Source organism: Lygodium microphyllum, chromosome 28 (assembly GCF_053477565.2).
Source record: "Lygodium microphyllum isolate KBCC chromosome 28, Lygodium_microphyllum_v1.1.10, whole genome shotgun sequence".
In the NCBI taxonomy this organism is placed as follows: Eukaryota; Viridiplantae; Streptophyta; class Polypodiopsida; order Schizaeales; family Lygodiaceae; genus Lygodium; species Lygodium microphyllum.
In genome coordinates this window covers 31,184,510-31,256,598 of record NC_141162.1, presented here as the reverse complement: position 1 = coordinate 31,256,598, position 72,089 = coordinate 31,184,510, and the positions used below count along the sequence as shown (strand labels likewise).

General features: G+C 43.5%; 1 protein-coding gene across 2 annotated transcripts; it reads right to left on the bottom strand.

Annotated features, from left to right (window-relative positions):
* Positions 1–58,724: 58,724 nt before the first annotated feature.
* LOC148011313 (uncharacterized) lies at positions 58,725–63,578 on the bottom strand. Of its 2 annotated transcripts, none has more exons than XM_087670854.1 (6): positions 62,323–63,578; positions 61,730–61,990; positions 61,492–61,635; positions 61,127–61,258; positions 60,800–61,000; positions 58,725–60,239 (listed from the first exon to the last, which is right to left on the bottom strand). In XM_087670854.1, exons 1-6 carry the CDS (start codon positions 63,121–63,123, stop codon positions 59,391–59,393), a joined length of 2,388 nt encoding a protein of 795 aa, XP_087526980.1. In that variant the 5' UTR covers positions 63,124–63,578; the 3' UTR covers positions 58,725–59,390. The 2 variants fall into 2 exon arrangements, with proteins under 2 accessions (XP_087526980.1, XP_087526981.1); XM_087670855.1 differs by having other exon boundaries at positions 58,725–60,233; positions 62,323–63,575.
* Between the last annotated feature and the right edge of the window lie 8,511 nt (positions 63,579–72,089).

Sequence of the window (72,089 nt, the reverse complement as noted above, 5' to 3'; positions counted from 1 at the left end):
AAGTGGAACACAAAGCTGTCAGTATGGGAGTAGGGGAAAAACAACCGCCAACACTTTGATTTCACTTTCTGATACCCATTGGTCTTGAGAAAAGTACTATCCACCAATGCGATAAAGGAAGTGATTGCCATGGGAAGAAGGCTTGGTGATCGGTGGCTCGCCAAAAGAGAAAAGAATCCAACCACATGGCGAACAAAATCTCTAGACTACTAGGAAAATATGGTTGAGGAGATACCCCACATGGTGGAAGGCTATGAATCCCAACCTAAATGGAGGAGAAGAGTCAAGAACGGTAATGTAGATGCCTGGATGTCATTTTGTGGCTCCCTACCCTTCAAGTAAAATGATCCAATCTACCTATTGTATCCTTGGAGGGTAGGAGTATATTTTGATCCTAACATCCATAACCGATACGACTTCCCTAAGATCCACATCGACAACGCAACAAAACCCGAACAAGCACTCACTTTCTCATAACAAGATCTATGGGACTCCATGGCCAACTTCTTAATGGAATTCTCTTCCTGCCCAGACCTCACCTTTGTAACAACATGTAACTATATTAGATTACTTAGGACACTCCTCAAAAAACCCCCTGCACTAGTAGAGTACCATCTTTCACCACTCTTTTTTTACATTAATGCAGGAATAGATAGATGTGCCATGACTTCACTGATGTTGCGTGCTACGCTACTCTAGTCATTTTGCATGGCCCTCCTTGAGGACATGAACGATAGCCATTTTACTAACTATAGCCATCCATTTTTTTCAACCACCCCTCTCCATGTTAGAACAGGCAAAAAAGGGTATATGCTAAGTAGGAACTTCCTTAGTAAATCATTGAAGCCCCTACCTCCCCATCTCACACTCAAGAGCCCGAGGAATAGGTCCTCTATTCTTCACTGCCCTTGAAGGTCATAATAAAGAAAAGAAAATAAAGAGGCAAAAAAAAGAAGAGAAAATAAAATAGGAACAAAGAGGAAAAGCGAAGCACCCACGAGCAAAGCAATCGGACTACCTCACTTCACATAGACCACACGCACTGCATCTAGGGGTTCTCAAGTTAGGAGTGTCCAGTGGCTTTAGTCGGCCGCCTCTGTCCCTAACCCCAAAGCCCTTTTTGATTCCCCACTACACATGCTTAAGGCACATCAAGGGCAAGACATACCTAGGGAAGGTCACGCTTTCCTACGGTTAGAGACTTGTCTCCATAAGCCACACCCACAACACATCCCTTATGCATGAATTGGGTCCTCAAGTATGGGACACCACCCCAGCTTGCGTGCGGTGAGACCCAGCACCTAGTTCCACTTGCACTAGCACAATACACCACATATTAAGATAGACACACCCCCTAGGTAGCGCACTTCTTCTCTTCTAAGAAATGACGGATGTTGCAAACCACCAGCATCGGAGGCCCTGCCATCCACGCAATATATCCTCTGCCCCCAACAACACAATCATTTGCCAAGCTTCTCACCCAATCCCCACACACACAAAGCCCACCCACACAAAGCCCGAAAACCACCCAAGCAGCAAAGCCCACCCACACAAAGCCCAGCAACCACCCAAGCAGCAAGCCCTCATCAGTAAAGCCCCATAAGTGCCATGGGATTGGCACTTGTCTAGGAGGGGGGTAATGTTAACCCCAGTTCGTCAAGAATGCGAATGCAATGGAAGAAGAAAGGTGAAGAATAGCTAAAAGTGCAAGGGAGGTCTCAATAATCAAGCCAATGAAAAAATCACATTTTTAAATGCAAGGTGCCCCTAAAAATATTATAAAAGAGCACCATGCGCCCTCTTGTGCAAATTGTAAAAGGTAGGCGGGTATAGGTAAAGAGATAAGGCAAATAGAAGGAAATGGAAAAGAGGACCTTGCCACAATGGTTGGTGATGGACCTAAAAATGGGCCGGCACTGGCTCATGCACTAGCCGGGCCTCATCACTACGCACAAGACAACCCCTCGGCCTCGCGGTCAGGAGCGTCTATCAAAATCTCTGCCTTCCTAAACATTGCGTTTGTAATACGTTGTAGTCCAACTGATCCTAACCCAATATTACTCCTCAGAGGGAGTCCCTTTCACATAGCCAAAAGGCTCGAATCACATACACATGGGGTTCCTCCTACGGCTAAATGCCGTCAACCTTCTGCGACTCTCCTACACCTTGGGGATTGGCCCCTCGATGCGTCGCTCAACATTTAGACATTTCGCACAAACGTCGCTCAAGGTACCAAATAAGCGTATCCAGGAATGTACCATTGTCCTTACTTGACTTCCCCTTTATGATCCCACGACTAGCCTACAGCATGGGGTATCTCACTGCCTCTCAACGTAGGTCATGTCCTCATAAACCAATTGCAATGCATGTCCAGGGGCTAACTCTGATACTTTCAATTTCCTTTAAATGATCATGCAAAGAGGTGGATGCCTAGTGCTCAAACATTTAGCAAAACAGTATCGTGCACAAGTGTAAATCATTCTTTTAATGGTTTCCTTTCTAACCGCTTTGTGCTTCGTTGCATGGGCTTAGCACCGAGGTGATCCTCGTGCTACTAAGCTCTTAATCTTAATTATCACCCGTCCTAAATGCTATGCATAGAAATCAGCAACTTTCCCATCACCTCACACGGCATTTAGACATATTTCAACTTCTCTACCCTTCCCCGTTTAAGTAGTACATCGTTGGATAGGTGTATAGGGTATTTTGACATCATTTTATGTATAGAAAGCGGAAAAAACCACACTAGCACAAGAAAGTGGGGTTGAACTGAGGCAAATCCTCATGCTTCAGTCCCCACAACCATTCACAAGCCTTGTTCTTATTTATCCTTATTTTTCGGAACCCAAAATGCATTTTTTCCCTATTTTTTATGGTTTTTCTCTATTTTCCCTTATTTTCCTGCATTATTTAATTACTAAAAATTAAGAACAGGTTATGGGCTGTGGCCCTTAGTTCCTTCTTGCAGAAAAATGAAAGTTTAGTTGATGTTCCTATTCACTTTCCCATTTTTATGCCAAAAACCCTCATTTTCCCTTGTTTTTCATGTTTTACGTGTTTTATCATATTATTTTGAACTACAAAATGCATATTTTTCTGATTTTTTGATCATGACCAGCAAGAACTCATAGAAAACAGTATCATGAACAATTATTATCCCACATGAACACCATTTCATCCATCAAAAGCCATAAAAACTCAAATTTCCTTTGAAAATTTTAAATTACCGCTTATTTGCGTGTTTCGGGTTTTGTATCCATGGCTGTAGATTTGGAAAACAGCAACACTTCATGTCCAGCAACATCACCAATGATCATTCTCAGCCCGTATAGCAATCCGGTCCATGCCGGACAAGCTTCCATCATTCTTTCTTCTTCCTTCTTCTTCCCACATGATCTTGCCTTTAGAAGAGAGAGAGGGAGGAGAGAGAAAGACTGAAATCAGAAATTTCCAAAGAGGGCATCAATGCGCGAGTGAAGGGCGGCAAAATGATCAGTATCCAGGAGGGAATGAGGGGCAATGATCAATTGAGTGGGTTGTTTGCAGGCTGGGAGAGGCATCATCATCCATGAGGCGCATTTTTCGGGTGCAGGCTGCGTGCTCCTCTCCACGATTTGTTGCATCATCCAACCTCCAAAGTTTCATGTTACATTTAAATTTTGGGCCCCAAAGGTCACTTGCCCATTTTGGCCAATTTTTGTCCACCCCTTCGTATCTTGACCGGTTTCTTGGCCATTTCCCCGTCCGGACTCGGAATCGAGCTCTGAAAAATCCTGGGCGTCCGACTTAGCATCCCGCATTGGCCAGTAGCTTGTGTCAACCCGCACGACTGTCTGAAAAATTATGAAAAATCAACAAGTGTCCCTCGGGCGCCTTTAAAGCACTTTGACGCTTAAAATCGTCCTAGATCGAGCCGCCGCCTTTGACAGTGAATATTTTTCCCTTGATATTCATAATTTTTAGCTATTTTTAAGCACTTTCCGTCTCCTAAATTCCGCTCTCATTGGCGACCACGGGATAGGGCGACTCAGCCCGTCGAATCCACGAACATATCTGCACATAAACAACCAAAGAAGCATCAAACTGATACAAAACAATTATATAATAAAACTCAGCACAATGCTCCCCCTACCCCTAGACAGAACCAAGGCATAACATCCACAAGGAATAGGCCTAGCATCATTTAATAGAAGATCCGAAGGGAGTCACTAACCAGCTGCTCCAACACAGCCAAACTAAAAAGAATTGTCAAAGAGGTTGCCCGAAGTGGTAGTCTGAACTACTGACCAACTAAAGACAACACCACTAGGAGCTCCTACAAGGCGAGGACTCCTATAGCCTGAGCAAAGAATATTTTCTTTCAGTACAGTTCTTCGTTGAGGATTTTTATTGGATGAACATACTTGGGCATGTAAAAAGGAGGGAGCTGAGCGTAGTGACCCAAGGAGAACAGGGCATCGGTCTCAGGACCTGTCTCGGCACCCAAGAACCTACCAAGCCCTCGCAAGGCGACACTTAATCCTTTTCTAACGCTCACTTTTATTTTCGCTCCAACCATCCTTGTTTTGATATTATTTTTCTAGCAAGAAGCCACCCCTAGGAAGACAAGGTATCGGCCCCGGGTCTGATTCATCCCCAGGAACCTACCAGGCCTCCGCAAGGCAATGATCAACTGCTTATATATTTTCATTTCTTTTCTTTTCTTTGATAGGGGTTAGAACCCCTTTTTACACACCTTCGCATTGATAGTCATCTTTTAGGATATTCAAGATTTCTTGGCATCATTATTATTATCTTTTGGCAGGCTTCTCTAACTGCCTCACTACTAACAGGAACTCCGAGAACGGCTGCCTAGCAGGCTAGCAGAACAGAGCCACTAGGACTTCCTTCTAAAACAGGTCTTTCAATGTCTAACAATGTCTTTACAGGAGGCAATGACTACTCCGACCTCCCTCAAACATACTTAGCCTAACCCTGGGACTTCATGCCTTGGTTGCCGGTCCCCTAAAAAAATAGCCCCTCAACAAGTACAAATACATATAACAGGAAAGAAAGGTACTCGTAAAGGAGAAATATCACCTGGATTGGCCACAAGAAGCTTCCATCGCAGCAAAGGCTCCTCCAGGCGCCACCAAATTCCACGAACCACGAAATCTGTCCAGCACAACACTAAACAAAAAACCCAATTAAACGCACCCGCACTAGACAGGGAAATGGCCCTCTTGGCCTAATGAAATCAGACATGACTTTGCTACAAAACTAAATCGGCCCTCGTGGCCTAATGAAATAAAACAATACTATGCAGAACATCCACCTGGAAACAACCATGATAGACATCAAAGCATACTATTCCCAGGGGAACAGGGCTTGTAGCCCTAAACTAGGTGCAGTAGATTATGACCTATCCCTCCTGCGTATATCGCAAGAGGTGTTCGCATCACATGTCGTCGAATCAGTCTATGGGTCCGAGATAATAAAGGTAGATGAGTCTCGCTTACCCTCTGCATCACCCAAATCAACCATCGTCTGCCAAAGAGGGCATGTTCAGAAAGCATACCCCACAAACGACCAGGTCCTGTCTCACCATCAATAGATATATCGGGACAAGGGCCACAATTAAAGAAGAGGTCCTCTTCATACGCAAGATTAGCCAATGAATCGGCAAACTGATTCCAATTCCGTGGAATCAGCTGAAAAGATACTCTATCGAATTCGTCTAGCAGGGCTATGGCAGTGTGATGGTACATACAAAGGATCGGGTTCCGCACCATGTACGTCCCATTGAGTTGATTTAAAACCAACTGAGAGTCCCCTTTCACCAACAACTGGCGGATACCACCCTTTTTTGCAATATTCAAACCCATGATCAGGGCTTTGTATTCGGCCATATTATTAGTAAAATTCGCCCCGAGATAAGCAGCTAACTTCATGACAATGCGTCGTCGGGGGTCTCGGATGACAACTCCTACACTTCCTTTTTTGCATGCACCCCTGGACGCCCCATCAAAGTACAAGGTGTACGTCCATAAAGGGTTTACAGATTCTGCCATCCTGAACTCTCTACTCGTAATTATGGTAATCGAAATTCAGCATATTCAACGGGTGGACTGTAGGCTCCATCCCTCCATCATCATTGAATTCAACAGGGATACTCGTCAAAAGTTGTAGGCAGTGATGGCAGAAGACCTTGATTTCCCAAAGAAATGTCCCGCCTTCTTGCTCAATCACCTTGTATCCTTTGCTCCACCAAATGAGCTTTCCCTGATGATACCTCTGCTCTAAATATGGGTGTTCTAAATAAGGGATCAGACGACCCATCAACCTCTATCACGATTTCCTGGCAGATGTTTGATCAATCTTGCCTAGACCTGCAAGGCAGTCATAGCATTAGTACAATTAGAAGTAATAAGGTTTAATCTTATTAAGATTAACCTTATTTTTAAATTCTATCCCCTCAAGGTCAGCTAACAACACTGTGGATTTATTCTTTCCTATTCTAACGATCTTATAGGGCCCATCCCATTTGGGTTCTAGCTTGCCTGGGAATAATTCACGTCGTGCGTCATAATACAGAACAAGCTGTCCTTTCTTGAAGGTGTATTTCTTGGCTTTGAGGTCGTGTAGCTTCTTCATTCGGCGCTTCGCCACTTCTTGGTGCAATAAGCTCTGCAACTTAAGCTCATCTAAATGTGCCAGTGTCGTCAAGCGCTCAAAAAGAGCGTCCTCATCGCTCAAAGAATGATTGATGGCAAACCGAATAGTCGGCAGCTTAATTTCTAAAGGCAAGACACACTCCTCCCCATATACTAACTTGAACGGGGTATGGCCAGTGGCTCGTTTGAAAGTCGTATTATAGGCCCACACTGCCACGTATAACTTTTTATCCCAATCCCGTTTCTTTTCCGACACAATTTTGGACAGGATGCCCACAAGCTGCTTGTTGGTACTTTCGACTTGCCCATTGGCTTGCGGATTATATGGGGTTGTCTTGTTATGCTTGATGTTCCACAACTCTGTCAAACCTTTGATCACCTTATTCAGGAAATGGGTTCCGCGGTCCGACACTAATTCTTTCGGCGAACCAAACCGGCATATTATCTGCTCTAAAAGGAAACTAGCAGTTTCTTTAGCATCATCTTTCCTTGTTGCACGTGCTTCTGACCACTTTGTGAAGTAGTCAGTTGCTACAATAATGTACCGCTTTTGCGTAGTCGATGACGGAGTAATAGGACCCACAAAGTCTATTCCCCACTTCTCAAATGGAAGTATCGCCATAATAGGGGTGAGTGGTCGTTTCCTATTCTCTCGACTATCATGTCGTTGGCAAATATCGCATCGCTTAACATACGCAAACGCATCCTGGAAGATGGCAGGCCACCAATAACCTGCTCTTAAAGCCTTTTGTGCTGTAAGCCGTCCAGCAAAATGGCCACCGCAAGCAGAATCATGGCACTCTTCCAAAATGAATGGCACCTCGTCAGGCGTCACACATCGGCGATAGATATCATCAACCCCTTGCCGATATAATGTACCTGCGATCAAGGCAAACTTTAACGCTTGTTGCTTAATTTTCCTTTTCTCAGCCTTAGATAGTTCGGATCCTGCCTCTCCCGTTGATAAATAATGCGTTATTGCAGCATACCAGGAGGGAATAGATGCCGTATCTATTTTAAATATCATCTCCATGTCACTACCTTCAGCCACAGATTCTTTCGGCTCCCCAAAGTCCACTAGACATTCCACGATGCCTTGCAACCTTGGTGGCTTACTCTTGATTTCATAATCAAATTCCTGCAAAGTGATCAACCACTTCGCTAAACGATCAAGCGGCTGTAATTTATTCATCAACAGTCGAAGTCCCTCCGCCTTCGTATAAAGCACGACTTTCTCATAGAGAATGTAATGCCTGAATTTCTTGGTCCCAAAGACCATCGCTAGACATAATTTCTCCATGTAGGTGTAATTGATTTCGGATACCCCCAGCTTCCGACTAGCAAAAGCAATCGGGTGGTACCACTTCTCTTCCCAAATTTGGGCTAAACAGCAGCTGATACTATACATGGTGGCTGCTGAGAGTATATAGAACACCTCACCTCTTTTAGGTGCTTTTAAAACGGGCGCTCTTGCTAGCTCTTGTTTCACATCCTCGAATGCTACCTTACAAGGGTCACCCCATGCAAACGAACGGCTAAAGGACAATAAATTTGTAAGTGGCAACGTTCTTTCTGCTAAGGCGTTAATGAATCTACGGTAGTAACCAACCGAAGACAGAAAGCTATGAACTTCTTTCGGAGTGCGTGGTGGACCCATGGCAACTATAACTTTGAGCTTCTCGGGGTCTGTCGCAATTCCTACCGAACTGACCACATGGCCCAGCAATAGCCCATAAGGTACTCCAAAAGCACACTTCCGTGGGTTTAGGGCGATGCAAAATTGTCTACAGCGCTCAAAGCATTTTCTCAAAATGATCAACTGCCTTTCTCTCACGGTGGCGGCCCCTAAGTCATCAATAAACACCCTCAACTCTTCAGCGGATATGTCACCGAATGTCTTATCGGCTGTTCGTTGCCACGAACCAGGCGCATTGCATAAACCAAAGGCCATCACATGGTACGCAAAAGTGCCAAATACAGTGATAAAAGTTGTTTTCAACTTGTCCTCTTCTGCAATTGCCATTTGGTTGTATCCTGCAAAGCAATCCATAAACGAATATATCTCCCTACCCGCTAATTGATCCAAAATCTGGTCAATAAATGGCAATGGGTAGTAGTCCTTAACTGTCTGCTTATTCAGCTCCCTAAAGTCTACACATAAACGGATCTGATTATTCTTCTTCTTTCTAATCACAACTGGCGAACACCATTCCGTGTGTTGCACAGGAAAAATCAAACCCGCTTTTCGAAGCTTCTGTAACTCTTCAAACAGCCCGTCCCTCAATTCGAAAGGCATACGCCTTACTTTCTGCCGTACAGGACGACTGCCCTCTTTCAACGGAATTGTATGAACAACAAGGCTAGGAGGGATGCCTCTCAACTCATCATAACTCCAGGCAAAGATATCACGGAATTCCTGGATCAAGGCCACATAGTCCTCCCTTTCTGTTGTGCTGAGCATAGAGCCTAATTTGATTGGCCGCGAATCACCAAGCGTACCAAGGTCTAGCTCGATAACATCTGCATCTCTTATACGGTCTTGGGCCTCTATCGGCTCGTTCAAAGTGATCTGATAGATGTCCTCCGTGGTGGATCCCTCTTTGGACTCATCACTCGATGATGTCTCACTAGCAGATAAATCTTCTAATGTCTCCAATTCTGTAGAAGATAGAGGAGCTCTCTCACTCTGCGGGGACTCAGGATAAGCATCAACCACCACACGCTGGGCACCTCTGCCGAATAACAGTCGACCAACGGGTATATCTACTTGGCAATTCGCTTGCAAGATCCAAGGTCGTCCAAGTAATACTTGGTAACTTGGCCGCCCTGCAAAACGAATCACCCTAAAGTCCAACAGGCATTCTACATTTGCAACAGTGACATGGACCTTAGTAATGCAGCCTTCCGGCTGTCTCAAACTATCATCTGCCATTCTGAGAATTGTGGAAGTATCTTTCTGAATCGCAAGACCCAACCTTTCCATCAGTTCAGAACTCATAATGTTAACAGATGATCCCGTGTCGACAATAGCATAATCTACTAATATCCCATCGACATAGGCTGCAACCCTTGGGCAATGCTTCTCAGCATGCTCGAACCAGTCATCACCAACTCGCGCAATACCCAAAGGTTCTACGATATACCCGGTACGTAGGATCTTTCTAAATTCCTTACGTACTCCTGGGGAAAGCTTAATAAGCTGTAAAAGATTCACATCCGGCTTGACTTCGCAAAGAGAGCTCGCCAAATCGAATTCATGATAGTTCGATAGAGCTCGCTTTTCACGCCAAACCATCCGCTCTTTAGGTCGTTGAACTGGCTTTATTGCCTCTTTCTTAACTTTCACCTTCTTCTTTGGTGGTTCCTTATCGGCTCTACTTTCTACGGGCTTCAAAGGTCCCCCTTCCATGGAAGGATCCAAAACTTGCGTTCCTTTGTCGCCTTGTTTAGGGTTCCCGTCAACAGGCTTATCCTTGTCGGCTTCTCTACCCTTTTGACCTCTTGTAATAACAGCTCGTAAATTAGAGGTTTCAGCATCATTAACACGTACAGCCTCAATCAAACTAACCCCACTACCACTTGGTAGCTCCTCCACTGTAGTCTTTGGTCGTTGAAGTATTTGTTTAGGCCCGTTTTCTGGCTGGGAGTCATTTCCTTGGGCACGATGATTGACAGGCCCTGGTTGCCGACTACCACGCTGGAGAGAACTGATCTTACTCCAGCAAGTAGCTGCTAGATGGCCGGATTTTCCACAAATGTCGCACTTAACATTTGGGCAATTCCTTGGATAGTGCTGCCCACCACACCATTTGCAACTAAACCTCGAAGGTGCACCCTCCTCTGGGTATCTACTTCCTATCAAATTTTGTTGTTTTTTAAGGAAGTTGACATCAACAGCTATTTGTCGATACTGCTCCGTAATCATGTCGGTATAATGCTTCATCATGTCCTTAACCTCGCCAAGAACATTGGAAGAACTCGACTCATAGCCTTGGTCATTACCATGTCGCTCCATCGGCCTAACAATCCGATTAGGCACAGGCTGTTGAGCCACAGGCATGGTATTAGAATTGACCGCCTGGCCTCCACTATTTGGAGCCATTTGACTGTCCGTAGGCATCGACATGCTAGGGGGAGCTGGTAATAAAGGCACATTCTGTATCATGTTCCCTCTCCCATTAGGGTTAGCCATCGCTATCCTTTGGCCACTACTGCCATTGGCTATTGCCATATTGTTTCCCAATACTAAACCCATATTCGAATTGCCGCGAGAAGCATAGGCTGCCTGTAGTCGGGATTCCACCTCTTGTGCTCGTGTAATGGCAGTATCTATATCCCCCAAGGGGACACTACTCAACTGCAATTGGATATTGAAGTCCAACCCATGTAGGAAATATTGCAATTGGGCAGCTGCGGGGATAGGAATAGAGGTGTCCAACTTACGGAAGATCTCTTTTATCTTCTTCGCATAAGCACGAATATCCTCGTGTGGATCTTGGCGGGTCACGTTGAGTACACGCAACCAGTATTGCCCACCCCTTTCAGGGGCAAACTCCCTTCGAAAAGCTCCATAAAATGCATCAATGTTCAATATAGTTCCGGCTTCTAAACCATGATACCATGTAGCGGCTCTTCCTTTGAGAGTCATATTGAAGAACATCATTAAATGTCCTTCTTCTTGGATGCGACAGTTAAACATCAGCTTTTGAAACTCCCTAATGTGGAGTTCCGCATCTTCCTCAACTAACCCATTAAAAATGGGTAGCGGGTAACCTAGAGCCGGCAAATCCGTCGTTCCTGCTGGAATTGCAATAGGCTGCGCCATGACGAGGATTGGATTTGCACCAGGAATAGGGAACGGTGGGGTTACACCTCCCACAATTAACGTGGACTGGCTTATAGAAGGAAGGGGAGCACTAGAGCTTCCACCTTCTCCTAACTTACTGCTTGGGGTCCTAAGACCACTAGATCCACTCCCTCGTAAGGGTTCAGCACCGCTACGCTTAGGGGAATATCTCCTAAAAATTTCAGCACGTCGCCTAGCTCTTTCGTCTCTTTCTTGCTTTTGGATTTCTGCTAGACGATGCTTATCAATAAACAACGGATCAATCTCAGTATCCTTTGGCATAAACTGCTAGTTGGTCCTTAAACAACCAGGATTCGAGAACCGCCACTTTTAAGCAGCTCCCGGCAGACGCACCACTGATGGACCTAAAAATGGGCCGGCACTGGCTCATGCACTAGCCGGGCCTCATCACTACGCACAAGACAACCCCTCGGCCTCGCGGTCAGGAGCGTCTATCAAAATCTCTGCCTTCCTAAACATTGCGTTTGTAATACGTTGTAGTCCAACTGATCTTAACCCAATATTACTCCTCAGAGGGAGTCCCTTTCACATAGCCAAAAGGCTCGAATCACATACACATGGGGTTCCTCCTACGGCTAAATGCCGTCAACCTTCTGCGACTCTCCTACACCTTGGGGATTGGCCCCTCGATGCGTCGCTCAACATTTAGACATTTCGCACAAACGTCGCTCAAGGTACCAAATAAGCGTATCCAGGAATGTACCATTGTCCTTACTTGACTTCCCCTTTATGATCCCACGACTAGCCTACAGCATGGGGTATCTCACTGCCTCTCAACGTAGGTCATGTCCTCATAAACCAATTGCAATGCATGTCCAGGGGCTAACTCTGATACTTTCAATTTCCTTTAAATGATCATGCAAAGAGGTGGATGCCTAGTGCTCAAACATTTAGCAAAACAGTATCGTGCACAAGTGTAAATCATTCTTTTAATGGTTTCCTTTCTAACCGCTTTGTGCTTCGTTGCATGGGCTTAGCACCAAGGTGATCCTCGTGCTACTAAGCTCTTAATCTTAATTATCACCCGTCCTAAATGCTATGCATAGAAATCAGCAACTTTCCCATCACCTCACACGGCATTTAGACATATTTCAACTTCTCTACCCTTCCCCGTTTAAGTAGTACATCGTTGGATAGGTGTATAGGGTATTTTGACATCATTTTATGTATAGAAAGCGGAAAAAACCACACTAGCACAAGAAAGTGGGGTTGAACTGAGGCAAATCCTCATGCTTCAGTCCCCACAACCATTCACAAGCCTTGTTCTTATTTATCCTTATTTTTCGGAACCCAAAATGCATTTTTCCCCTATTTTTTATGGTTTTTCTCTATTTTCCCTTATTTTCCTGCATTATTTAATTACTGAAAATTAAGAACAGGTTATGGGCTGTGGCCCTTAGTTCCTTCTTGCAAAAAAATGAAAGTTTAGTTGATGTTCCTATTCACTTTCCCATTTTTATGCCAAAAACCCTCATTTTCCCTTGTTTTTCATGTTTTACGTGTTTTATCATATTATTTTGAACTACAAAATGCATATTTTTCTGATTTTTTGATCATGACCAGCAAGAACTCATAGAAAACAGTATCATGAACAATTATTATCCCACATGAACACCATTTCATCCATCAAAAGCCATAAAAACTCAAATTTCCTTTGAAAATTTTAAATTACCGCTTATTTGCGTGTTTCGGGTTTTGTATCCATGGCTGTAGATTTGGAAAACAGCAACACTTCATGTCCAGCAACATCACCAATGATCATTCTCAGCCCGTATAGCAATCCGGTCCATGCCGGACAAGCTTCCATCATTCTTTCTTCTTCCTTCTTCTTCCCACATGATCTTGCCTTTAGAAGAGAGAGAGGGAGGAGAGAGAAAGACTGAAATCAGAAATTTCCAAAGAGGGCATCAATGCGCGAGTGAAGGGCGGCAAAATGATCAGTATCCAGGAGGGAATGAGGGGCAATGATCAATTGAGTGGGTTGTTTGCAGGCTGGGAGAGGCATCATCATCCATGAGGCGCATTTTTCGGGCGCAGGCTGCGTGCTCCTCTCCACGATTTGTTGCATCATCCAACCTCCAAAGTTTCATGTTACATTTAAATTTTGGGCCCCAAAGGTCACTTGCCCATTTTGGCCAATTTTTGTCCACCCCTTCGTATCTTGACCGGTTTCTTGGCCATTTCCCCGTCCGGACTCGGAATCGAGCTTTGAAAAATCCTGGGCGTCCGACTTAGCATCCCGCATTGGCCAGTAGCTTGTGTCAACCCGCACGACTGTCTGAAAAATTATGAAAAATCAACAAGTGTCGCTCGGGCGCCTTTAAAGCACTTTGACGCTTAAAATCGTCCTAGATCGAGCCGCCGCCTTTGACAGTGAATATTTTTCCCTTGATATTCATAATTTTTAGCTATTTTTAAGCACTTTCCGTCTCCTAAATTCCGCTCTCAGCTGGTCATGTAAAAAAGGGATGACCGCCCAAGAGGGATTTAGGGTTATGTATAAAAGCCAAAAAGTGAATAGAGAAGCTCATTCTTTGGTGTGTGGCAAAAGTGGATGCATCTTCTTCTCTTCTCTTTGCTTGCTTGTGTGCTTAAGGGAGGGAGTGTGAGGGAGTAAGGGAGTGAGTGTGTGAGGGTGAGGGATCTTAGAGGTGAAGCTCTCCATCATCTCCTCTCTTCTTCTTCTCTTCTCTTCTCTTCTCTCATCTCACGCACGGCTATGGAGGATGGAGCTTGAAGGTAGAGGCTTGAGAATGCTTGATCTTGCATCACAAATCATGGAGCTACCGATGTGCTTGAAGGAGGAGGCGACTCATCCAGGCATCGAGGTAAGCTCACTACACCCCAATAGAATTGAAGGCACATTGGCTAGGTGAGAGATAGCCATAGGTGCTCACTTGAAACGCTTGAAGAAATAAGCGGTCCATGGATCTTGGCACAGACCTTAGGGCCAGTGAGAATGGCAAGAGACCAAACTTACATATTATCAAGCCAAATCTGTAAACGAGAGTGCAAGAGCCGCGTAGTCACTTTACCTTTGCACTCGTACTGTTTTCCAACACTTGAAGTACACTTAAGAAAAATTGAAAGCTTGTTTGCGTGCACTGAAGAGAGTACACACACACACACACTGAGTGACTGTAAATTGAGGATTGTTTGTAATTAACAAGGAATGCACTCAGATGTAACCCTAGAATGAACTCACAAGTAGGAGAAGACCCTAAGATATAGTCTGATGATTGAAACCCCAAGTATAGGACCAAGCGAAAGACACAATAGAGAAGCTAGACGCAGCAAGGACAGACATCATTGGAGGAGTGGATCTACCCAATCTAATCAATCTCATTGACGAAAAGCATCCTCTACTTTGGCAATCATGCCATCAATCTCATTTGGGTTGTTTGGTATCAAGACACTCTCGACCGAGAGGCCAAACCCATCCCTTTGCATGTCATGACCCGCAAGATGGCATATCATTGCCAAGGTCTAGGAACGTAGATGCAGCCAAAATTTGGAAAAAGAGTTGTAGGCGAATGAAAAAGAAACCAGACGTGAAGGTCATGCTAAAAATAGAGAGTGCGACAATGCTACCTGCTGGAAAAAGGTGCCAAATGTAGAGGCAGAAACATCAACTCCTAAGATGGCTTTAGAAGGGAAGTGCAAAGGTAGGGGAGTACCCCGACCCTAAGCACCAACTTGAAGCCATTGAGAAAGTGAAGGAGTGAATGAAAGAGGCCCAAGAATACTTAAAAGACATTGATCCCATATTGGAAGATGAGATTGATGATCTCTCAAGCATAAGCATGCCAATCTCACCACCATGACCAAAATCAAGAGATACAATTGCACCACAAGTAGTGCCACTTAGACAAAGCTCAAATGCTATGGGCCAACAAATCAGTCATGGCCATTGGCTTGGAAATGCAAGATTTGGAGAAAAGCGAGCAGCTAACAACCTCTTCACCAAGTTAGTGACCACCCATGTGACTCTAAGCCTAGGAGACCTACTTAAGTAGCGCCTGATGTTGTGGCAAGAGCTGAAATAGTGGGTTGAAGGTTCAATGGAGCAAGCTACCATTGACTTGCATGGACATAATGCAAAGACACAAATACCGAGTCTGACGCTACACTCAATGCCCAACTCCTTGCACGTCAATGATTTTTGGGAAGGTAAGAAATGCATACTATTTTACTGGTCTTAGCTCTTGCGGATACCACAAGAAAGGGAATTATAGATATGGAGGTAGAAGTTAGTGTGCTCAACCACATAGTGCTCCAGAGTTGGAGTAACCTACTTGTTGAGAACGCTAGGTTTAATGTCATGCTAGCTAACGAAATGAAGGTAAGGCCATTCGGAATGCTAAGAACTAGCCCTTGAAGATCGCAAGAGTCCAATTCTCTGTTGACTTTATAGTCATGAAGGGGGTGGACTATGACATCCTGCTAGGCCGGCCCTGGATGCGCAATGCACGGGTCATAGAGGATTGGGATAATCATCTAATCTTCTTAGGCAGTAGAACAAAGGTAGTGAGGGTAGAGATGGACACTTGGAAGACAACACCAGTTGACCTAGATGCCATCTTAGCCATGCTGAAGGGTGACGCCCAGATTAGAAAACCTTACGGCCCGTTGACTAAGTATATCCCTTGTCCAAAAGATGAGCAAGATTGGATGCACGTGCTAGCCACTATTGATCTACCATTCTCGGACCAAGAGGAGTACAAGCAGGCTGTTATGGCTTGAACATGTAGGAGTGATGGATTACAAGCAAGTAGGCCTAGCCCAACCAAGTGCCGCACCATTATTCAAGATAGATTCACCCTCTAAGCTACAACTTCTAGGAGAAACTCCCTCTTCTAGTGAAGACAGAGAGTTTGATTTTGAGTCCAAAGTAATCTCAGATAGTGATTCTAAAATTCTTCAACCTCCTAAGACTAGATGCACCAAAGGGGACCTACCCATTCACCTAAGGCACCAAAGGTTTAGGGAGGAAAGGAGAAGGGGAGAAGGAGCCAGGCAAGTGTAGACTTAGCTCAGTAAGGCCTTGGTGCTAGGTCTAGAATCCAAGCTGGAAGGCGAGTGTAGACTCAGCTCAGTAAGGCCTTGGTGGAGAAGGCAAGTGTAGATTCAGCTCAGTAAGGCCTTGGTGGAGAAGGCGCTATGTCTAGAATCCAAGCTAGAATGGAGATAGAAGCGGGATGTCTATGCCATGCTGAACATGAAAAAAGAACAAGTCTTAACAAACAATGGCATAAGCATTGAAGACATCCTCAACCCAAAAATCACAATGCAGGAAAAAGTCATCCATTCCCTCTTCTCTAGCCAACAATACAACTCCATCATGCATTGAATCGGTGTGCCTATGCTGGAGAGCTTGGTAGCTCATGCGTTGGATGAAATAGACTAGAATGGCTACGTGCAAAAAACCATCAATCAATCCGCTAAGGCACTAGCCCTAGGAAGCAAGCCAGCTGAACCCTAACTTCAAAGGGAGCTGAGAGAAAGAAACAATCATCCAAGGCCTCATTCATCGGGTATGGGGGAATCTTGACTGCTCTCATCCAAGAAGTTGTGAAGGAGGTGTGCAGGACAAAGAGCAATCTGCATGATGGCCAAAAGCTCAAAAAAACAACCAAACCTTGTCAAATTCCATATCCCTAGCAACAAGTGAGAACTCCTTGAGATCCTAGAGCATCTGACAAAAAAGCTAGCTTGCAACCCAGCCACTAACTTTAAACCTCTCCAAGATCTCTTGGATGAACCTAAGTGGCAATGGACCAAAATGCACGACTTAAAATTGATGTACAATTGGGCCTTAGTCATCGATGAAAATGGGGAGCTATATCAAGACTTAGGAGATGACGAGCAGTCGAATGAAGATAGCACTAATGATGAATACAAGGAATGTTGTTCCCATAGTGACCAAAGCGAAGGAGAGATGGATACCATAGAATACAACACTGAGGCAATTGATAGAACACATACGAGCAAACTCCAAACCAAGAAAGAAGAATGTTTTTAAGATAGAGAAAGGATTGCGATCGCAATAGTCAAGTGAAAGAACAATTAGCAACAAGGAGGGAGCACCAGAAGCCTAGTCCAGCAAAAGGAAACCAAAAAAACCCAAGAAAAAGATGACACAGAGAAGCAGGAAGAGAGAATGACAAAAAAGGAGAAGAAAGAGCTAATAAAAGTGCAAAGAAAGTCCAAGAAATCCAAAGAAGAGAGAAGAAAAAAAGAGAAGATTGAATTGCAGAGAATAGCCAAAGAATCGAAAAGGGTAGAGGAGGAATGGGGAAGGAAGGCAGAAGAAGGAGATGAAGAGTTGAGAAGAACAAAAGAAGAGGACTTGGCACAAGCTGTGCACATGTCAATCGAGTAGCAATGCATGTACGAGCAGTTGGCAGTGATGATCCCACCAAGACAAGACAGTACGGGGACCAATGGCCAAGTACCAGAAGACTTTCCTCCACCCATTCTAGAGGGAAAAGGCAAAGCCACACTCCACCCGATCCCATCCACCATCTGGCCAGCTACCCCAACCATTGCAACAACACTAGGCACCCCAACCACAGTTGACTCCAGCAACCTCATGGTGTGGGTGCAATTCTTCATTGATAAAGCACATACCCCAATGCCCGACTCTAGTGCAAGGACCCCAATGATAGGAATGAAAAGATCAATAGCTGTTGCAGATGCCGAATTCCAACAGGGGACCAAGCAACAAAGAGTTGAGGTTACCACCACCATGGGGCCGCAGCCCACTAATCAAGATAAGCATGTCAAGGAGCTTTACGCTCAATTGGAAAGAGAAAAGGAGGAGAAGAAAGCCATAGTGGTAAAGCTAGAAGCTGAAAGAGAAATGTTGGTTGCCTTCCAACTAGAAAAGACATGCCAAGTGGCCATGCAACAAAAAGAAATCAAGGGACTAAAAGTGAAACTCAAGGCCAAGGAAGATAAGGAGGAATAGTGGCAAAAAAGACTAGAAGAAGAGAACCACAAGGTAGTTGGAATGCAAAGGGAATAAAATCTCCTAGTCCTACGACAAGCAAAGCTCAGAACACAGATGAGAAGGCTCTAGGAGGACATGGAAGATCTCGCTGCACTAGAGGTAAAGAGAGCACAAGAACAAGAGGAACGTCAAAGAGAGAGGGAAGAAGTGGAGTATAGACTGCAAAGGGAAATAGAGGAACAAGGGAGATTGGGAAGAGAGATCAAGCACCTAACAAAGGAGAAATAAGAAATATCACATAAATGGAAGGGGTAGGAGCCGATGATAGTGGCCTTGTCACAAAGGCAAAGTGTGTCAAGATTGTGGGAGAGACCTCTTCTTAGTTGTGTAAGCCAAAAAGAAGTCAAGTACAAAGAAATAGAAGAACCCTATATATGGGTCTCAAACCAAACTCAACTAACTAAGGTGGCATACTAACTGAGCCACGAACTAGAGTAGATAAGGATAGCTGTCATGTAGCTATTATTCATGGGTGGTGTACCAACCACATCTGCAACTGACAAGTCGGTGACATAAATGCACAACGGTCACCCTGGCATATCACGAGTGGAGCTCGATATCTCAACACTCCCCCTCGAGCTCAATCCCAATTCCTGCACACCAAGCAGGTCTCTGAACTTGCGCATCTTCTCTGCGCCCAATGCCTTCGTGAATATGTCAGCTACATGATCCTCTGTACTAACATAAACTAGATCAATAAGACCTAGTAAAACCCTCTCCCGCACATAGTGATAATGCACCTCAATGTGCTTTGTTTTAGCATGATAGACTAGGTTATTTGCCAAGTGTATACTACTCATGTTGTCACAGTAAAGGACAACTGGCCCATCTGTAGGCTGATGCATATCATAAAGTAGCTTATGCAACCAAGCTACCTCACATGCAGCCATTGCTGCACCCCTGTACTCAGCCTCTGTGCTCGACAAGGCAACTGTAGGCTGTTTCTTGTTGCTCCAAGTGACTGCAGCAGTTCCAAAAGAGAACACATATCCACTGGTAGATCGTCTATCAGAAATACTACCAGCCCAATCAGCATCAGTGTATCCATGCAACTGTATCTGAACCCCAGTCTCATAAAATAGTCCATACTGCAATGTGGACTTCACATATCTGAGTATGCATCTAGCCACATCCAAATGTGGTTTCCTTGGAGCCTACATAAACTGACTTACCAATCCAACAGCATAGCTCAAATCTGGCCTGGTAATAGTCATATAAATCAAACTTCCTACTATGCGTATATACATAGTAGGGTCTTCCAGAAGCTCACCTGCATCTGCGCTCAGCTTCACATTCTGCTCCAAAGGAACTGAAATAGGCTTACAGCCTGTTATCCCATATTTGGACAGCATGTCCAATCCATACTGCCTCTGCAAGAGCTGTATCCCACTTGGTGATCTAATCACCTCAATGCCCAAGAAATAACGCAGCTCTCCCAAATCCTTCATCTCAAACTTCTGCTTCAATAGCATTTTCACATGAAGGATATCTTCATCACTGTCACCTGTCATAATCAAATCATCAACATAAATGACAAGTAGCATAATACCTTTCTCTGTTTTTCTCACATAAAGTGAGAAATCTACCTTGGAAATCTGAAAGCCAATAGTGACAAGATACTGTCCTATCTTGTCAGACCATGCTCTAGGTGCTTGCTTCAAGCCATACAAGTCTTTCTTCAACCTGCAAACAAACTCAAGATGAACAGCATGCACATAACCTGGTGGTTGCTCCATATAGACCTCTTCTTGTAAATCACCATGCAAGAATGCATTCTTTACATCCATCTGATGTAAAGACCGTCCCTTTGATGCAGCCATAGCAATGGCTGCTCTTATGGTTGCCATCCTTGCAACTGGACTGAATGTTTCTTCATAATCAATGCCATACGTTTGTGCATACCCCTTGACTACTAATCTTGCCTTGTATCTGTTCACAGAACCATCTGCATTGTGCTTCACCTTATAAACCCACTTACAGCCAATTGCATTCTTACCTTTAGGGAAAGGTACCAATTCCCATGTAGCATTTGCTTCCAAGGCATCCATTTCTTTATCCATGGCTTTCTCCCATTTTTCTTTTCCCATGGCTTGCTCAAAAGAAGTGGGTTCTAGTTCTTGTATCACTTTGACCATATAGGCATAGTGAATGGCTGTAAATCCATCATATTTCAGCCTATCCACAGGATACCTAGCTCTGGTAGACCTGCGCAAAGTAGGTTCACTCCTAGGTGCTCTCAAAACATCCCTGGTCTTCCTTACTCTAGGTGTAACAATAGAAGGACTACCCAACTCATCATCAATGCTCTGTTCTGAGCCACTGGATTCACCATCCACATAAGAGTGACCTGCATTCACATCAAACATGGGCTGATCTACCTTCTCTTTTCCTTTTCGTGATACCTACATACCACTATTTGCACTGCCTTGAGAAGATTCTTCTGATCTCAATCTGCCTGTCCATGGCGAAGAATGTGAACCACTGCTAGAGGACGCTCCAGGCCCACTAATATCTTGTGACTACTGCTGAGAATTCTGTGCAACATTACCATTTTGTGCATCTACATTATCAATCACATTTACTGGTTTATACCAGCTACTCATCTCATCAAAAACAACATCTCTGCTCACTGTAAACTTACGAGTAGAAGGGTTATAGCATCTATACCCTTTTTGCTGTAGAGAGTAACCAATAAAGATGCACTTCTCAGCTTTTGGATCCAACTTGGATCTCAACTCATCTGGCACATGAATATAGGCAATGCAGCCAAAAATTTTCAAATGAGAAATATCTGGTTTCCTACCAGTATACCTCTCCTCTGGAGTCATGCCATGTATTGTTGCAGTGGGAGTCTTGTTCATTATGTAGACTGTTGTAGCAACTGCTTCAGCCCAGTAAAAATCTGGCAAGTCTTTTTCGTTGAGCATGGTACGAGATACCTCTCCAGTATGCCTGTTTTTTCTTTGTGCAATTCCATTTTGTTGCGGGGTATGACTGCATGAATATTGCTGCTTTATGCCATGCTCCTGCAGGAACCTTGCAAACTCATTTGAGAGGTACTCTCCCCCTCCATCTGACCTTAGGCATTTTATCTGCAGGCCTGTTTCTTTTTCAACCATAGCTTTAAGAGTTTTGAAATGCCCAAAAACTTCACTTTTCTTTTTCATAAAATACACCCAAACTTTTTTGCTATAGTCATCAATAAAAGTGACAAAATAATGACAGCTTCCAAGAGATGCAGCTTTAGTAGTCCACACATCAGAGTGGATTAATTCCAATGGCTTCTTACTCTCTTGAACATGTCTAGGAAATGGTTTCCTTGCCTGTTTTCCAAATTGGCACGCTTCACATACCTTATGCATTTCTGCAACCTTGAATTTAGGCAATCCTGCAACAATATTTTGGGCCTGCATTGATTTAAGTCATTGTACATTAACATGACCAATGCGTTTATGCCAGATATCAATATCTGCAACTACACCGGTCCCATGTGCAAACATTGCTGCACTTAATTCAGGCATGTCTGTATCCAACGTAAACATTCTGCCCTTCTTCTTTCCTTTTGCTATCAAGGGACCTTTATTTTTCATATCCTCAACAAAGCATCCATGAGGATTAAATCTGACCTACAAGTCCTGCTCAACCATTTGACCAACAGAAACCAGATTCTTGGTGATATTCGGAACATGAAATACATCGGACAGGTATTTCTTTTTTCCATCCTGCATAGACAAAGAAATTTTTCCAATCTGCACAATAGGATGTGCAGTATCATCACCAGTCTCCACAAATCCTGGTTTTTCCATTTTCCTTGCATCCTCCATCCATTCTGCATGACCTATCATGTGGTTTGATGCACCTGAGTCAACATACCACACTTCGTTGCTTTCTTCTGTACTTGTCACAGAATTGTTCACGTGTTGCACCATAAACAAATGCTCATTTCTGTCATCACCCTGTCTACTAGAAGATGCATAATTTCCTTGTTGCAGTTTTCCATTCATGATGTCATTCTGCTTTTTATAGCAGTCTTTAGCCATATGACCCATTTTACCACAGTAGTAGCATTCAACATTACTGTTTGCATTTTGGCCTCTTTGCCATCCACCACGACCTCTTTGGCTCCCCCTGCCTCTAGAGTTACCACGTCCTCCTCCATAGAACTGGTTTTCTTGAGTTTGCTGCATATTCTGATTTCTACCACGGCCTCCAAATCGGCCTCCTCTACCTCTGCCTCTACCTCTTCCAGCATTTGAGTAGAAGACAACTTCTTTTGAAGTTCCTCCTGAAGAAGATGCACCACCATTTCTTTGCTCCTCAGAAATTAGAAGAGCAATCAACTCTTCAAAATCAGGAAATCTTTCACGGACGGAAATGGATGTTCGGAACTGTGCATAATCCTTTCCTAGACCATTCAAGGTCACAGAAACTAAATCATCATCTTCCACTGGCAACCCAATGGAAGCAAGTGCATCTGCAATCTTCTTCACCTTCATGTGGTAGTCATTGATGCTTATACTTTCTCTTTGCACATTGTGCAACTCTTGCTTGAGCTGCATTTTCCTGGCTTGCGTATTTGTGCTATACATTTTTGACAAAGTATCCCATGCCTCCTTTGGCGTACTTGCATCTTGAATATACACAATCATAGAGTCTGAAATGCTGATAGACAGCCAATACATAACTTTTCCGGCTCTCTCATGCCATGCTTTAAATGCTTGCATTTGCTATTGATTGGGAACATCAGGAAGAACTGGTTCTTCTTCATTTCCTGCAACAAATTCCCAATATCCTTTTTCCATAAGGAAATTCGTCATTCTAAACTTCCATGCTTGGAAGTTGTTCTTATCAAGCTTTTCAGTGACAATCTGTGAGAGAGAATCAGACGCCATTACAGAACACTGCAAAAAATTCTGTCACTGCAGAGAACACAGCTTCAGCCTCATAAGGGAAAATTTGCAAAACTGACGAAGGTGGTATTTGACCACACAGTCACTTCCTAGTGATGATTTTGCATCAACAGGCAACAAGGATGATTCTGTAACTCCCAATGTCTCTGTGCACAGGCATACGATGCAATTTCTACAGTAACTTTTCACCGACCTGTAGAACAGTGGCTGCACAGCATAAAACTGGGCCTTTTCCTAAGTGCGTGCAGAAAACTTATGCCTCCAAAACAGGCCCCGAAATGGCCTCAAATCAAAAAAACAGGGTCCATGGGACTAAAGCCTTCTCCCGCAGCATATACTGCCCTCTTGCTTCACCGCGAAGGGCGTCTCAACCTGAGACAATGGACTCTTGTAATTTTCGGCTGTGCTACCTGCAGAGATCTACTCCCAAAATAGAAAATGAAAGCAACACTGCTCCTCTTACCAGAACACGCGAGCTTGGCTTGCTTTCTTGAGCTCCTTACCACAAACAAGGCTCTGATACCATGTCAAGATTGTGGGAGAGAAGGAAGGAGTCTCACTTGTAGCTTTCTTGCTTGCACAATGGGGGAATACACACAAAGGTGGAGGCTAAAAATAGTTTTCCTCTTCTTAGTTGTGTAAGCCAAAAAGAAGTCAAGTACAAAGAAATAGAAGAACCCTATATATGGGTCTCAAACCAAACTCAACTAACTAAGGTGGCATACTAACTGAGCCATGAACTAGAGTAGATAAGGATAGCTGTCATGTAGCTATTATTCATGGGTGGTGTACCAACCGCATCTGCAACTAACAAGTCGGTGACATAAATGCACAACGGTCACCCTGGCATATCACGAGTGGAGCTCGATATCTCAACAAAGTGAGGGTTTGGAAGAAATGAAAAAGAAGGCAAAGGAATGGGAGGCCAAGAGCGAGAAGAAAGTGAAGGACCTAGCAAGTCATTTGGCCCTTGCAGAAGGAAGGAAAATACTAGCAAAAAGCAAGGCAAACACCGCTCAAGCCAATCTAGAGGCCCAGCAACATGCCTTCCTTAGCATAATCTTGGACATCACACTCTCTAAAGAGGAGGAGAGAATTGATGTGCTTAAAATAAATCTAGAAATAGCTCGCGAGGTGATAAAACAAGGGCTATGCTCCCAAATCTAGGACACAAGCCTCAATTTGTTTTGGCAAGATGACTAAGAAAAATTTTTGAGAGCGGGCTTGACACCGCAAGAGGTTAACACATTAGGACTCCAAGAGGAACACCCACACAAAGCAGAAGCGGGATCAACAAGGTGCAACAAGATGAGGAGTGGATTCCACCACCTCCCTCGCCGCAGCCAGAACCCCCTAAAGATACCATGGTGGAAAGGAAAGTAGAGGCTAAAAAGAAAGGAGCTAGAATGCTTAAACAACCATGCAAAAGAGCAAAGACGCAGCCGCCTGCAATCCCATAGCCTCCTATCCCACGGAAGAAAGACTCCTATCCCACGGAAGAAAGACTGCTCACCCATGAAGTGGAACACAAAGCTGTCAGTATGGGAGTAGTGGAAAAATCACCGCCAACCCTTTGATTTCACTTTCTGATACCGAGCGGTCTTGAGCAAAGTACTATCCACCAATGCAGTAAAGGAAGTGATCGCCATGGGAAGAAGGCTTGGTGACCGATGGCTTACCAAAAGAGAAAATAATCCAACCGCATACGGCGAATGGAATCTCTAGACTACTAGGAAAATATGGTTGAGGAGGTACCCCACGCGAAGAAAGGCTATGAATCCCAACCTAAATGGAGGAGAAGAGTCTAGAATGGTAATGTAGATGCCTGGATGTCATTTTGCGGCTCCCTGCCCTTCAAACAAAATGATCCAATCTACCTACCATATCATTGGAGGGTAGGAGTATATTTTGATCCTGAAATCCAGGGCTGATACAAATTCCCTAAGATCCACATCGTCAATGCCACAAAACCCGAACAAGCACTCACTTTCTTAGAACAAGATCTATGGGACTCCATGGCCCACTTCTTAATGGAATTCTCTTCATGCCCGAACCTTGCCTTTGTAACAACATGTAACTATATTAGACTACTTAGGACACTCCCCAAGCAATCCCCCACACCGGCAGAGTACCATCTTCTACCACTCTTTTTTGACATTAATGCGGGAATAGATAGTTGTGTTATGACTCGGCTAATGCTGCATGCTTCTCTACTCCCGTCATTTTTCATGGCCCTCCTTGAGGACATGAACAATAGCCATTTTACCAATTATAACCATCCATTTTTGTCCACCACCCCTCTCCATGTTAGGACAAGCCAACAAGGGTATATGCTAAGTAAGAAATTCCTTAGTAGATCATTGAAGTCCCCCTACCTCCCCATCTCACACTCAAGAGCCTGAGGAATAGATCCTTTGTTTTGTACTACCCCTCAAATGTCATAATAAAGAAAAAAAAAGAAATAGGTAAAAAAAGAAGAAAAAAGAGAATAAGAACAAAGAGAAAAAGAGAAGCACCTCACAAGGAAAGCAATTGGACTACCTCACTTCACATAGACCACAGTCACTACATCTAGGGTTCTCAAGTTAGGAGTATCCAAAGGCTTTAATCAACCGGCTCAAACCCCTAGCCCTTTTTGATTTCCCACTACTCATGCTTAGGGCACATCAAGGGCAAGACATACCTAGGGAGGTCACACTCTCCTCTACGATTAGACATGTCTCCCTAAATAGTACCCACCACACCTCCCTTATGCATAAACTAGGTCTTCAAATGTGGGACACCACCCTGGCTTGCCTACAATGAGACCCAGCTCACAGTTCCACTCGCACAAGCAGAATGTACCACATGGTAAGTTAGACACACCCCCTAGGTATTTTACTTCTTCTCTTCCAAGAAATGAGGATGTTGCAAACCACCAACATTGGAGGCCCTACCATCCATGCAACATATCCTCGGCCCCCAACAACGCAATCATTTGCCAAGCTTCTCACCTAGTCCCCACCCACACAAGGCTCATCATCACCTCAGCAACCATCCAAGCACCGTGCCCTCATCAACAAAGCCCCACAAGTGCCATGGGACTGGCACTTGTGTAGGAGGGGGTTAATGTTAACCCCAGTTTGAGACAAAGTCAAGATTGCAGATGCAACGGAAGAAGCAAGATGGAGAACAGCTAAAAGCACAAGGGAGGCCTTAAAAATCAAGCCAAAAGAAAATTCACATTTTTTAATTCAAGGCACCCCTAAAAATATTGTAAAAGAGGGCCATGCTCCCTTATGAAATTGTAAAAGGTAGGCAGGCATAGGTAAAGAGATAAGGCAAATAGAAGGAGATAGAAAAGAGAACCTTGCCACAATGGCTGGTCATATAAAAAAGGGATGACCACCCAAGAGGGATTTAGGGTTATGTATAAAAGCCAAAAAGTGAATAGAGAAGCTCGTTCTTTGGTGTGTGGCAAAATTTCATGCATCTTCTTCTCTTCTCTTTGCTTACTTGTGTGTGCTTTGAGGGAGGGAGGGTGAGGGAGTAGGGAGTGTATGTGAGGGTGAGGGATCTTGGAGGTGAAGCTCTCCATCATCTCCTCTCTTTTTCTTCTCTTCTCTTGTCTTCTCTCATTTCACGGGCGGCTATGGAGGATGGAGCTTGGAGATGGAGGCTTGAGGATGTTGAGCTTGCATCACATGAATCGTGGAGCTACCAATGTGCTTGAGGGAGGAGGCAACTCATCTGAGCATTGAGGTAAGCTCACTACACCCCAGTAGAATCAAAGGAATGTTGGCTAGGTGAGAGATAGCCATAGGTGCTTGCTTGAAATGCTGGAAGGAATAAGCAGTTTGTGGGTCTTGGCGGTTGATAAGTGAGCTCCCTCTATAAGTGGGGTCTAAGATATCGGCTAGGCTGACTCCATCATTGGTGTAGACTTTTCTTTTGTCCATCCCTAGTATTCCATACACATCCCTCTTGGGTCTCCTTCCTGACTTCTCTACTAGCCCCAATGCCTTCTCTACAATTTTTGGACTAAGGGGAACCACCACACTTCTAGAGGTATTGCCTTACCTGATGGTCACCATTCCAATGTTCCTGTAGGGGCTTTTGCTCAACCGCCAAGACCCACAGACCGCTTATTATTTCAAGCATTCCAAGCAGAGCACTAATGGCTACCTCTCACATAACCGACGTGCCATCCATATCTACGAGTGTAGTGAGCTTACCTCCATGCCGTTCGAGTTACCTCCTCTCCCGCGCACTCCAGTAGCTCCACAATCCAAGTGCAAGCTTCAAGCAAGCTCCATCCTCAAGCTCCACATTCCAAGCTTCATCACCGTGAGCAAGAGAAGAGAAGAGAAGAGAAGAGAAGAGAAGAGAAGAAGAGAGGAGAAGATGGAGAGCTTCTCCTCCTCGGTCCCTCACCCTCACACACTCACTCCCTCACACTCTCACACTCCCTCTCTCAAGCACAAGCTCAAGCAAGCAAGAGCAAGGAGAATAAGAAGAGGAGGAGAGCCACTTTTTGCCACACACAAGAATGAGCTTCTCATTCACTTTTCAACTTTATATACAAAACCCTAAATCCCTTTTGGGCGGTCATCCCCTTTTCCCTTTTTTACATGACCGGTCGTAGCCTAGGCCCTTTTTCCCATTGTCCTTCTATCTTCCTAGCTTACTTTCCACCGCCCATCTATATTTACAAATTGCACGAGTGAGAGCCCAACACTCCTTGAATTAAACCATGATGCGCTTGCGCTCTTTTATCAAAGTTTTGACTTGCACTTTTCCTTGTGCGCCTTTGTCTTCCGTTTCTCTTTGCCTTGGCCTTTGCCTTTATCTTCTGTTTTAGCTTTCCGTATTTTCAACCACCTGGCACTCTTTTACAAGATTTCAGGGTGCGCCTTTGTATTTTAAAATGTACCTTTCCCCTTTTGCAGTTGCCTTGGACTTTTTAAGGTTGCCCTTGCACTTTTGGCCTTTTCTTCTCTTCTTTCTTCAGTCGAGCTACCTTTTTTCCGTCTTTGCCCTGCGTCTTTTTTATTTCCTTTTTCTTTCTTCGTGTTGGGATTAACATTATCCCCCTCCTAGACGAGTGCCAGTCCCATGGTACTCTGCATCGAAGGTAGCATGCGGAGCTTGCACCGAAGACATGGGGGGAAGGGTTGTTGTGGTTTGCCTTGAAGGAGTTCTTATGTTGGTGCGGAGAAAGGGCATTGGCGGCACTGTGCTGCCTGATTGGCTGGGGATATGATTGGTGTAGGTGGCGATAGGGTTACTCGTTGTTGGGAATGGCCACTCATGGCTGGCACGGGGTTTGGTGTGCATGGGGTGCGCATGGTGGATCCTGCTCGTGATGATTCTCTGGTGGTTTGCATGATGAAGTAAAGGACAAGAGTTAAGAGTTGAGTATTGATGTAGAGCTGACGACGCTTTCGTTGGAGCTTTAATACCTTCAATTGGAAAACCTCTCAGGTGGTCTCTCCGTAAGGGGTAGTGCTAGTCTTCGTAGCGTGCACAATACATATTTGGATTAGTTTGGGAGACATGTCAAACTCTAAGCAAGTTTGGAGTATTGTCCTGGACTTGAGGACCCAAACTGTGTATAGACTTTGGTGCAGATATTATGTGAGTGCTCGTGCGTACTTAGATATTATGTAGGTAGAAGACTATGGCGCGGTTTCTCATAACGTCATGTGGATGAAGCAAGGTGGTCCATGGTGGAAAGAAGTACACGTGAAGGTGGGTGCGACATCCTGTATTGTGATTGCACGACGTAGCAGGATAGGACACAGGGATAGTGTACTAGCCGTAGGTGCGAGACATTGGGTCTGTGGATGAGGACGGTGTACTATTCATGGCCATTCGTGCAATGCGTGCCCCAATTGGTTGCCATGTTTTTAAGGCAGAGTCTAAGAGGGAATTGTGGAAATGGTTCAAGGTGACAGGTCTAACCACAGGCGAGACAAGCTCCCTAGGGCTGTCCTGCCCTTGATGTGCCCTGAACTATTGTGGGTGATGCTAGGGGGCTAGGGGAGTAGGGACAGAGCCAGCTAACCAAGGTCACTGGACACATCTAATTTGAGGATCCCTAGGTGCGGTGATGTGATCGTGGGTGCTTTTTTATTTTTCCTTCTTTTGTTTTCTTCTCGGTTTTTTTTTTGCCACAGTACAACCATTGCAATATGCGGAGGCTATGAGCCTTTCAATCGGTCGGGACATGTCAAGCCTCGGAGGCTCAGGAAATGGATATGACCGTGATGAATTTGCCCTAGCCTCGTTGTTAGGGGAGCCGTTGTTGTGATATCAGTGTGATTGCAGCGACACCTGTCGTGAGCTCACTGTAGAGCTTGGCCCAAGAAGAGAGTGTAGCCCATGACTATGCGTTGGTTTGTGCGATGTGGGCACTCGCAAGGGTGATTGTTCACGTTCAACAATGTGGATTTGTTACGGTTCGTGCACGGTTGCTAGTTTTGCAGTGACCCAGGCGTTGAACACGTTTGCACAAAGACCTGTGTTACCTTGCATCCACTTGTCACTTCGTGAGAGCACATGCTTGATTTCGTTAAGTAATTCAACAGATGCAGTTGTGTCAAGACATGACTTTTCAAAATGCTATCATGTTAATTGCAATGCCCATGCGATTGCTTGTCAAAGACGTGTCATACATTAGCAGTAGGTAGAAGAAGTTGTACAAGTGTGGAATTGCCCTTTTACCCATTAAAAGACAAAAAGTTACGTCCCGATAACTTGTCAAGCTACTTGTACATCATAGGGGCTTAGTCGATTTGTACTAGGCGGGGCGAGTCCGATTGGTTAGGTGACTAGGCTAGTGCTGGTGCGAGACTCCCGTGAGGTCGAGCAGGGCACATGTCGGCCGGGACATGAATGGTGTGTCAAGGTTGTGGGAGAGAAGGAAGGAGTCTCACTTGTAGCTTTCTTGCTCGCACAATGGGAGAATACACACAAGGGTGGAGGCTGAAAACATTTTTCCGCTTCTTAGTTGTGTAAGCCAAAAAGAACTCTCATACAAGGAAATAGAAGAACCCTATATATGGGTCTCAAACCAAACTCAACTAACTAAGGTGGCATACTAACTGAGCCACGAACTAGAGTAGATAAGGATAGCTATCATGTAGCTATTATTCATGGGCGGTGTACCAACCGCATCTGCAACTAACAAGACGGTGACATAAATGCACAACGGTCACCCTGGCATATCACGAGTGGAGCTCGATATCTCAACACTCCCCCTCGAGCTCAATCTTAATTCCTGCATACCAAGCAGGTCTCTAAACTTGCGCAGCTTCTCTACGCCCAATGCCTTCATGAATATGTCAGCTACCTGATCCTCTGTGCTGACATAAACTAGATCAATAAGACCTAGTAAAACCCTCTCCCGCACATAGTGATAATGCACCTCAATGTGCTTTGTTCTAGCATGATAGACTAGGTTATTTGCCAAGTGTATACTACTCATGTTGTCACAATAAATGACAACTGGCCCATCTGTAGGCTGATGCATATCATAAAGTAGCTTATGCAACCAAGCTACCTCACATGCAGCCATTGCTGCACCCTTGTACTCAGCCTCTGTGCTGGACAAGGCAATTGTAGGCTGTTTCTTGCTGCTCCAAGTGACTGCAGCACTCCCAAAAGAGAACACATATCCACTGGCAGATCGTCTATCAAAAATGCTACCAGCCCAATCAGCATCAGTGTACCTATGCAACTGTATCTGAACCCCAGTCTCATAAAATAGTCCATACTGCAATGTGGACTTCACATACCTGAGTATGCGTCTAGCCGCATCCAAATGCGGTTTCCTTGGAGCCTACATAAACTGACTTACCAATCCAATAGCATAGCTCAAATCTGGCCTGGTAATAGTCATATAAATCAAACTTCCTACTATGCGTCTGTACATAGTAGCATCTTCCAAAAGCTCACCTGCATCTATGCTCAGCTTCACATTCTGCTCCAAAGGAACTGAAATAGGCTTACAGCCTGTTATCCCATATTTGGACAGCATGTCCAATCCATACTACCTCTACAAGAGCTATATCCCACTTGGTGATCTAATCACCTCAATGCCCAAGAAATAACGCAGCTCTCCCAAATCCTTCATCTCAAACTTTTGCTTCAATAGCATTTTCACATGAAGGATATCTTCATCACTGTCACCTGTCATAATCAAATCATCAACATAAATGACAAGTAGCATAATACATTTCTCTGTTTTTCTCACATAAAGTGAGAAATCTGCCTTGGAAATCTGAAAGCCAATAGTGACAAGATACTGTCCTATCTTGTTAGACCATGCTCTAGGTGCTTGCTTCAAGCCATACAAGGCTTTCTTCAACCTGCAAACAAACTCAGGATGAACAGCATGCACATAACCTGGTGGCTGCTCCATATAGACCTCTTCTTGCAAATCACCATGCAAGAAGGCATTCTTTATATCCATCTGATGTAAAGACCATCCCTTTGATGCAGCCATAGCAATGATTGCTCTTACGGTTGCCATCCTTCCAACCGGACTGAATGTTTCTTCATAGTCAATGCCATATGTTTGTGCATACCCCTTGACTACTAATCTTGCCTTGTATCTATTCACAGAACCATCTGCATTGTACTTCACCTTATAAACCCACTTACAGCCAATTGCATTCTTACCTTTAGGCAAAGGTACCAATTCCCATGTAGCATTTGCTTCCAAGGCATCCATTTCTTCATCCATGGCTTTCTCCCATTTTTCTTTTCCCATGGCTTGCTCAAAAGAAATGGGCTCTGGTTTCTGTATCACCTTGACCATATATGCATAGTGAATGGCTGTAAATCCATCATATTTTAGCCTATCCATAGGATACCTAGCTCTAGTAGACCTGCGCAAAGTAGGTTCACTCCCAGGTGCTCTCAAAACATCCCTGGTCTTCCTTACTCTAGGTGTAACAATAGAGGGGATATCCAACTCATCATCAATGCTCTGTTCTGAGCCACTGGATTCACCATCCACATAAGAGTGACCTGCATTCACATCAAATATGGGCTGATCAACCTTCTCTTTTCCTTTTTGTGATACCTGCATACCACTATCTGCATTGCTTTGAGAAGATTCACATGATCTCAATCTACCTGTCCATGGCGAAGAAAGTGAACCACTGCTAGAGGACGCTCCAGGTCCACTAATATTTTGTGACTGCTACTGTGAATTCTGTGCAGCATTACCATTTTGTGCATCTACATCATCAATCACATTTACTGGTTTATACCAGCTACTCATCTCATCAAAAACAACATCTCTACTCACTGTAAACTTACGAGTAGAAGGGTTATAGCATCTATACCCTTTTTGCTGCAGAGAGTAACCAATAAAGATGCACTTCTCAGCTTTTGGATCCAACTTGGATCTCAACTCATCTGGCACATGTATATAGGCAATGTAACCAAAAATTTTCAAATGAGAAATATCTGGTTTCCTACCAGTATACCTCTCCTCTGGAGTCATCCCATGTATTGCTGCAGTGGGAGTCTTGTTCATTATGTAGACTGCTGTAGCAACTGCTTCAGCCCAGTAAAAATCTGGCAAGTCTTTTTCATTGAGCATGGCACGAGATACCTCTCCAATATGCCTATTTTTCCTTTCTGCAATTCCATTTTGTTGTGGGGTATGACTGCATGAATATTGCTGCTTTATGCCATGCTCCTGCAGGAACCTTACAAACTCATTTGAGAGGTACTCTCCCCCTCCATCTGACCTTAGGCATTTTATTTGCAAACCTGTTTCTTTTTCAACCATAGCTTTAAGAGTTTTGAAATGCCCAAAAACTTCACTTTTCTTTTTCATAAAATACACCCAAAATTTTCTGCTATAGTCATCAATAAAAGTGACAAAATAATGACAGCCTCCAAGAGATGCAGCTTTAGTAGTCCACACATCAGAGTGGATTAATTCCAATGGCTTCTTACTCTCTTGAACATGTCTAGGAAATGGTTTCCTTGCCTGTTTTCCAAATTGACAGGCTTCACATATCTTATGCATTTCTGCAACCTTGAATTTGGGCAATCCTGCAACAATATTTTGCGCCTGCATTGATTTAAGTCGTTGTACGTTAACATGACCAATGCGTTTATGCCAGATATCAATATCTGCAACTACACCAGTCCCATGTGCAAACATTGCTGCACTCAATTCAGACATGTCTGCATCCAACGTAAACATTATGCCCTTCTTCTTTCCTTTTGCTATCAAGCGACCTTTATTTTTCATATCCTCAACAAAGCATCCATGAGGATTAAATCTGACCTGCAAGTCCTGCTCAACCATTTGACCAACAGAAACCAGATTCTTGGTGATATTCGGGACATGAAATACATCGGACATGTATTTCTTTTTCCCATCCTGCATAGACAAAGGAATTTTTCCAATCTGCACAATAGGATGTGCAGTATCATCACCAGTCTCCACAAATCCTGGTTTTTCCATTTTCCTTGCATCCTCTATCCATTCTGCATGACCTGTCATGTGGTTTGATGCACCTGAGTCAACATACCATACATCATTGCTTTCTTCTGTACTTGTCACAGAATTGTTCACGTGTTGCACCATAAACAAATGCTCATTTCTGTCATCACCCTATCTACTAGAAGATGTATAATTCCCTTGTTGCAATTTCCCATTCATGATGTCATTCTGCTTTTTATAGCAGTCTTTAGCCATATGACCCATTTTACCACAGTAGTAGCATTCAACATTGCTGTTTGCATTTTGGCCTCTTTGCCATCCACCACGACCTCTTTGGCTCCCCCTGCCTCTAGAGTTACCACGTCCTCCTCCATAGGACTGGTTTTCTTGAGTCTGCTGCATATTCTGATTTCTACCACGGCCTCCAAATCGGCCTCCTCTACCTCTGCCTCTACCTCTTCCAGCATTTGAGTAGAAGACAGTTTCTTTTGAAGTTCCTCCTGAAGAAGATGCACCACCATTTCTTTGCTCCTCAGAAATTAGAAGAGCAATCAACTCCTCAAAATCAGGAAATCTTTCACGAACTGAAATGGATGTCCGAAACTGTGCATAATCCTTTCCTAGACCATTCAAGGTCACAGAAACTAAATCATCATCTTCCACTGGCGACCCAATGGAAGCAAGTGCATCTGCAATCTTCTTCACCTTCATGTGGTAGTCATTGATGCTTATATTTTCTCTTTGCACATTGTGCAACTCTTGCTTGAGCTGCATTTTCCTGGATTGTGTATTTGTGCTATACATTTTTGACAGAGTATCCCATGCCTCCTTTGGCGTACTTGCATCCTGAATATGCACAATCATAAAGTCTGAAATGCTGATAGACAGTCAGTACATAACTTTCTTGGCTCTCTCATGCCATGCTTTAAATGCCTGCATTTGCTGTTGATTGGGAACATCAGGAAGAACTGGTTCTTCTTCATAAGGAAATTCGTCATTCTAAACTTCCATGCCTGGAAGTTGTTCTTATCAAGCTTTTCAGTTACAATCTGTGAAAGAGAATCAGACACCATTACAGAACACTGCAAAAAATTCTGTCACTGCAAAAACTCAGCTTCACCCTCACAAGGGCAAATCTGCAAAACTGGCAAAAGTGGTATTTGACCACACAGTCACTTCCTAGTGACGATTTTGCATAAACAGGAACCAAGGATGATTCTGAAACTCCCAATGTCTCTGCGCACAAGCATACGATGCAATTTCTACAGTAACTTTTCACCGACCTGTAGAATAGTGGTCACACAACATAAAATAGGGTCTTTCCTGAGTGCATGGAGAAAACTTCCGCCTCCAAAACAGGCCCCGAAATGGCCTCAAATCAAAAAAATAGGGTCACCGAGAGCTAAAGCCCATTCCCGCAACATATACCGCCCTCTTGCTTCACCGCGAAGGGTGTCTCAACCTGAGACAATGCACTCTCGCAATTTCCGACTGTGCTACCTGCAGAGATCTGCTCCCAAAATAGAAAATGAAAGCAACACTGCTCCTCTTACCAGAACACCGTGAATCTTGGTTTGCTTTCTTGAGCTCCTTACCACGAACAAGGCTCTGATACCATGTCAAGGTTGTGGGAGAGAAGGAAGGAGTCTCACTTGTAGCTTTCTTGCTTGCACAATGGGGGAATACACACAAGGGTGGAGGCTGAAAACAGTTTTCCTCTTCTTAGTTGTGTAAGCCAAAAAGAACTCTCGTACAAGGAAATAGAAGAACCCTATATATGGGTCTCAAACCAAACTCAACTAACTAAGGTGGCATACTAACTGAGCCACGAACTAGAGTAGATAAGGATAGCTATCATGTAGCTATTATTCATGGGCGGTGTACCAACCGTATCTGCAACTGACAAGTCGGTGACATAAATGCACAACGGTCACCCTGGCATATCACGAGTGGAGCTCGATATCTCAACATGGTGTAGTCCCGGGCTACCACCGTTTCCAAAATGCCTTTAAATAATTCATTGAACTCTTCTCTGTCCTGGGCTGCCTTTTCTGCCCTTGAGCATCTGGTGCTTGAGTGTACGTTGGGGGTTTGTGCAACTGGTGTTGCCATGTCTTGCGCGCTTCGTTGAGCTTCAACTTTCTTGGTCCGAGGATTTTTCGACCTTCATCCGGGGCGGTGCCTCTTAGGTCCGCGTTTCTTTGAATATCTTTTGAGAGTGGGCACGTAGTGCTCCGGCGGAGGGGCACATGCTGCATGTTCCCGTCATCCGTGAAGAGCGTCTCTGCAAGCCAGCTGCCCGTGGTTCTCCATGTTTTCCTTGTGGGGGGCCTGTAAGACGCAACCCAAGGGTTAGGCCTTGATATGGAATAAGATTGTTCGCATGGGAGGGATTTCAATATGGGTTATCAAACGCATATGACTAGGAGAGAAGGGGTGGAACATGTTATACCCATTGTAGAGGGATGGCCCCCATACTGGTGTTCATTTAGCCTGTAGTCACTAGCAGATCTTGGCTCATGCCGAGTTACATCGGTTGGTGGTCATGTGGCAGGGCTCATCCTCGGAAGGATAGGTCAGAAAGGAAAAGGTGTATAGAGAGGGACTGCACCTTGCTTACATAATTAGAGATGTTGGTCAGGGCTTTCCACGGTGGCAATGCGGGGTGCATGCCCTTCGCCCGGAGGTGGAAATGGTCATGTGAGAGGGGGAACCAGATGAGTCTAGCCTGTTGGCCCCAACTCTTCTGTCTGCGCTTGACTTTTTATTGCTTGTGTGTGTTGATAGTGTCTATACAGGGTGACACAAAAATCATTGTTTATATATATACATATTTAAGAATCCATGTCACTTCACGAGGATAGGAACCAATTGTAGAACTCGGGATTGTACTGAAGCGTGGCACATGCATCTAGTATTTGTGGCAACTTACTCAATACCAATAGATATTTTGCCACATCGAGTAGCATGGAGCCTTGCCCGAGTCTGCTGGCAACATGTAACTCCTCCTCAGTGAGAACCTTATCAAACAGAGAGTTTTCTTGGCTAGGTTCAGCCAAGTCCGTACCCCGAATGGCAGTCAGCACTCGAAGGGAGGTTGGTGCCACATAGGTTGGGTCTCTTTGAGATCGCCATTTGGCCAATCGCTCCTCAGAGACTATCATGATCTGAGCTTCTAGTTCGGCCATTGCAACGCGGTTTTCACACCAACGTTGTTCAAATTGAATTTGGCCCTTTGACAGTCGCCTTAGTTGCTCTATCTCTAAGAGATTTGGTTGGCAGAGTGCATCATTGAATGTGACAGTTAAGCGCAGTTCGTCGGCTTCCTCGCTCGAGATGAGTAGCATGCGTTCATGTAGGAGCCTGCTATAGGGCTTGTCAAGATGTTCTTGCTCTTCCCAAGATAAGGGAAATGGCAAGTATTCTCCGAGCTGCTCTTTAGGGAATGCGCACATGTCTGCCAGGACATAGACACGTGCGAACACCTTGAGTTTGGAATCCAACTCAATTAAGCATTCAGTGACACTTCTATGTTCAACGAGGGCTTGCTCGGTTGCTATCTCATGCAAGGTTCTAGGAGTTTGCCTGGGCTTTAGTATAGTTGGGGGCTCAGGCCTAGATGAGCAGGATCAGTCAATGCTAGGATGTCTGACACCCTTGGGGTTTCCAGGTTTCTCCTGGGGCTTCGTTATTGCGTCATGGTTTTCCTTGGGTGTGACGGGTATAGGTTTATCACCCTGTTGTGACAGCGTTATATCCACTCTTGACTGGTCAATGCAAGTTCTATCGTCGGTGGATTGAGTGTTGCGAGCAGCCATTGATGGTGACGACTGCTTTGATTTTTCAGAGTACACGGATGTGTCTGAGGTTTCACCGCTATTAGGGGAGGTGTCAATGGGTTCATTGGTGGGTGGAGTCGATGCTTTATCCACCCATCAACTCTCTAGCGCTCTTTGTCTAAATGTTCTTGGGATCCACAACCACCTGCAACTGTTGTTGTTTTCGCTATTTTCTCCTCTTTTTCTTGGTCAGCAAAGGTGCATCTCTCAACATCTCAGGACCTTGGACTGGGTCAACCGTTGTTTTGCTTGGTTGGGCCTTAGCATTTCCTGTCTCTAGGGTGTCCACATGGGACATAGCTGTGGCCTGCTGAAAAGCCTTGCTAGGTTGAGTGGTTCGATGCGCCATCTCCTTGGCCACACCTTTGAGAGGTTTCTCCTCAAGCCTAGGCTTTAGGTGCTTTGGAAGGGCTGGAGTTGTCAAGGATATTAGTTGTGGCACCTCCTCCACATGTGAATTGCTAAGGACACGTTCCACAAGGGACGTAGTCCGGCCAAGGACTGCAACTGTTGTGATCCCTGATTGGAAGTAGTAGTGTCTAGTCCAGTGGGCTGGTTACTCTTGGTGGATCGCAGTGTCAAGTCCCTAGGGCGATTGAAAGTGGTCATGTCTTTTGTTGCCCTTTGAGCATTCGCCTGTGTATATCGATCATGAGTTGATCTAGTCTCCTTGGGTTGCACGAGCATATCCTTAGGCCAAGAGCTACGGCTAGTGTCATGTTTCCCCTCTTGGATGGTTGGAAGCTTTGATGGAGACAGAGATTGGGAGTGAGCAACTGCCATTGACGACTGTTGTTGTGCTTCCTAGGTCCGTTTGGGAAGAGAGGACGTAGGAGATCTAGGACTTAGGCAGACCTGGCACCGACTGAATGGTTTGGTCGTGATTGTTAGACGATTCCGTCATTAGCTTTGTTGAGCAATCAGCCTTATCATGAGCGATGTTGTGCCTGTGGCGCTCATTATCCTCTTGGGAGGTCAAAGGCTCTTTGGGCACTAATGGCCTTTGTGCACGCTCAACGGCCACGTATGACATCTGCTTATTAAGCATGCTAGGCTGAGGCTCTTTCTTTCAAACACTCATGTCTGGTTTCTTGCCTCGAGACCTTGAGTTTCTCTTAGATTTCCTCCTGTGCTTCGTTGTTTTTTATGTAATCTTGCCTTCAGCTGATACAGATGGTTTAGCCGGGGATTTTGGTACCCAGATCCATCCGTTACCTACGTAATACCCTTGGGCACGTAGCAACGCTTTGGATATCCATTGCAGCGTTGTGCTGGCCCTCCACCGATGCCTTCGCCTATAAGGCTTGGGCTTCCTTTGGGGTCTTCTACGATATTTGTAAGTCCCAAGCCAATCCTTGGTATTGTCTCTTGACCTTCTTGGTTCAAGAATGGCCTCACTCACTGGTTGTCATTGTTCGACCTGCGCTTGTATCAACTCTTCCAACAAGTCCTTGCTCTCATTAGTGGGCTTGACTGTTACATCAGCACCTTCCTTGCCTTTCCCTCGAGGTTCGATGAGGTCACCCTTGCTAAAGGTTGTGACTATCCTCACACCCAGTAGTGTCAGGTGTATCCTCTGCGCTTCATAGTCAGCCTCACATTTGGTAGCCCTTTTGAAGGGTCTTCCCAGGAGGGTTTCCTTACCATATTTAGCATTATTCGGAGGAACATGAAATAGGATAGGAAAGCTCTCAGTTTCAATCGTTGCAAGGATATTGCACTTCCCTATGAGTGCTTGTGGAGGTCCCCCATAGGGGCTAAGAGTTGCATTAGTCAGTGCTAGCTCTGGTTAGCCTAGTAGGGTCCATGCCTCATAGGTCAAGACATTAAAATCTGCTCCTTCATCAATCATAGCATCGATAGTATGCTCTCCTTTTGCGGTGAGTTTGACCCTAAGATAAGCAGGTGGTACTATGTCTTCATCTTCCGAGTCTTGGCTTGTAAGTTTAAGCCTTCTGAAAAATGCCCTTGAGCCCCCAACTGCCGACCAGATGTGGATTCTCCACTGATGTCTTGGCTTGTCAGTGCAGTGCGATTCAAGGAGCATCTATTGTCAGGACTATCGTATCCAGTCATTCTTGCTATTGTAGCTTGATGTTGTTGCTTTCTGCATTGACTAGATGCAATCCAAATGCAACACATATGTATTTTTGTAGTATGGCCTTTTTGCCCTTGTTGGCTAGATGGGCCCATTGAGGTTCTAGGGTCTCTGTTTCTCTTGTCCAGGGCATGGGCTTTTGGTCGCTCTTTTGTCTGTGAGAATCCATGTTGATGTAGAGCCCTTACTACACTAGGGTCGAATTTGGAGGACCTGTCACAGCGCGCGTTTTCGCCCCCTTTGCGAGGGTCCGGGGGGTAGTCCCCTCCCCGGTCCACAGGGCCGTCACGGTAAACACCATGTGCAGTTTGGAGGACCCTTCAGCCAAATCTTGAACTACTTGCTCTAAGTTTCAGCCCAGTGATGGATCTGTGATGTGCCTTTCGCTCTATGTAGCCTGTGGGGTCAATTTCGGGGTTCTGAGTTTTTCTAATTTTTTGCCTCATTCCTCTTTGAGTCCAATCAAGCTTTTCCACTTAGCAGGTTGCGTCTAAGTCCCTGGTCTCGCAATTGCCTGCTTATAGCTGCTAAGCGGCTGCGCCCTCTGATTTTGCCTATTCCGTGTGCCAGAATCAAGTTCTAAGTGTCCCAAGGGCTTTCAACAGTTTGCGTTGCTGAGTTTTAACTGGGTCAGGTCAATTTTGTGAGAATTTGATGAAAGTCTACACTCGGCCCAACTGGTCCGAATTGCAGGGGCCAAGTGCCCGATTCGGCCCGTCCGAGGGTTGAGTAGAAGGGGCCGTATGTAACTGTCCGAATGCCAAATTTAGCCAGTTCGAACCTAGATGTCCGAGGCCGAGTGGGCCGAGGCCGAGTCAGGAGGGGCCGAGTGGGCCGACTTCCAAGGTAGTCTGAGAGCTCAATTCGGACGGGCTGAGCGTAGGCGTCCGAGTGGTAGTGGTTTGAGGACCAAGTGGCCGAGGGTCGAGTCGAGTGGTCCGAGTGTAGTGGGCCGAGGGCCGAATGGCCGAGCGGTCTGAGGGCCGATTTTGGGACTCGGCCCAGAATCGCTGTCACTCGGACACGCTAAGCGCGGCGCGTTTTTTCGTCGGGCTTCACAAAATTCGCTATGCCAGGTGTTGGAGGCCTTCCCCCTAGTCAAGCAGCTCCAGATCCATCCTACTCATATAGGGGAAGGTGTAGAATTACATGGGTTGGTTAAATATTTTCCGGATGACAAGATTGAAGCGGATCCACTCACGAAGCTTTCCTCTTCTCTCCTGCTCTCCTAAAACCGTGCAGTGCACAATGTGGCCTTTCTTTCCACTTTTGGCCCTTATACCCCTTCTCAGGTATGATATTGATGCCCCCTATCACTCACTTGGCGACCTTAGGCATCACAAGCGAGCATTTTCCTATTTTTTGCAAGATTTTTGCCCTATTTTGCAACAATAAACCCTAATGCTTACTTTCTTTGTTTTCTCCCACTCTAATGCATCCAACTCACACTACTCCATCTCACAACATAAATCTCAAAAAAGCAAAAACCTACTTGCCAAGGAGGTCGAATACCATCTTCAACCCTCTCCCTTCCTACCTATCTCAAGCATCGGTTTGGGGAAAACCCTTACTTCGATGCTCGATTCGAAGCGCGCAAGAGCTCAAGGCTTGAATCCGTTGTCCCGGCAATGGAACCAAAATGTGGGGGCTTTCGCTCAACCGCCAAGACCCACGGACCGCTTATTGTTTCAAGCATTCCAAGCCGAGCACTAATGGCTACCTCTCACATAGCCGACGCGCCATCCATATCTACGGGTGTAGTGAGCTTACCTCCATGTCGTTCGAGTTACCTCCTCTCCCACGCACTCCGGTAGCTCCACGATCCAAGTGCAAGCTTCAAGCAAGCTCCATCCTCAAGCTCCACATTCCAAGCTCCATCACTACGAGCAAGAGAAGAGAAGAAAAGAGAAGAGAAGAAGAGAGGAGAAGATGGAGAGCTTCTCCTCCTCGGTCCCTCACCCTCACACACTCACTCCCTCACACTCTCACACTCCCTCTCTCAAGCACAAGCTCAAGCAAGCAAGAGCAAAGAGAAGAAGAAGAAGAGGAGAGCCACTTTTTGCCACACACAAGAATGAGCTTCTCATTCACTTTTCAACTTTATATACAAAACCCTAAATCCCTTTTGGGCGGTCATCCCCTTTTCCCTTTTTTACATGACCGGTCGTAGCCTAGGCCCTTTTTCCCATTATCCTTCTATCTTCCTAGCTTCCTTTCCACCGCCCATCTATATTTACAAATTGCACATGTGAGAGCCCGGTGCTCCTTGAATTAAACCATGATGCGCTTGCGCTCTTTTACCAAAGTTTGGACTTGCACTTTTCCTTATGCGCCTTTGTCTTCCGTTTCTCTTTGCCTTGGCCTTTGTCTTTGTCTTCTATTTTAGCTTTCTGGATTTTCCACCACCTGGCACTCTTTTACAAGATTTCAGGGTGCCCCTTTGTATTTTAAAATGCACCTTTCCCCTTTTGCAGTTGCCTTGGACTTTTTAAGGTTACCCTTGCGCTTTTGGCCTTTTCTCCTCTTCTTTCTTCAGTCGAGCTACCTTTTTTCTGCCTTTGCCCTGCGTCTTTTTTATTTCCTTTTGCTTTCTTCGTGTTGGGGTTAACAGTTCCTTTGGACATTGAAAGTCCTCAAGAATTTGGTGCACTTACTATGGTTGATGTCTTGTCCCACCTTTTCCTGGTACTTGGTAAGGTTGCATCATTCCAACATTTGTGCCACTATCTCTTTGGCTATCACCACTCCTTCCAAATTGTGGATACTATGATATTTCAATTGCTTGAATGCTTGGATATCCATGGCTAGTCCATATCTTCTATGCTCCCCCTCCAAGAAGGGAAGCATGTTGGCTTTATCTTACTATCCTACCTTTTAGGTTCATGTCACCACACAACATCCCACAATAAGTTCTCTTTAAAGGGTGTCTCTTGCATGAAAATTAAAATGACTAGAAGGATCCATGTTCAAAAATAAGAACTCTCATACAATGAGGAATATAACCTAAAAAATCTAGAAGTTAAAATTTTGCATACCAATCAATCCGTACCTTCATTCTTTTCTTTTAGAATTAAATTCCTTTTTTGAGCTTTCTTCCATTACTCCCTTTGAGTTTTCATTCATTCCTCCCCTTCTCCCTCGAAAGGATGAAAATCCTTCCTAGGATTGTGGAAAGTAAATTAAGATGAATTCGTACTCTTCCCAAGAACACGTTAGGGAACATACCTCGTTCATTATAGCCTCATCAAGTAGATCTAGGTCTAAGCATTCATAGCTTTTAGCAAATAGTGTGAAAGTCGAATCTAGCCGTCAGATGCATGTGGCCAAATTATCCCCTGTGGCCATGTCCATATTGGATGCCACTTCAAGAATGGATCGTTGTGGTGGTGGGGGCTTAAGGTGTTCTGGTGGCTTGGGTTTAGTTGAGCAATACAAGTTGACTTGGGACACTTCCATTAGAAGATTCTTAGCATGTGTAGTAGGCTAGGATTGTGATGTTTCCAACTCAATTGATGCATAGGTGTCAGGGTTCTTGGTGATTATCTTGGGGCCTTTAAGCACGGCCTTGTTCCATTGCTCATGGACTCTTGGTTGAACTTTGGGTCGATAGACCATTTGAGCATTAAAGGATTGAACACCCTTCATTTTAGTTCTGCTCTTCCCTTATTCCAAATTGACGTTGTAGAAGCTTGGTTTGTGGGCCTGAGATTGAGGATTGGACTTAGCATTCGTGAGTTTTGGCAACCACAGTAAGGTGTTACCCTCATAGTACCCTTGGGCTCGCAATAGAGCTTTTAGAACCCAATTTTGCTCAGTCACATGTGCACTATGGAAATTCCAACTCCACCGTTTAGGCCTAGAGCATGAGGCATGGAAACTACACATTCCTAATGTTTGACATTTGTAAGATTGTGGCTTATGCTTAGAAACCCACTTGAGTGTTTGGACCTTGGTTCCTTGATGCAACTGGGTAGATACCATGGAAACACATTAGAATGTATCACTCCCCTCCTTAGGATGGACACTAGGTTTACCTACAGGTAGCACTACAGGTTTTGGGATAGCTGCGGTGCTCTTGCTAAACGTCATTAAAATATCGACATGCCCAATGGCAAGGTGCATACACTGCAAGTCATAGTATATATTGCAATGAGCTTTTTTTTGAATGCTCATCCCCAACAGGGTTTCCTTGCCAACACTTTGCTTGTTGGGTAGCACATAGAAAATGAGGGGTAGACTCTCAGTCTCAATAGAAACCATCAATTTGCATTTTTCCTAAGAGTGGGTAGGATTGCCTGCTGAATGGGCTCAATTTTGCATTGGTTGGTTGAAATTGGGGTTGACGCAATGTGGTTCAATGTTCATGCATTAAGATATTGGTGTTGACTCCCTCGTCAATTAGTGCATCAAGGGTGCATATCGTTTGGGAGGTCACGGTGATCTGCAAGTAGGCTAGTGCTACTACTTCCTCATCCACATCCTCAAGCTCTGCAATGGTCACAACCCACACATGTGATGGTGGGTCCATTATCAAAGGTTCATGAAGTGGATGTGAAGGGGGGGTAGTACGTTTTAATTCAACTTCCATTATAGAAACCTATACCCTGTCCCTCTAGGATTTCTAGTTCCACATTCCCTATTCTACTGACATTATGGACCTTGAAGGGTCCCAATCCCCTAAACTTCATTTTCTGCTTGTGTCATTTAACAAAGTATAGCAAGACTAAATCTCCTTGCCCAAAGTCTCAGTGCTTGACATATTTGTCAAACCAACTCTTACGGTGTGCTTTTTCACAAATTAGAGCATCAGTTAGATGAGTTTCAAAGAGGCTATCTAGCTCCACTAAGAGAGGAGAAGAGAAGAGAAGAGACGAAGAGAGGAGAAGATGGAGAGCTTCTCCTCCCCGGTCCCTCGCCCTCACACACTCACTTCCTCACACTCTCACACTCCCTCTCTCAAACACAAGCTCAAGCAAGCAAGAAGAAGAAGAGGAGACCCACTATTGGCCACACACAAGAATGAGCTTCTCATTCACTTTTCAACTTTATATACAAAACCCTAAATCCCTTTTTGACGGTCATCCCCTTATCCCATTTTTTACATGGCCGGCCGTGGCCTAGGCCCTTTTTCCCATTGTCCTTCTATCTTCCTAGCTTCCTTTCCATCGCCCATCTACATTTACAAATTGCACGGGTGAGACCCCAGTGCTCCTTAAATTAAATCATGATGCGCTTGCGCTCTTTTACAAAATTATTGACTTGCGCTTTTCCTTATATGCCTTTTTCCCTTATTTAGGACTTTTCTGCGCTTCTTGTGTTTCTAGATTTTTCTTGGCGTGCCTTCGTCTTCCATTTCACTTTGCCTTGGCCTTTGTCTTCTACTTTAGCTTTTCCAAATTTTCCACCTTGTTCATCTAATAGTTAACAGTTGTTACAACATTGTTATATTCAGGACTAGGAAGGGATTTAAGCAATACACCAATTGAGATATCTTCATCAATGCGTAAATCAATACCGACAAGTTGAGTTAAGAGACTTTTCATGTAATTCAAATGAGAAGCAAGTGAGGTTTGAGGCTTCATTTCAAGACGGAAACACTCAACTAGAAGTCCAAACTTGGAACTCTTTGACTTAGATCCAAAGAGAGTATTCAGAGCATCCCAAGTGTCCTTGGCATTGTTGCATACATCCACATGATGGATGTAGGTATCATCCAACTCTAGCTTGATTATGGCTTGTGCTTGTCGTCATGAACTTCCCATGCATTGAGCAGGATCCCAAGGCTTCTTCTCCTTTCCATTTGCAATATTTCATAAACTTTTCCTCATGAGGACCAACTTGATCCTAGTTTGCCACGTATGAAATGAAGTTCAAGAGAACTTGAAGCTTAAGTCATTATCCTTCAAAGGCATCTTGACAAAAAAAAAATAGTAATTAAATACTTTTCAAATACAATGATGAATGAAGAGATGGTCCTCTGCTAAACCACACTAGTAGGGAGTGTAGAGGAAGTCGACCATCTCTGCAACTCTAGAACCTACGACTGTGGTCTTCAAGGGGTTTCGTCTATTGAAGCACCTGTGGGTTGGGTTGCTGAAGCACTTGCGGGTTGGGTGCACTTGTAATGTGTAGTAGCCTTCTCTCATGCAGACTTGATGAAGAGGTGGCACTCATGATCAATACTGCTGAAGCACAACAGCAAGGGAGTGTAGCTAAAGTTGGTGGTCTCAGAAAAGGATCACACATAGTCAAGGCAGAAGCTTTGAGGAAGTTGAGTGCACGCCAGGAGCCTGCCACAGATCCTGCGAAGCTTGCAGTGGTTGATGTGTGCATTACTAATCAAAAACTTCGAGTTTGTGACATATGTGGTGCATTTTTGAGCATATATGACAATGATCGACAACTAGCATATCATTTTGGAGGAAAGTTTCAATTGGGCTACATGCAGATTCGTTAGAAGGTAGAAGGTCTCCAGGAGGAACGTGGAGGTCTTGAAAGGCAGAGCATAGTGATGATGATGAGACATCACGAAGCAGATGTAGTGATCACAATGCAAGTAGGGATAGAGAGAAGACGATGAATATGGCTGGAAATGTAGGGCATGAAGATGCACCTCCATCTCTGTATTCCTTATGCTTGGAGCTCTGATTCCAGATTGAAAAATGAGGCAAAGGAAGCAATGGAAGGCACACAAAAATGAATAATTTTATTCAAAGAGAGAGTCATAATATATATAGACCAGAGAGTAACATCATTGATGACTCCATGATTCTCTCCTAGATTCTAGCCTACACACACATGGGCTTACTACCTTACATCATAGATTAGGTCACTCACACTCTTAAGCACACATCTAGTCCTATGTTCACCGTGTGAACTGATGCTGTCCCCCTTTACATTTAGTCTTCTTGAGTTTGATTTACCAACATTGAGAACATCCTTTAATATTGAAAATAGTCAAGCATGTAAACATGACATCAAGCCAAGCCCCTTTTGTCCAAACCAAGTATATACATAAGGGATATGTTAGAAAAACGTATCGAGGTAACAATGTTGCATGCCTAAAATCCTCCATTAAAATAGCAAGCTTACAGCCATCTCATTCCTCTCTCTGCCGTGATCAAGAATCGCCCTCTCTCTCTCCAAACAGGTTTGAATCGGAGAGGCATCGAGCAAAAATGAGGAGGTGCATTGATGCTTCCCTTTGTTCGACGGTTTTTGCATTAGTTTCAAGGCTTTTATAAAGTCTAAGGTTTAAAACATTAAAATAACCGGTTCATCTTTTTGTATTCACAATGTCCCACAAGTGGATTTTTCAATTTTAAAGAACCAAACGAACTCCGATTTGCAATCCCACTAGATAGGCGGCTTCGTGGTGTCGAACTCCATCAACCTAGCCTCTTCCATGAACTTTACGGCTTCTCAATCTGGTAGCTGCTTTATAATACCAAACCTTGCGGGGATTAAATGGGGGGTCAAATGACCTTCGATTAACGAACCAAGACTTGCGTTGGATTCTGATGTCGAAATGCATCTAGGAAAACTCTAGCTCGACCATCTGCCTCAGTTTGATTTTTCATGAACATTGGCTTGTTGACTCATCCTGGCCATGCTTCCTCTTTAAAACGAGCTCGAGCCGCTTTTAGATTGGCTTAAACTCGGCTCCTAAAATGTAGCTCTCAATAACCTAGACTATCCAGTGAGGTTTGCTAGCAGACAACTCATGGAAATAGAAATGAAATACTCCACAAAGGAGAGAGAAGGATTAGCCATGATGTTCAACGTAAAGAAGTTTAGAAACTATCTTCTAGCAATACCCTTCACCTTCTTTGTGGACCATCAAGCTTGCATTGCTTTATCTTGTGAATAAACCTTGCGCAATGGGACACATTGCTCGATGGTTGCTTTTGCTCTTGGAATTTGACTTCTTTGTGTTCGTACACAAGGGTTAACAACATTATATGGTAGATCACACGTCCTGCATACCCACATGAGAGGCCGTTGGACAAGGAATAAGTGGTGATAACCTACTGGATGCACATATTTTTAAAATTTCCGGTAAATGAGAACTATTGAGAGTAGACTTCATGCCATATTGGGTGGATGACATAGTCCACATACTTGAGAATGGACTACCAGAACGACCAATGGAGAAAGCTAGATTAAAAAGACTCATCATGAAGATCCAACTATATCAGTTAATTGAAGGCCAACTGTATCGAGTGGGACAAGATGGAGTGTTATGGAGGTGTATGCGAGCACGAAATGTATAACATACTCAAGGAAGCACATGGCAAAATAGTTGGAGGGCACTTTAGCAGGACACAACTGCACGCAAGGTGCTCCAGTCCCCAATTGTGGTGGCCAATGCTATTCTGCGATGCAGCTAAGTTTGTAAAGCATTGTGATGAGTGCCAACAAACTAAAGTCCCTATTCATAAGGACAAGATGGAGTTGACCCCAATGATCTTGCCAGCTGTTTGAGAAATGGGGAATCAATTTCATTGGCCCAGTCCCTGCAGCTCAATACTTGTTGTTGCCACGGACTGTCTCATCAAGTGGGCAGAAGCTTGAGCAACTTGCAAAAATGAACCAAGGACCACAACCAAATTTCTTTGGGAGCAAGTAATCTTGTGGTTTGACTACCCCATAAAATTAATTAGTGACCAAGGCACACACTTTATCAATGAAGTTTGCTCACTTGTTATCCACCTATTTAATAATCCATAGAAAGTCCTTCTCTTCTCTTCTCTTCTCTTCTCTTCTCTTGCTCGCGGCAATGGAGCTTGGAGCGTGGAGCTTGAGGATGGAGTTTTCTTGAAGCTTGCACTTGGATCGTGGAGCTACCGGAGTGCGCAGAAGAGGAGGTAACTCGATTGGCATGGAGGTAAGCTCACTACACCCGTAGATGTGGATGGTGCATCAGCTAGGTGAGAGATAGCCATTAGTGCTCGGCCTGGAACGCTTGAAACAATAAGCGGTCTGTGGATCTTGGTGGTTGAGCGAAAGCTCCCACATTTTGGTTCCGTTGCCGGGACCAACGGATTCAAGCCTTGAGCGCTTGCACACTTCGAATCGAGCATTGAAGTAGGGTTTTCCCCGAACCGGTGCTTGAGGTAGATAGGTAGGAAGCAAGGGAGTTTGAAGAGGTATTCGATCTCCTTAGCGAGTAGGTTTTTGGTTTTTTGGATTTGGAAAAGCATGTTGGAGTAGTTAGCTATTTGCTTTGTGATTTGGGTCCATTAGGGTAGGAAAAAACAAAGAAAAAGAATAAAAACAAGCATCAAGGTTTCTACTATCATAACAGGGCATAAGAGTTTGATTCGGTTGCCGATTTGCATTTTGGAGTTTATTGGCTATTCCAAGTATATACAACTCTTTCCCTCCATCCATAACTTTGATCTCGAGGTGTGTGTGATGGTCCGTGACCTGAATCGTGTGATTCGCTTGTTGCGCTGGCCAAAGTCGCGCCGTGTTCGGCTAGTTCGAGTGACGACGAGTCCCAAAATCGGCCCTCGCCCCACTACCGCTCGGACCACCTAACTCGAACCACTCGACTCGGACGCATCAAAATTCGGCCCTCGGCCCACTCAACTCGGACACCCACTGCTCGGCCCGTTTGAATCGACCATTTGGACCAACTTTGAAATTTGGCCCTCGGCCCACCTGACTCGGCCCTCGGCCCACTTAGCCCTCGGACAACCACACTCAGACTGGCCAAATTTGACATTCGGACCAGTTACATTCGGCCCTTTCTCATTCAGTCCTTGGCCCTCGGCCCTCGGACGGCCGAATCGGGCATTCGGCCCCTGCAATTTGGACCTGCTCGGCCAAATTTGGATTTTTTTTAATTTTAACCTGTAGACCCTAAAACTGACCGAGAGACCATATAGAGCCAAAACAAAATCATAGATCGATCACTCAACTGAAATCTAGAGCAAGTAGTTCAAAATTTGGCTACGAACTATTCTTCAAATCGTGCATGGCATTTACCATAACGGCCCTGCAGGCCGGAGGGGACTCCACCCCCCCCCCCCCCCTCGGACCCTCCCCTCTGCACCTCCCCCGAGTAGGTTGGTGAGAAAACAAGCACCGTGACAGGTCCTCCAAAATAGACCCTAGTGCAGTAATGGCTCTACACGAGCATGGATTCTCACTTGCAAAAAAGCAACCAAACGCCCGTACCCAAACAAAGACAAACAGAGACCCTAGAACCTTAATGGGCCAATCTAGCCAACAAGGGCAAAAAGGCCACACTGCAAAAACACATACGTGTTGCATTCGGACTGCATCTAGTCAAAGCGGAAAGCAACAACATCAAGCTACAACAGCGAGAATGATTAGATATGACAGTCCTGACGATAGATGCTCCTTGAATAGCACTGCATTGACGATCCAAGTCACCAGTGGAGAATCCACATCTGGTCATGCAGTTGGGGACTCAAGGGCATTTGTTAGAAGGCTTAAATTTATAAGCCAAGACTCGGAAGATGAAGACATAGTACTGCCTGCTTATCTTAGGGTCAAACTCGCCGCAAAAAGAGAGCATACTATCGATGCTCTGATTGATGAAGGAACAGATTTTAATATCTTGACCTATGAAGCATGGACCCTACTAGGCCAACCAGAGCTCACACCGACTAATGCAACTCTTAGCTCTTATGGGGAGCACCCACAAGCACTCATAGGGAAGTGCAAAATCCTTGCAACAATTGAAACTGAAAGCTTGCCTATCCTATTTCATGTTCCTCCAAATAGTGCTAATTGTGGGAAGGAAACCCTCCTAGGAAGACCCTTCAAAAGGGCGACCAAGTGTGAGGCTGACTATGTAGCACGGAGGATACACCTGACACTACCGGGAGTGAGAATATTCACAACCTTTAGCAAGGGTAACCTCATCGAACCTCGAGGGAAAGGCAAGGAAGGTGCTGACATAACAGTCAAGCCTACTAACGAGAGCAAGGACTTGTTGGAAGAGTTGATACAAGCACAGGTCGGACAACGAGAACCAATGAGTGAGGCTGTGCCTAAAACAAGAGGGTCAAGAGACAATGCCAAGGACAGTCTTTAGACTTACAAATATCATAGAGACCCCAAAAGAAGCCTAAGCCTTATAGACGAAGGCAACGATGGAGGGTCAACACAACACCGCGATGGATATCCAAAGCGTTGCTACATGCTCAAGGATATTACGCAGGTAACCAATGGATTTGGGTGCCAAAACCCCCTGCTAAACCTCCTCTGTCGACTGAAGGCTAGATCGTATCAAGAGCAAAGAAGCATAGGAGGAGATCTAAACGAAAAACCAAGTCTCGAGTCAAAAACAGTGGAGTGACCAAGCCCCTCACGATCGAAATCAAGAAACCAAATGGGACCACTCAAAGGGTAGATCCTCAACCTAGCATGCTTGACAAGCAGATATCAGATGTAATCCTTGAGGATATGCAAAAGACATTAGTGCCCAAAAAGCCTTTGATTTTCCAAGAGGATAACAGGCATCATAGGCACAACATTGCTCATGGCAAGGTCAAATGCTCAACAAAACAAATAGCAAAATCATCTAACAACCACGAGCAAATCTCCTAGCCAGCATCAAAGCCACTTAGGAGTCCCAAGTCTCCTACACCCTCTTCCCCTGAACAGACATAAGAAGCACAACAGTCATCAAGTGTGGCTACTCAATCCCAATCTCTACCGACATCTGAGCTTTCAAATGTCCAAGAGGCAGGACATGACACCACCCTTAGCTCTCAACCTAAGGATATGCATGTGCAATCCACAGTGGCTAGCTCAACTGATACTCGATATACACAAGTGAATGCTCTAAGGGCAACAAAAGACATGACCACTTCCAATCGACCTAAGGACTTGACACCGCGATCCACCAATAATAGCAAGTCCATTGAACTAGCTGCTACTACTTCCAATCAAGGATCACAGCAGTCACAGCCCTTGGTCGTGACAATGCCCCTTGTAGAATGTGTCCTTAGTAGTTTACCTGTGGAGGAGGTGTTGCAACCAACTTCCTTGACAACTCTAGCACTTCCAAAGCGCCTAAAGCCTAGGCTGAGGAGTTAAACAGAAGGGAATCGGTTGAAGAGCTAGACTCTCCAAAAAGAGAGGCAGTTGTACCCTCACAACCTAGCGTGGCTATTCAGCAGGCCGCGGCTATGTCCCATGAGGACACACTAGAGAAAGAGAATGCTGAGGCCCAACCAAGTACATCAACGACTGACCTAGTTTAGGGTCCTAAGTCATTAAGTTACGCACCTTTACTAACCAAGAAAAAAGAGGAGAAAATAGCAAAAACAAGAGCAGTTACAGGTGGTTATGGACCCCAAGAACATTGAGGCCAAGAGCACTGGAGAGCTGAGGAATAAAGCATCAAGTCCATCCACCAATGAACCCATTGATGTCTCTCCTAATAGTAGTGAAACCTCAGACACATCCGTGTGCTCTGAAAAATCAAAGCAGCTGTTACCATCAGCAGTACTTTCAACATTCAATCCACCGACAGAACTCGCATTGACCAATCAAGAGTGGATACAACGCTACCACAACAGGGTGACAAATTTATACCAGTCACATCCAAGGAGAACCATGACGCAATAACAAAGCCTCAGGAGAAACATGGAAACCCCGAGAGCATAAGCAATCCTAGCGTTGACCAATCTTGTTCATCTAGGCCTGAGCCCCTAGCTATGCTAAAGCCTAGGCAAACTCCTAGAATCTTACATGAGATAGCAACCGAGCAAGCCCTCGTTGAACATAGAAGTGTCACAGAATGCTTAACTGAGTTGGATGCTAAACTCAAATTATTCGCACGTATCTATGTCCTAGTAGACATGGGTGCATTCCCTGAGGAGTAGCTTGAAAAACACTTGCCATTTCCCCTATCTTGGGAAGAGCAAGAACATCTTGACAGGCACTATGACAGGCTCCTGCATGAACGCATGAGACTCATCTCTGACGAGGAATCCGACGAACTACACTTAACTGTGACATTCAATGACGTGCTCTGCCAACCAAATCTCTTAGAGAAAGAGCAACTAAAGAGACAATCAGAGGGTCAAAGTCAATTTGAAAATCGTTGGTTTCAAAACATGTTACAATGGCTAAACTAGGAGCCTAGATTATGACAGTCTCAGAGGAGCGATTGGCCAAATGGCGATCTCAAAGAGACCCAACCTATAAGGCACCAACTTCCTTTCAAGTGCTATCTGCCATTCGGGGTACGGACTTAGCTGGAACTAGCCAAGAGAACTCTCTGTCTGATAAGGTTCTCACTGAGGAGGAGTTACATGTTGCCAGTAGAATCGGACAGGGTTCCATGCTACTTGATGTTGCAAAATATCTATCGTTATTGAGTAAGTTGCGACGAGTACTAGATGTATGTGCCACACTCTAGTACAATCCAGAGTTCTACAATTGGCTTTTATCCTCGTGAAGTGACATGGATTCATAAATATGTATATAAATAAACAATGAATTTTGTGACCCTGTATAGACAATATCAACACACACAAGCAATGATAGTCAAGCATAGGGAGAAGAGTTGGGTTTGACAGGCTAAGCTCCTCAGGTCCTCTCACCACACATTTAGAAGTCGTGTGACCATTCCCGCCTCCCAAGTGGAGGGCATGCAGCCCTCATTACCAACATAGGAAGCCCTGACCAACATCTATGATGGTGTAGACGAGGTACCGTCCCTCTCTATACACCTTTCCCCCTTTCAGGTCTATCCTTCCAAGGATGAGCCCTGCCCCACTCCATGACAACAAGTCCACGCAACTTAGTATAAGCCAAGATCTGCTAATGGCTAGAGGCAAAACGAACATCATCATGGGGGCCATCCCTCTACAACAAACACTGCATGCCTCACCTCTCCCCTCCTCATCATATGCGCTTGATAACCCACTGTATAATCCCTTCCATGCGAATAGTTTTATCCTGCCCCTCAGGGCCTAATCCTTGGCTCACGTTTTGCAGGTCCCCCTACAGTAGCAGTCATGGACCACATAGTGCAGCTGGCATGCAAGGAAGCTCTCCGCCATCGGAAAGTGCATAAGGCACTAGCGCCCCCACCAGAACGCTACGTGCCTACTCTAAAGAGATACGTGCCGAAAAGAGGCCCCAAACAACACCACCCAAGACTCAGGCCAAAAACCCCCCAAGCCAAGAGGACGAGGGCTCAAGGGAGCACACGGTGTGTGGCAACACCAGCCGTGCAGGCTCCTACCAGACACTCGGGCACCAGGTGCTCGAAAAAGGAGAGGGCAGCTCGAGACAAGCAAGAATTTGACGCATTGTTTAAAAGCATCATGGAAACAGTTGCGGCCAGGGACTACACCATTTGGGTCCCAACCGACATCTTTCCCACTATTCTGAGAACAAATGGTTAACTAGCACCAAATTCACCTTGCTTGGTTGGACATCACTTTGGAAAATGCGGTGTTCCCATTCTTTTTTCTATTTGGAAATGGATCATTTGATTGCATGATCTATCTCAATGAATGCATCAAGATATGGACATTGACCTTGTTCTCCACATACACTATGTATACACCTTGCATTCTGAGTTTATACCAATTGAAATAAGCTATTATGGTCACAAACAACATGACAACAATGTGCCTGCAAAGAGACATTGATAACTACAAGCATGAAAATAAAAATAAATCAAATGAAGAAGTAGTGCTACATATAGTTTACTATAGCATTCTTGCATCAATATCAAGCTCTCCATCATGGTGACACATGTGAAAGTTGAAGGACCTAATAACAATGGTCGATGTTTAGGGTATGCCACACCACTTCCTCACATTTATTGTAGATGAAGTAACCAACACACAATGGTCGGAGATACACATATTGGAATCAATAGAATGTGAGTTCAATCTAGAATTCTCATGGAAAGGTTGCCATGTAGAATGCGCAATCATGTTCAAAATCATATTTCACCTTTTCTTCAACCAATACATCCTTCCAAAGGATGGTTGCCTTGGATGTGTCCAGCATTATGTTGTTAGGTACGAGGTTTAACACAAAGGCTCATTGCATGTACATGTCATTTTTTGAATACATGAGGCTTACATTGAGAATACAACAAAAGATATTTGTGCATACATACTAACGAATAATGAGTGCAACTTAACACAAAGATTTAGTAGACTAGTCTTCACAAACAACTTCACAAATGCTACCAAGTTTGCTACGTATCAAGGACTAATGAGTAAGAAAAATGCAAGTATAGGTTTCCATTCCCACCATGCCACACAATGGACACAACAATAGATCATGAGACACAAAGGTACATGTACTATCACCCTCAAAATGAGCATAGAAACATGGTCCCACACCACCCAACACTACTTTTCCTTTGGGTCCCCACATGAACATTCAACGAGTCACAAAGTCATCTATCTCCTTTTATTTGTTTTGTGCAACAAAAGTAGAGCCAATGGGAAAACTAAACATCAAGGTTGAAGATGCAAAAAGGCTGGAATTGCAAGACTTGGACTCAAACAAGTTGAAACTAATCTCTATTGTAATACTCTCAAAGCCAATCTTACCTGAAGTAGTCTTGAACAACTTGCAAGTTCTATTCATGACAAGAAGCCAAACCATTGAGTATATCGGCACATCCCCTACAAACATACTTCAACAAAAGCTATCTAGGCTAGGGGCGTCACCATGCATCCTATCGACCTATATTGTGTGATGTCACCAACCTTGAAAACCACACATTCTATGAGTATTACAATGGCTACATCATTACCAAACCCACAACTAGCCAAAACCTCACTAACACTATGCAAAACGCATACAATAATATCATACAAAAGCATACAAAACTAGTGAGATTCACAGACTTCCACACAAGCCACCAAACAAAAGGTTTTTTCTTTAGCACCTTGCTCCATCAAGTCCCCTTCAGATTAGAAAGGAGCTAATAAGTGATGAGAACACATCACGATCATATCACATTGAATGCCAACTTTGCAACCTCGTAGCAATCAAGAAAGACCTTGAGATGCACTTCACTGAGTATACATAAAGAAATTTTTTTACATCAAATGGGATGCACCAGCTAATGAATATGATCATCCAAAAAATCCCAATCATCAAGGACAACCCATTAGCATGCAATTCCTATCCACAACCAACAAGGCAAGTTCTCACCATAGCCTCTTTACGAGTGAAAATGTAGCAACTCAAAAAAGAGTTTAAGGCAATAGCAAAATGTGCTCTGACAACAAAGGAACAAGTAATACATCAATGCCTAATCAATGCAACATCTAGTCTACACATCATCAATGGAGCCCCAAGCAATGAAAGAAGCTTTCTCATACACTACTACACCCATAACCTCATTTCCACCAACAAGAGTGTCCTGCTAACAACAAGCACAAGAGTAGCCACAGCTAGATTGTGCAATCTTTCCAAACCGTCTACTATCAATTCAAGATACTTGTCCATGCACAATAATATCCACTATCATTACAAGAAACAGATGAAAGGTTCATTGCCATAAGAGAGGAAAATGCAATCATCATCCACGAGATGACAATGCTAACACAAACATTCGACATAATAGTTCATTAAATATAGTGAGTGTATCTCAACGAACCCTGATAAACCCATTCAGGAACAAGCTCATAATATTGTTTGGTGACCTCGAACAACTTCCACCAATATGCAACCATCGAAGTGCGATATGCCAACAATGTCATTACAATATCTGCTTGCTGAAAATATGGAAAATATTACACCTTGCACTCATTAGGTTAGGATGCACACAACCCACCCTTCTTGCAAATGATAAGGCATCGACATCTAACAAAACAAGAGATCCAAGAACATTTGCAACAATGCATTATCAAATGAGATAGGAGATCGTGCCATTTGTGGACCCAAAAACTACAACTATATGTATACATAAAGAGGATGTGTATAACTACAACAAGCAACTCCTTTTCACTGATACTACACCCAATATAAAATCTACCCAATGCAAGTATAAACCAATGCAAACAATGAACCAATCCTATAAGCTTAACTAATAGATAAAAGTTTTCATGAGATCGAGAAGATAGCAATTGGCACAAGAGCAATGATAATAGAAAATATAGATCTCACAATAGGCACTACAAAGAACGATGCATCATGTAAAATCACTAATATTTTTAAAAAAACATACGAACACATCACAAGATTCCAAGTAACAATCAACACCACCAATCAACAATTAACCCTATGACGAAGCAAACTCCAACACAAAGCACTCAACTCTAGATGGTTCCGCAAGTCAACATTCTCACTAACATTAGCATATGCAATCACCAAACAAAAATTACAAGGAGCCACAATATACCAAAAAGCTCTTCTTCACATTAAAAATGCATTTGCTCCAAGACATACATACATCATGCTCTTAAGAGTGACCAAAACAAAGAACCTATGAATAGTTGGTACACCAGATCCATCTGCTTTCACACAAATGCCAACCATAGGGCTTTGAACCAAAAATAACAAAAGCACGCTACTTCACATGCACACAAATGACAAGTACAAAAAAAAAAATTAATACTTCTAATACATTTAGAAAAAAACAAATAAAATATCACATTTCATGCTTTGTACTTTTAGCATATTCATTAACTTCTTGCTTTATTTTAGCCATGTTAATCTCTTTTTATGGTATTCATTTTAAAAATTTCCAGTACTTGAAAAAAAAATCAAATGTTACACTTTATGCTTTGTACTTTTAATATATTGTTTAGCTTCTTTTTATTTTTTTCTCAATAATAAGTTCCTTTTATTTCTATGGGTAAATTCATACTTCACAATTACATAAATCACAAGTACAAAATACTTTTTTTAATAACTTCCAATACATTCAAAAGAAATCAAATCAAAGGCCACATTTCATCCTATGTACTTTTAGCATATTGTTTAACTTCTTATTTTGTTTTATCCATACTAATTTTTCTTTTGTTATTTTGACTAGATAAATGATGTCTATATACAACAACATGAACATAAATGATGTGCACCCAACTCTCAAACAATTACCTACAAGTGAAAATATGATTCCTGATAAGTTATGCTTAACTTATTTAAAAATGCCTACAAAAGAAAAGATCGATCCAAATGATGAGCATTTAAAAAACATACACAACTTAAAACATTTGCATAAAATTTGACAACAGAGCTTCAATGGATTCTCTACTCAACTTTACATTGCAAATGACAAGAGCTCGTGTAACGAGAATAACAAAGAACCAACAATGCACATTGTCAATGATACCTAACCACTTGCCAAATGAGAATGGCGAACAATACCAAGCAATGACCACAAGCATACATCAATGGTTTCAATGACATGAACAAGTACCAAAGAATCATGAACCTATGCAAGGATATCTTAACAAGAAACCGTCAAGGAGAGTAATATATATTAACCAATGGTAATTTTCTCCACAATGCTTCAAGAAATTTCCCTCATCCTAAAAATACATTCCATTTACAAGATTACAAATAAATATGCATGGCTTCTGAAAGAAATGCTAGACAAGCCCAACATTAAGTACGAGGACTCAAAAGCCACTCCACTACAAACCATTGCTACACAAGCACTGCTTGATGAGAAAACCAAGGATATCTCTGTCTACTCAATCAAACTCTGCCACTATGGAGACAATGTGTCTCTCAAACACCTAGTAACAACAACAACAATGTGTCTCTCAAACACCTAGTAACAACAACAACAACGAGAGACGAAGCGAAACATCGCACTAAGCAAATTTATGAAATCCAACAATCACACACATATACACCACAAACCAATTATCACTATAGAGAAAATAGCCTTCCTATTCAACAAGCCACTCTATGATGAAATATACAAATATCTCAATGATCCTTAGGAACAAAGACCAATCAAGAAAAATCTAAATGTCACTGATTGGTTAATTCAGTCGTACATTTCCTGCAATTGCCCAATAGAAGAAGCGATCGATAGATGCATTTTTGACTGCAGCGAATTATAGATATGGGCGCGAAGAGATGTGCGCCTCCAGGGACACAAGACAGGGATCGACCTCACCACCTGCTGAACTCAACCCACACACGACCCACTATGCCATGACCCCGTTGGTGCAGTGCGCTATGGTTTACTCTGTAACATCACAGAACCATTGTGGATATGGGCATTCCAGTACCAAACATGAACCATAACATTTACTCTTATTTCCAATGATTTACATGATACATAAGCTGCTTTCCATGATAGATGTGGGTGCTTTAACATGTCAGGCCTCAGCAATGCTTTCTTGCACATTGCTGAGTTGCATGTGGACAAAGGCAGCTTATGGCAGTAAATTTCCTTTTCCTTTCTGTTTTTGAGTCAACAGTAGCAGCCATATTTAGAGATATATTTGCCTTCATTATGAGAGGCAATGGTATGTATTTTTTTCTTACTATAAGTATTGGAGTATGGGACTGTTGGTGAAATGGGGGTATGGAAATAAGGCACTGTGGGTGAAATGGGGTGTGTTTACCTAGGTATGGGGGATGCAGCCCTGTTCATGGCATCACCAAATGGCAATCTTGATGATGCCAGAACAGGCCCCGACGCCGGCATAGACTTTAGAGAGTGCTGCAGAGGACCGCTGTGAGCATCCATCATCTTACCTTGCAATTGATTGACACCCATGGAGATGCCTTGGCTACTGTTCCTGTTTGCACTTGGCCAATTTTCTTTAGAGCTGAAGTGTCTGGCTTTTTTCCTCTCCTTTGATTCATTGCCACCCATGTTGGGTTCAATGATTTCTAGCTTTTCCAGCCTGCACACTGGAGGATTATTAGGTTTGTGAGCCTTGTGTCTTGCAGAGCCATTCACATCATCACTCTTGCTGCAAAAGTCCAACCTTCCAGGCTCAAACTTGGACAGTTGATCACCCAATCTATGATTTTTGAGCCTTGCCTTGGTGGCGCCATCGCTATTGCTCATAGCAAAATCAAGGGACTTCTTGGTGTTAATAATACAGCTGCTTCTGTAAGCACTTGTACTTCCCATGTCAAAGCTACTCCTTGAGCTCTCATTACGGCTGTGTACGATGGACTCGCAGAGGGCATAGTCCTCTTGCGTCCCCACACTCGCATGCCTGGGCTTCTCTTCCACCTCACACACTGAGCACTTATTCTGCTCAACACCTGCAGACAATGTACCAGCTCCCTTTTCCTTGAGGTTACTTCCTTCGTATGCAACCCATCTGCTTCGCTCCGCTGCATGCCTATGCTTCATCCTTCTGATTTTGTTCTTCAAAGCCTGCCTCTCTGATTGAAGCAATGCAACTTCTTCCTCTGCATTCTGTGCTTGGCACCTTGACTCGTGCACCTGTTTCTTTCATGAAAAGACGTGGCATTAGAGAACTTGTGTGCTTTGCGTGTCACATTACAAACAGGTGAGCAACTAAAAACAGTCACAGCTAGCCTCCTATCAGAACATAGATAACTAAGTGTGAGGGTGGAAAATTGTGAACAAGGATGCTGCTACAATAGCCCACAGGAAGCCCAATAACCCATGTCCTGGGAAGGCTGGAAACTATGCACTCATTCACAGAAAGCCAACTCATGTCCAGAAGCCACTCACCTTTATATGTGCATTTCAGTGAAAGGAGTAAGTTACTAAGTAGACAAGACCAGAGAGGTTCAAACTTGACACAGAAGTTCTGGAAATTATATAGCAGGGAACATAAGAAGGGTTACAACACATTCAAGACATTATGTCGCTTGGCATAAAAGCACAGATAAATGCAAGCCATGAGGCTATTGGAAATTCTGATTTTATAGTGACACCACAAAATAAGCTGTAGTTTCAGACCTCCATTGGTATCATACAGTTCAGAGAGACTTTCAGAAGCTTTAGTGAACAACTCTGATTTGTATAGTGAAGTTTTATACCATTTCTCTAAGAGACAGGAGCTGCGCTTCAGCCCGAAGAGCTCTCTCTTCCCACATCTCCCGTGCTCGATTTAGATCCTCCATTTCTTCCTGCAAATTGTGCAGAATCTCCTGCACTTGAGACCACTGCTCTGCCTCTGCTTGCACCTGAGCCGCTATTCGTCGGATAGCTACCTTGCAGAACATTTCCTCATTCGAGGCCTGAAAACACGCGGAATTCTTTTAGTCAATATTGTGCAAATGGCATTGCTAAAGAAGGCCATCAATGTAAGATTTGAAACCTGGAAATGATGCATAAACATAAGACAGGAGTTCAAAACAGCTTACCTGCTCATCAAGGAGCACATTACTTTCCCCACTTAGCATTGAACGGTACTCCTTTCTTACATATGCAGCAGCTTCTTTCGTCTCAGACAGTTCAGAATGTAAAAGATCTAGCTGCTTACACAGAGCAGCTGTCTGTACAGCAAAATACATGGCCAATCATCCCAAGTGATTATATTACCATTAGAAGCTGATAACACTATTCATGAACCAGGCTATCACCCTTACAAGCAGACAAGATCCTAGTGTATAGCATGCTCAATTCAGTCCAAGCAACCACCAATGTGAACTGATACATGATGCAAGAGATGCATAGGAAATACTGCATAAATGCACCAGACCACCTCCACACTCGCTACCAAACATACCTCAAGCAGACATCTTTTCTCATCAGGTGAATTTTTGGACACAGGCTTTTTTCTATCTTCCAAGGTAATAAAAGAGCTTTCCAACTCTGATGTCTCCAGTTTGTCATACAGCTTCTGTTGGGAAATTACATGATCTGAACCTTTCTGTTTGTAATCAGCAAAGAGAACAAGAAAGAGGCACAATTAGCAAGTAGGATACATAAGCTAGCATACAACTCGAAACAAGGATGTCGCTTACCAATGAGGACTGAGCAGCTAGTAACAGCTTTTGCAGCCTTTCCTGCAGGGCATCTGTGGCATCTTGGGGTACTGTGCCATAGCCAGTGTTTGAAAAGCTTTGCAGGCGTCTCAGAGCTTCTTTTGCAAAGCTGCCACTACTATAGATTTTAGAATGACTCAACGTCATTTGTTCATCTTCTTTCCAGCAGTCACTGTGCACAAATTGATGCGGAAGTGGGCTCTCCTGCCACATTAAATCATCGTAGCTGTCATCCTCCTCCTGACAAGTAACAATCAGCGTATCTTTCAGCTGGGAAATGGTCTAAACACAGAGTCTAAACAGCCTAGTCTACATATAAACTGAGATCTTTTCAAGGAGATGAATGTGCTAAACGATTACTTTGCAAATGCACATGTCTGCTCATGAAAGCATGATCCACTCTCTTTACAAAAGAGACTAAGACTAATGCCAATCACCAAATTCAGCAATTTGCACGTACAACTTAAATTTTGCAAATTCTGACTCTTGCAAACAAAATTCACAGTTCCACGAGGCAAATGGGGTGGCCAGTTGGAATCCAAAGCAGGATTGTGACCGCATTGCATGCTTACCACAGGCATTGATGGAGGAGTTTGACCTATGAAGGCTTTCTTGTTCATGCATGTGTAACTGCGTCTCCATCGCCTGAGAGCAAGCTCCTTTTCAACACGAAGAAGGTTGCACTCAGCCATGAGCACCTCTGCCTGAAGCTTCCAGTCATCTACGCTCCAATCCTCCTCCTGTTGCCGCAAGCTACTGTTAAGGATTACAACCTTATCTTCTTCTGCTTCACTCGAGCACTCACTTGCGGCCCTTGTGACATTGATGGGAGCTTCGTAGTTACTGAGGGGGCTTGATGAGCCTTCTCTCCAGTGCCTGAGCTCAAAAAGTTCAAATCCTCCATCACTGTTACCCATCTCACTAATGTCCCCATCTCCCCCACTGCATTCACTGTAGGAGACCTCCACAGGACAGCCTTGCCACTCCGAGTTCCTATTCAATCTGCCATCTCGGTAAGCCCCAGCTGGATCAGGACTCTGATCATAACATGATGATGAAACAGAGGATGTCCCCATGCTTACACCTTCATGCTCAAAGAGGGACTGGAGAGTCCCACGCAGTCGTGATTCAGCATTGAACTGCGAGTCTGTGCTAGAAGCTGGGAATTGAGGACAATGGAGGGCCAAAGCAGGGATTTGCGTCTCACGGGAGAGGCGGATGGCCCTGAGTCTAGTCTTGGAGCCCCTTCGGGAGTTGGGCGGAGGTGAATCGAAGGCGCGGGGCAGTGCAGCAAGGGAGGCGGGGGGAGAGGAGCAGGGGGCGGGGGGAGAGGAGAGGGAGGAGGAAGAGGGAGAGGAAGAAGAGGGAGCCATGGGGCATTTGGGGACTCGGAGTTGGGGAGGAGGGGAGCAGGGCAAGCCAAAGGGTGGGTTTAAAACTTTGAATTTTTGAATTGGGCGAGTCAGGTACTGGCTATATTTTACACATGTAAGCACTGCGTATAGTGATGATAGACTATATCTACTCTCTCTCTCTCTCTCTCTCTCTCTCTCTCTCTCTCTGTGGGGAAGGACTCTCTCTCACATATAAATCATAGGGGAGGACTCTCTCTCTCTCTCTCTCTCTCTCTCTCTCTCTCTCTCTCTGTGTGACTCTGTCTCATGAATCATAGGGGAAGGAGGTGGAGCGGGGGCCCGGGGGCATGGGCAAGCAATGCCAACTTCAAGCATGCATCTATTTGCCGCTTTTTTGGGGCGGAGAGAGAGACACACACACACAATGAGAGAGAGAGAGAGAGAGAGAGAGAGAGAGAGAGAGCGCCCTGTCACGATCCATGGATCCTCGGGTCCTGTGCCACCACAGACAAACAGAAGAGAATGAAGAATAAAGAAGAATCTGAGCGGAGGGAATTCTCCATTTCCCCTTTTCTTTCAAAAAAGCAGTCGTCGGCACTGGTGCACACACAGAGAGAGTGTGTGTTGAGACAGGCAGACGCGATCAGACAAGAGAGCTTGCCAGTCAGGACTCCTCAGGAGGGAGAGAGAGAGGGGGAACACTCTTTTATTTATTATCCCTCTTACCTGCTGATGGGTCACAGTCCTGTGTTTTATATGCCGTTTTATAGCATCCCAGCTTACATAGTCAATCAATCAATAAGTAATTACTATTACTAATTAGTAGATCGCATCACTCCACTCATCTGTGTCGCCTAGGTTTTGAAGGTCAGGATTTTTCAACTGCTTATATTTAATTAGGAATTAATTACCTGATTACTGCACCATTTGTGTTGCCTAGGTTTCAAGGTCAGATCTTGTGCAACGTGCCCTCCCTCAGTCCCTAGTTAGTCGTGTTTACATGTGTACAATTTACACATGTCTAATCCTAAGGGAACTGTGTAATTTGTTTGATATGGAATGAGTAATTTAATTACATATTGTTAGTCAGGCCAAATAAGATCCCAAGCCCAAGCATACAAGGTTTTGTCCCAGAAGATGGCTAAGATAACTTGGGCTAAAATCGGTAAAATTGGCCCATCTAGGCAACATTCAACAAATAAAAACTTGTAGATTTTTCCCAACGCTTTGAACAAATGCAAAGAAATGAATGCTAGAGCTACTCAATTTGCTTTCCTAAGGAGGTTGGCTAGTGAAACAACTTAGCAGCTCTTTAAGAATTTCCTAAGGCCTTTTGGGGACAAATTGTTAGAGAAATATAACTAGACATATCTTTATCAACAGAAAAACCTCCTATGTAGGAGTTTAGAGGCTTTTTCCCATTTTCACAATGCGCTTAACACAAAACCTCAATTTTTTGCAAACATCACATATGCGATGTATTTCCTCAACATTAGATTTGCAATAGTTAAGGTAAATGCTTGATTATGTAACAAGCTTAATCATGTGGTAGTTTTTGAATACTAGCAAGGTTTAGAAGCGATTGTGTTCAAGGACAAGTTTTATTATTTTACTTGATCATATGGTTACACATTGTGCTCTATTTAATTGATGGCAGGGTCTCGTGTAGAGAAAAGCCATTTTTAGCAATGCCAAAAGGAGCCTTGCTTTATAGATGGTGCTAAGATGCAAGACCATGTCACAAAACAAACTATATCAAGTCACCTCCAATTAAGTGGTAATGAGAATCTTAAGAAGTGTGAAATGATTTTTATGTCATGACACTCTAGCTCCCACCCTTTTTTATGTTCTATTCATGTCACTCAACATGCATGGGAGAGAGAGCATCATCACCCCCTAATATTCTTAAGATGGTATTTATAATACTTTTCTACTCATTGTGCCACATGATGCCATCACCATCTCAACCTCTACCTCTTTATGTCTTCTTTTTACCTCCTGTTCTTCTTGTACTCCTCGCATTTCATCAATCCATGCTACCCCTCTTCCTGAAACTTATGTCAATAGATCAAAGTTGTGAAGGACAATTATTTGGCTTCGCTTCAACAATATGTAAACAAACAATCAAAACTTCATCCTCTCAAACGAGCAACTTCCTTGAAAGCATCAAGAGATGCATCAAAGCTCAAACAATCAGGTGATTTGAGTAATATCATTGTACTAGTCATTTTGGGGGGTTCTTGTGCTCTAGAATCTATACAAAAATTTTGGCTCAAGTAGTATTTGCAAGTGTGCAAGCAAATGTTTCACAAGCATATGTGAGATTTTGAAAAGTAGTGTTTTTGTAGGGTTTGATGAGGCAATTGAATGTCATATCTAGTGTTGCATCTCTCTCTCTCTCTCTCTCTCTCTCTCTCTCTCTCTCTCTCTCTCTCTCTCTCTCTCTCTCTCTCTCTCTCTCTCTCTCTCTCTCTCTCTCTCTCTCTCTCTCTCTCTCTCTCTCTCTCTCTCTCTCTCTCTCTCTCTCTCTCTCTCTCTCTCTCTCTCTCTCTCTCTCTCTCTCTCTCTCTCTCTCAAATTACTTTTGATGGAGAGCCATTCAAATATATCAAACAATATGCATACATTGGAGTTACTTTTAAAGGGCCACAATTTCCTCGAGAAAAGACATCAAATGCTTAACTAGCATCAGTGTATGCAGCATTGGGTGCATTAAGAGATAGTCTATACACATATAGTTCCATGAACCATGCACCAAATTGTGGCTATTGATACATTGGTTACACCCACCACTCCTCTATGGAGCAACCATTTGGGTCCTAAGCCTCATATCATACAAGGAGACAATCATCAATAGATTATGATGGACTTGAGAGTGAGTTTTATGATGAATGGGAGCATACGGAACAACCACTAGTCATGATGATATCACGTATGGTACAAGTAAAGAGCTCTAACCCACATGAGATCATGAGTGCAGAGATGGGGATAGGACCTATGGTGATTAAGTCTATGCTCCAAGCAATGACTTTTTTACATAGATTGTGGGAGCTCCCTTAGGATAAATACTTGTAGCTAGCATTGGCTTGATCTAGACAATTAGTAGCAAAAGGTGATAAGCATTCAATGGTATGCTTAAATGGGTACATTGATGGGTCTATGTAGCCCACAAATTGACAAATTACCCCCTATGATTACAAGCTAGATTACCCTATAGTCAAGCCTAGTTGGTCAAAGCTAAACCATTGCCCTACACTCAAGCTTGGCTAGTCAAAGCTAAATCATATTATCATAGCTAATATACGAAGGCTAGATACAAAGAGGACTTGAGTGCCCCTTTTTCCACATGATGGCACAAGGATGGCACACTACCATTGTCATTCCTTTTATATATTTGAGGATGGTTTCATCACTCGACCAAGCTATATGGATAACTTACCACATGGGTGACATATAGCTATTGGGAAAACCCCTACCTCGATGCATCATCTAAGGATTTTGCGACGGTATGGAGACAAAGGACCACAAGTGTTGACTTTGTTATAGAGAGCCAAAGATAGAGGAGCATTGCATATATAGATGAAATGGTACATTATGATATTTGAGGTAGATGCCACTATTTGTTGTTGCAAGAGGGTTTTGGCCATCTACGATAGATGATGGAATTTGAGGATCAGAGTGTTTGAGATTCTTCCTTTTGAGTCTTCAAAGGCACAAAACAACTACTCTGTGGGATAGGATCCCCCCACAACCATATCCACTTAGACATAATGTTGTTTACTGATTTTGTTACTACCACACAATCAAGCACAAGATTGAACACCATTTGTTGGCAAATAGACTATAGAGCTACATCATAGACCACAGCGTCATCTTTAAGGGGTATCTCCTTGCATAGAGCACTAGCACTCAATGAGCAAGATGAGTTCCTCTTAGTTAAAGGAGAGATTTTGTGACGTAAGTTGGCCAAATTGAAGTATTATCTCATCCAAAATCTAAAGCATTAAGATACTTAATTCCTTTCTTGTATGTAGTATTATAATATCACAAAAGGGAACCCCCTTACTTTGTGGGACTCTTGGAACTTTCTATGCCATTATTCATCTTTATATAAGTAATTAAGTTTGATAAAGAATTCTTAATACAAGAGAGTCTTATACCTATCAATAATGGGCCACATGCACACACACTCATGCATATGCACACACATGCATGCACCCACACATGGACATGCACACACGCACGCACATGCAAGATCTACAATGAGCACTTGTTTGTGCACACACACACACACACACACACACACACACACACACACACACACACACACACACACACAAATGTGCAATATCTAATAGAGATTTCCATCATGGATGTCTTGTATATGAGAAGAATCTGTCTCACACAAATTTTTTGTGTCCCAACCATAGTCCACATTTGACTCACCTTCATGATGTTCTCACTTCTTAAGTTTAGGTCAACCATGTTTCTCTTGATTATCCTACAGTTGATGTTAATTTTGCAAATGAATAACATATTGAAACTAGTAAAACTACATGGAAAAAAATGATAAATGGTATCACATTCTCTAAAACAAGGAACCATGTTTTTGTAAGCATGACACCGTAAATATGCATATTGGCAAAACTTAAAGGGATGTTTCCAAGCTCTTTAGTAATTTTGACTTGAAGGACTAAACTTGAAACTTGATCAAACTATTAGATCCTCACCAACTCTAATAAATTTTCATTTCTTGCACCATGGGATCACACATACCATGGATCCCATGTACAATCATCAACATATAGGAATTGATCATATGGTGTGTGTAGCTTTAGCTCCTAACATTCATATTGCTTCTAAGCACTCCAAGGATGATTTTCAAGACACATTTGTGGAAATGATTACATCTTCATGCTAGATTTTTAGTGCAAACTAGGACTTACAAAATTTGAGTAACAAAATTGAGCTACAACTCAATTCTATAGGGGATTTGTAACATAACATTAAAATGTTAATGAAAGTGGCAATGGTTATTAATCCACACATTTCCTCATCTCTTTATATGTGTTTGTGAATCTTTGCTCCAAAGTTCCTTAAAGAAAAATGAGTGAAACACTTTCCAAGTTGAGGTGTTCTATTACATGTGTGAAAATCAAACTTTGTTGAGCCTATCACTTCACAATGTTGTGTTTTTCACACTTACCATTTATTGTAGATATAGGTCTAATGTGGAAGGCCAAGGTGGCACATTGTTTGATACATCCAATGTCTTGGATCAAGATTGTACTATTGAAATAGTGCATATGTTGAGAGGCTTTTGAAGTTAAACTTTTCTCTTTAAGTAATACTCGGAGTTGTGTCTAGGAGGTAATTTTTGTAAATTATGTCACCAAACCAAGTTGCAAAATGATTGATGTTGGAACAAGCATTACAATGTCTCGTATTTGGGTGTAAACATATAAGTGATACTTTTCATTAAGAAAAAAGATCATAATGGAAGTTGGGATTTGGAATATCACAATTGAAGAGCAATACCCACCTTTGATTATACTCGAGATTAAGTTGATAATAACACTAAAATTTCAACTTTGACTTTTTTTTACCACTTTGTACAATGCATCCAAAAATAGGGTTGAAAACTTTGTGCAAAATTTGGTCAATGTGGATAGTGAGAACTACTCTCTTTGTAGAAAAGAGTTTAGTGTTTAGCTTGAGAAGTGTTACTATCAATGTGAAAAGAAAGGAACAATTATCAATAAAATATACTTGACAAGTAGATGGTGACAAATGGGTCAAGTTTCAACCCAAGAGCTACATTCAAAATAAATTACATGTCCAACACAGAGAATGTTCTTGCTCTTTGTTGGTAAAATCAGTAAAGTGTGATAAGGTGACTTTGAATGAACTTTTCATTTCCCTTGCTATGAGCCATACTGACAACAACAACTTAAGAAAATGATCTCTAGGAGAAAAACAATTGTAGCAATAGGATCTAAAACTATGTGCAATAACCAAAAGGAATTGGGTGGTAGAAACAGAAAAGGAAACCCACTAGTTGGTTACTTTAGCTCTATGTTTAAATTTGTGAACATTCGAATGTTTTCAGTTGTCTTCTTTAACAATCCAACAACATCATACAAATATTCTCCCAAGGGAGTGGTTGGCAGCAGATGTTTCTTGGCTTCTTATGCCAGAGGTTTCTGTTCCTGTTCGACTTTATTTCAAATCTATATGATCCCCAAAAGTCAAAAAAGTGTCTTAGGAATTGAAGGAACCTAGGCCTTGAATTATTTGATTGTCTGCTCTCCTTGTCCTAGGCCAATGCCCCATCTAAAATTCAAATTGTGGTGAAATAGTTAGGCCCATTCTCCAAGAAATGCATATCTTTTGGTACTCACTTCCTTGTTGTAGTTGCTCAAGTTTGAGTTATTATTAAAAAGTTGGAAGAGAGAAAGAAAAGACATCCTTGTTCTTTTCTAAGGGGTGTCCTCATCAATGTCCTGAAAATAATGTTTCACTACTATTTTGAGCTGGTAAGTAATATAAAGAAAACACATCCTTTTCTTTCTACAGGGGAGTTATTACAAAGAATGTTTTCATGCACCAATCATAAAACCTTCAAATCCAAAGGTAGAGGGTTTGAAATTGGAAAGTGAAAATGATATTCACCTTCTTGTCTTTGAAAACTTAAGGTACAGCCAAAGCTTTATGATATTTGAAGGACTTGAGAGAATGATTTGGTACTAAAATGGAATTGTTGCAAGTGCATCCTATAGCACATCATGTCGAACTTCAAATGTGCATGATATGTGTCAAATATAAGGCAAGCATGAGAATTATAGTAGCGTTGAAGAATCTATAGGGTGATCCACCAGGCAAAGCATGGATTCACATAACATTTCCTGAACATTTTGGCTAGAGTTCTTGAGATAACAATCAAACTTTGCCCCAAATAAACCCCTCATTATTTTCACAAAAAACTCTCCTAAAAATAAACGTTTCACGATAAATCCACTGTCCACATATACAAATTGAAATTGGCTTTGCTAAGCTCTCCGAGTTTCGAAAATAGTACCGAAACACCTTAAGATTCATGATCACCAAGGACACAACTTTTTGTTATTGTTAGCTCATTTGTGGTGTTTTCCTTTTATGGGTTTAAGGCACCAAGCGATGTTTAGGGGAATTTGAAGAAAGAAATAGCAAGGGTATTTTGGCAAGTTGAGAGATTTGGATAATTTTTGGTGGGATTTGAAGAAGAAAGAAATAACAAGGGTGTTTTGGTAAGTTTAGAGATTTGGATAATTTTTGGGGAATTCCACTAAATTCAAGGGGATTTGGCAAATTTCTAAGGTCATATCTATTCAACCATGCTACGATTTTTAGTCTAAGAGTTTATATATATATATATATTTATATATATGTGAAATAAATGCCCGAAAACCTCGTCGAAATCGTTAGGCTCTCGGGGCGATCAAAATCAAGTTCCGAAATATTCCAAAAAATTTGACATTTACGCATTTAAAAAAAAGAAATTGACGAAACTCATCATACGTCCTTTTTTGAAGTTTGTGAGCTCCGTCCGGTCAATGCTGTGATTTTTCGCATGACAGCCACAGAATCACAAATGTTAACCCTCATTTATTTAAATTAAATATAAATATTATTACCAGACTATGAACGCGTGGGGTTAAATATATATTTTTTAAAAATATTTAAACAAGGATTAATTTGTTATTGTGGACTGGGAAATATCAAGCATCATTTTAACACCGTAATTTCCGAAATTGCGAGTCCGAGATTATTTAAACGCCAAAGTTTGGCCTTCCATTTTTTCCAATCGACATTGCAGTGACGTGTCACGCCAACCTTACCTAAAAAAGAAAGGACTAGTACCATGAAATCTTTGGCTTTGCATTTCCAATCAAGATTGCAATAATGTTTCACACCAATTCTTACTTTAAAAAGAAAGAACCAGTATCATGGAATGTAGGTGAGCCTCCATGTTTTGATTAGGAGAGCCACTAATTCCTTTTCTAAATTTGTGCAATCACACTAGCTGTCGCGGAATGTGAAGCTGTGATTCTGATGTCTGATTGAATGGTGATTCGGAGAGGCATTGACTCGCTTTATTCATTGCCAGTCCTTTCTAAAGAGAAATTACAATTGATGATCATGCCAATGGAAGGCAAGGATCATAGGCATGAATGAAGGGTTATGAAAGGGAAAGGTCAATGCACCATGCGAATGACAAAGGCGCACAAGGAAAATCTAGAAACATAAGAAGCGCAGAAAAGTCCCAAATAAGGGAGAAAGACCCACAAGGAAGAGCGCAAGTCAATACTTTTGTAAAAGAGCGCAAGCCCATTGCGATTTAATTTAAGGAGCGCTGGGCTCTCACCCGTGCAATTTCTAAAGGTAGATGGGCGGTAGGAAGGAAGCTAGGAAAATAGGAGGACAATGGGAAAAAGGCCCTTATCCCCTTTTTTACATGCCTAGGCCACGGCCAACCATGTAAAAAAGGGGATAAGGGGATAACCACCCAAAAGGGATTTAGGGTTTTGTATATAAAGTTGAAAAATGAATGAGAAGCTCATTCTTGTGTGTGGCCAAAGCTTCTTCTTCTTCTTCTCTTGTTTCTTGCCTTCTTGCTTGTGCTTGAGTGAGGGATTGAGGGAGTGTGAGGGAGTGAGTGTGTGAGAGTGAGGGATCGTGGAGAAGAAGCTCCCCATCTTCTCTCTTTATCTTCTCTTCTTCTCTTCTCTTCTCTTTTCTCACGCGGCTATGGAGGATGGAGCTTGACGGAGAGGGCTTGAGGTTGCTTGAGCTTGCCGCAAGGATCATGGAGCTACTAGAGTGCAAGAGAGAGGAGGGAACTCGATCGAGCATCAAGGTAAGCTTACTACACCCGTAAGGTAGGCATTGCGCGTTGGCTATGTGAGAGGTAGCCATGGCTGCTCGGCTTGAAATGCTTGATCAAT

Bases quoted from the DNA above. Each gene is read 5' to 3' on its own strand.
- LOC148011313 (XM_087670854.1), bottom strand. From the start codon at position 63,123: ATGGCTCCCTCTTCTTCCTCTCCCTCTTCCTCCTCCCTCTCCTCTCCC. The intron at 61,259-61,491 runs GTATGTTTGGTA...TTTGCTGTACAG, and splicing joins AGAAAAGATGTCTGCTTGAG to ACAGCTGCTCTGTGTAAGCA. The intron at 61,001-61,126 runs GTAAGCTGTTTT...GCGTGTTTTCAG, and splicing joins ATGTGCTCCTTGATGAGCAG to GCCTCGAATGAGGAAATGTT.